Raw genomic sequence first — 72089 nt, forward strand, 5'->3', positions numbered from 1 at the left:
GCTTCCAACATGCGTGGCACATGGCTAACTTGTTGACCAAGTTTCTAACCTAAAAGTCAACTATAGACTCCTATAAAGTCAAAGCAGCGTCTATGAAGCTTCTCTAGAAGATATTACACAATTAACCTACTTTTACATACTTTTATCTATTCATATAGGTAATTATATGTATGTCCGTGACACAAGCTCTATCTAACGTTGCACCCTTTCTAATATCTTGATGGATGTACCCAAGTCAGATTTTTAGGCGCACTACTATCAGGAAGTGTTCTCTCTTGGTTTGCATCTTTAATGGAAAAAGATTAATTACTCTTTTACAATTTGAATTCATTTCTAGAAGTATTTACGGCCACATTCAGAAAAAGTGATTGACAACAAGTAGCAAAAACCAAGCTTCTATCCTTACAATAAGGATTATAATCAGCCACTACATATCCTGCCGAATTCCAAAATCTTGCTTGCAACGTGGGCTGGAACGACAAAGCACTTATCAACCAATTTTGATATGGATTGAAGAATAACGTCAAAGATTTGTTATTAACAATGCCAAAAGTAGAATCTTTGGAATAATTTATTACTCAAGCCTTTGCATGCGATAATCATTTATTTAAAATGCATCAAGAATAAAGATTTAATTGGAGAAGAATAAGTTAAGTAATGGCAGAAACTCCTAAGTTTTTTGAAACGTATTTATCAAAGCCAAAATGAATGCAAATTGATATGATACGTTTTAAACCTCTTACAAAGCAGGAAAAGACTTGACCTCATAAGGAGGGATTGTATTTATATTGTAGAAAAGCTAAGCACACTGCTCAATATTATCTAAAGAAGCAACACAATTATAAAATGAAGAGCACAATTACCAAAGAAGATAGTGTGTCAAAAAACGAGTTTCTCCAGCTACAATAGGAACCATGTGGTTGGAATCATGTACAACACCTAGTAAAGGTCCTATCCTCTCCTCAAATCCCTCGTCTTATTTTATAATAGAAGTATATTTAGGACCTAATAATCACAAAGTCTTTGCCTTGTTAGATTCAGGAGCCTCAGCATGTTTTATAGACGAAGGTTTTGCTAAAAATCAAAAAATATCTTTAGTGAAGAAAGTTAAATCCGTACATGTAGAAGTCATAGATGGTCGTTCGTTGTCTTCTAGAAATGTTACTTATGAAATTATTCCTTTAGATATAGCAATTAAAGATCATAACAACATAGTAGTATTTAATGTAATAAAATCTCCCTCTAATTCGATTATTTTAGGATTATCATGGCTAGAAAAATATAATCCTCAAATAGATTGGATTTCTCATAACCTTAACTTTCCTGATAGTATAATCTAAGATTGTATTAGCAAAATAGAAGTATATAAGTCCAGTACGTCCAAACCTTTATTAATAGGTGCAAAAGCTTTCATGCATGCTGCAAAAGAAGGATCATCTTTTGTTATATATACTACACCCATTTTTAATGGTGAAACAACATTGAGTAGTATTCCTAAGTAATATCAAAAATTCCAAGACGTTTTTGAAAAGAAAAATGTAATTATTCTTCCCAAGCATCGACCTTATGATTGTTCAATTGATCTACAAGAAAGAGCTCAACCACCTTTTGGACCAATCTATAGCTTATCGCAGAATGAGTTGGCTGTATTAAAGGAGTACATTGATGAGAATTTAGCAAAGAACTTCATACGCTATTCTAAATCTCCAATTGGGGCTCCTATCTTACTTGTGAAGAAGAAAGATGGATTTCTACAAATGTATGTGGATTATTGAGGACTCAATAAGATCACCATCAAAAATAGATATCTTTTGCCTTTGATTTTAAGACTTCTTGACCAACTCAATCAAACAAAGATCTATACCAAAATAGATCTACGAGGAGCATACAACTTAGTTCATATAAAAAAAAGAGATGAATGGAAGATTGATTTTCGAACTAGGTATGGACATTTTGAATATAATGTCATGCCTTCTGGACTCACGAATGCACCAGCTGCTTTTCAACACCTTATGAATGATGTTTTTTGTAAGTTTTTAGATGATTTTGTTATTTGCTATTTAGATGACATTCTAATCTACTCTAAGAACATAGAAGAACATGAGCTTCATGTTTGTTGCATCTTAGAGAAACTTAGAGATGCAAGATTATATGCCAAGTTGGAAAAGTGTGTATTCCACACTACTCAATTTGACTTCTTAGGATACATTATTTCCAACAAAGGCCTTATGATGGATCCCAGGAAGGTTCAAACTATCATAGATTGGAAGATTCCAAGAACAGTATGAGATGTTCAATGCTTTTTGGGCTTTGCTAATTATTATCGAATCTTCATCAAGAATTTTTCTCAAGTTGTAGCTCCACTTACACGTTTGACTTGTAAAGACAAATTTGAGTGGAATAAAGAAACAGAAGCATCATTTGATTCTTTAAAGAAAGAATTTATTTTTGTACCAATCTTATATTCCATTGACTTCTCAAAGATATTTTTCTTGAAAATAGATGCGTCAGATTTTGCTATCGGAGCCATGTTGTCACAAATGGGAATGGATGACAAACTCCATCCAATAGCTTTCCATTTGAAGAAATTTTCAATAGCCGAGATTAATTATGAGATCCATGACAAAGAGCTCCTTGCAATTGTGGATTCATTTCAAGAATGGCGTCATTATCTAGAAGGCACATCAAGTCCAGTTACTATGTATATAGACCATAAGAACCTTGAGTACTTCATGTCAGCACGTATCTTAAATTGTCGTCAAGCTCGTTGGAGCATGTCTTTATCTAGATTCAATTTCAAGATCACTTATTCACCCAAAAAATAATAAGATCTATCGGATGTTCTTTCTAGACATTTTTATCTTATACCAAAAGAAGGAGATGCATCTTTTGATCAACAAAGATCAATTCTCTTGAAGCTTGAGTATTTTCATCTTTGAGCTATAAAATGAACATTGATTCTTAATACAATATTTGTGATGCAAATTCAATCAAGCATATCCTCTGATCCTCTTGTTCGGGATATCAAAGATACTTCCTTTAAGTCCCATGATACTTCTAAGTTTGAATTCAAGAATAATCTATTATATTTTGAAGGATGCCTATATGTTCCAGAAGGTGAAGCCCGATTATGTGTTCTTCAAGCTCATCATGATTTTCCAACAATAAGACACTTTGGATGCAATAAAACTTTAGAACTAATATCCAGGAATTTTTGGTGGCTGCAAATGTGGAAGGCAGTCAAAGATTTTGTACAATCTTGTGATGTTTGCTCAAGATCAAAAACTCCTCGTCATCAAACTTATAGACCTTTTTAGTCGTTACTAGTTCTAGAACAATCATGGTCATCTGTTTCTATGGATTTTATCACGGATCTTTCAATCTCAAGTTCTTATGACTCTATATTCATGATAGTAGATTGTTTTACTAAAATGGTACATTTTGTATCATGTACAAAATCTATTATAGGTGAAGAAATAGCTAAGCTTTTCATTAACAATATCTATCGCTATCATGGATTATCAAAAGATATTATATCGGATAGGGGGACTCAATTTGTATCAAGATTTATGAGAACCCTATTCAAGTTTCTAAAAGTAGATATAAAGCTTTCTTTAGCTTTTCATCCTCAAATTGATGGATAAATAGAATGGAGAAATCAAATTTTGGAGCAGTATTTGAGATATACCATCAACTATCATCAAGATGATTGGACAACTCTTTTATTATTGGCAGAGTTTGCATATAATAATTCGACACATTCTTCTACTCAATAAATACTTTTCTTTACCAATTATGGTCATTATCCACATCTTGATACTTTTGACTTTTCAAAAGTTGATAATCCTATGGTAGAAGATTTAGCAAATCGCTTGACAGAGTTACATACAACAATGAAGATACAATTAAAGGAAGCTCAAGAACGATAAAAGACCAACGCAGATGCCTATTACAAGGAGCAACCATAATATAATATGGGCGACAAGGTATGGTTACTTTGTTGTAATATCAAGACTACTCGTCCTTATGATAAATTAGATTATCATAGGCTCGGACCTTTTCCTATTTGTGAACAAATCAATTTTATTGCCTATCGATTACATCTACTAGAGTCTATGTGTTAGGGACATAGTACTTAGAACCTTTTAGAGACAAGTTTCTAGAACCTTCTAGAAGTAAGTCTCTAGAACCTTCTAGAAGCTTTTTAGTTGATGGAAGTTGCTTAAGAAGCTTCTTAGTTGGTAGAAGTTGCTTGAAAAGCTTCCTAGTTGATGGAAGTTACTTGAGAAGCTTCCTAATTGGTGGAAGTTGCTTGAGAAACTTCTTAGTTGGTGGAAGTTGCTTGAGAAGCTTCTTAGTTGGTAGAAGTTGCTTGAGAAGCTTCTATCACAGACATAGAAATAGAGACTCGAGATCTAACAAGAAGTTCAAGAAGAACTGGCAAGAACTAGATTAATGAGATGAGAACAACACCAGAGAGGTGAGCTAGAGCTCCAAGAGATGTGTTGTCGAGACTGAAGAACTCTTCAACCTCGATTCCAATATATACTTATATTTAGGAAGATTCTCAAGCAACTTCTATCAACTAAGAATTTTCTAGAAGGTTCCAGAGAATTGCTTCTAGAAGGTTCTAGAAACTTATCTCTAGAAGGTTCTAAGGGCTATGTCCCTAATATCTTCTACCAACTAAGAAACTTCTAAAAGGTTCCAGAGACTTATTTCTAGAAGGTTCTAGAAACTTGTGTCTAGAAGGTTCTAATGACTATGTCCCTAACATCACCCCCTTCTTTAGCTTTGAGGTCTCTGAGAAGCAATGTTGTTGTTAATCAGTACCAACACAAGAAAATGAAGATCTGTCGCATAACGTCTGCTATGAACTCCAACTGTTGTTCATGAGGCAAGTGGTTCATTGGCCCTTGAAGCCAATGATAGTGGCCCACTCCTTCAACTTTTGACCAAGCATGAACTTCCGTGTCCTCATTGTGAAATTGTCCTGCAAATACGCCTTTTGGCTTACCATCGTAAGCAGGCTCGGATTCAAATACAATCACCAGTGATCGATTACTCGGTATCCTCCATCGTCGACAAAGTCTAGGCAGTTCTTCATCTCCGAGTTGCCTTCGTGAGCTAGACAATTGAAATAATCTGATTGGCATAGTATCTATCTCTTGGCTATCCATATCAAAAGACCAAACTATGGCTACTCAAAAAATTCTACTTTATCTTGAAAAAAATAACTACATCAACTACGAATTTTGGTGGTGCTCTCTCCCTTTCTTATATTCTTGGGTGAGCAAGCTTCAGAAGGAAGCCATCGTCAAACCGGTTTAGGTTCATGAGGATGTTGTTGATGAAACTCCTGTACCTTTTGTGGCACATTGGCGAGATTTTCAGCTGGCTCCCATGTTCGCTCATTAATGTCGTAGCCGCACCAATGAACAAGATACTCCAACTTGCCCCACCTTCGTCGTGAATCCAGTATCTTTTCAACCTCGTATTCCTCATGGTTCTTGATCTCAATACTAGGTGGTGGACATTATACTCTTGCAAGAAAAGACGACTCTCGATAAGGCTCTAACAGAGAAACATGAAAGATTGGATGTACCTTCATAGAAGCCGATAGTTCCAGACGATACGCCATGGCATTGATTTGCTTCTGGATGATAAATAGTCCCAATCTTCGATAGTCCAACTTATCACATGGTCGCTTGGTCTTGATATTTTGTCAAAGAAGCCATGCTTTATCTCCAATTTTGAAAGTAAGTGCTTGATTCCGAAATCTATCTGCAGACGCCTTGTAGGATTCTTGAGCAGATTATAATTGAAGCTTCAACGTAGTTTGAAGCTCTGATAGTTGCTTCGCAAATCCTTCAGTTGCTGGATTGTTATTTGTTGACGGACTCAATAAATCAAACTTCGGATTATACCCATAGTTGGAAAAGATTGGTGTGTATTGAGTCGATGCATGGAGGGTGTTGTTATATGCAAACTCGACTAGCGACAGATATGTGGTCCAATCATCTTGCTGATAGTTGATGCTGCATCGTAAGTATTGTTCCAAGACTTAGTTCACCCGTTCCATTTGGCCGTCAGTTTGAGGATGAAAAGCCAAAGAAAGCTTGATATCCACCTTCAGTATCTCAAAAAGAGATCTCCAAAACTTTCATACGAACTGGGTTCTTCGATCTGATACGATATCATCTAGTAGTCCATTATATCGATACACATTATCGAGAAAGAGCCTTGCTGTGACTTCACTGGATGATGTCTTCTTGTAAGGAACAAAGTGTGCCATCTTTGTAAGCCGATCTACCATGACAAAGATGATGTCAAATGAGTTCGATGATGAAGTCCATGGAAACTGAAGACCATGGTCAACGTGGAATCGGCAATGGTTGTAGGAGTCCATAAGGGCAATGCCGAGGATTCTTAGAACTTGAACAGATGTCCTAGGAGAGGACAAAATCTTTCACACCCTTCCACATTTGGGACCACCAAAAATCTCGAGAAATAAGCTCCAAGGTCTTGTTGAATCCAAAATGTCCCGCAGCTGGAAAATCGTAGCGAGATTGAAGAACTCGGAGTCGTACTAGTCTTTTTGGAATATACAACCGCTCCTCAAAGTATAAAAGATCTCTCTCCACCTTGAATTTGTCGTCATTGGCACACTGCTTGATATCAATGGCTACTAAATCTTTAATGGTCGTGGCACGTACTTGATTCAAGAAGTGAGCATCAATTGGCACAATAGTAGCGCAAAGCTGAAATTGCTCTGGCTTCAACAACGTCGTATATTGTTGATTAAATGTAGCTTCTCCAGCCTTTGGTACAAGATATGATCTCCTCGATAAGGCATTAGATAGTCCTTGCTGCTTTCCAGGTCAATAAGTGATAACAAAATCGAATCTAGATAGTAACATACTCCACTAAGCTTGACGTCGATTTAGAACTCGAGCCGACATGAAATACTCCAAATTCTTGTGATCTATGTATACGGTCACTGGGTCTGTAGCTCTTTCAAGAAAGTGACGCCATTCTTGGAAAGAATCCATTATAGCAAGAAGTTCCTTATTATGGATCTCATAATTGATTTCAACAGCAGAGAACTTTCGAGAATAGAATGCAACTAGATGGAGCTTCTTGTCTTCTCCCATTTGTAAAAGTACAGCTCCCAAAGCAAAATCCGAAGCATCAGTTTCTAAATAAAAGGCCTTTGTAAAATCTGGATGTATCAAGATTGGAGCCGTAGTAAATGTGGTCTTCAAGTCTTGAAACGCCTTTTCCACTAGAGGTCCCCATTTCAGCTTATCCTTGCATGTCAACTGAGTGAGAGGAGCAGCAACTTAAGAGTAATTCTAGATGAAGATCCGATAGAAGTTGGCAAAGCCAAGAAAGCATTGTACGTCTCTCACCGTCTTCGGAACCTCCCAGAACATGATTGCTTCCACTTTCTTAGGATCCATCTTCAAGCCTTCTATAGTCGCAACGAACCCCAAAAACTCCATCTCTATTTGGTGAAATAAACACTTTTCCAACTTGGCATATAGTCCTCGCTCGTGTAGTTTCTCCAAGATCAAATGAACGTACTTTTCATGCTCTTCTTTATTTTTGGAGAATATCAAAATATCATCCAAATAGATGACAACAAAATCGTCAAGGTACTCTCAGAAAATGTCATTCATCATATCTTGAAAGACCGCTAGAGCATTGGTAAGACCAAAGGGCATGACATTATACTCAAAATGGCCATACCTTGTACGGAACGTTGTCTTCCACTCATATCCTTCCTTGATTCGTACAAGGTTGTAAGCTCTCCTTAGATCAATTTTTGTAAAGATCCTTGTACGTCCAAGTTATTCTAAGAGACCAGAAATCAAGGATAACGGGTAACGATTCTTCTTTGTTACCTTGTTGAGGCCTCGATAGTCTACGCACATCCGCAATGAGCCATCTTTCTTCTTCAAAAATAAGATGGGTGCTCCAGTTGACGATTTTGAATGACAGATGAAGTTCTTGGCTAGATTCTCATCGATGAACTTCCACAATTCTGCCAACTCCATCTATGATAGATTGTAGATTGGGCCAAAAGGCGGTTGTACTCCTTCCTATAAGTCTATGGCACAATCATATGGTCGGTGTTCCGGTAGCATGTCGGCATTTTTCTTTTAAAACACGTCTTTAAAATCCTTATATTGCTCCGGTATACTTGCTGTCGAGATCTTCTCTCCGGTAGTTGGAGCCGCATAAATGACAAATGGTGTGCCTTTCTTGGACGGTCTTATAAACGCTCTTGCTCCAATAAATAAGGATTTCTCTATTCCGGATTTTCTACTAGGCTTGCTCTTGGGTGGTTTTGTGGGAAAGGTCATCTTTCGTAACTTCCAATCTATGCATGGATTATACTTTTTTAACCAAGAAAGACCAGGAATAACAAAATTTGATGGAGTTCTAATAATATTGAAAATAATATGACTATTATAGCCCTTAAACGTCACTTCTATAGGTTCTGATTCATGGGTGACACTACCAGACAATAAAGGTCACCCATCTATGACCTCAACATGAACAGGTTTGGATTTTTCTATTAAAAGAATCTTATGATGCTTCATAAATTCTTCGTCTAAAAAATAAGCAGATGCTCCTGAATCTAATAATGCTAAGGTTCTCAATTTTTGAGGGCCAATAAGCAAAGGGATTGTAAAACAAAGGGCAAGTTGAGCAGAAAGAAAAGAACCTGGTTGTTGTTGTGATATTTCACTGTTCAGCCACACAGTTCCTATTGTGGCTGGGCATCCTCATTTTCCTGAATAAACGCACTCTGAGTCTTGACAATACGTCGATTTTGCTTTTTGGGATAGTTTCCAACTTTGTAGCCTTCTTCACCATAATACAAGCATAGACCTTCCTCCATACGCCGCTTTTTTTCTTCTAGAGTAAGAAATTTGATACGTACTGCATCAATTTGCATGTCTTCTACCTCTGAATATGAATTCACGCTACTTGCCGACATAGTTAGGGTGTGGCGAATCATATGTTGTCTTGAACGTTGATCTTGGTGGCGTTGGAATAGGCGGTTATCACACTTCACAACTTAGGTAATAGTTTCGTTGAGCGTTTGCGGATCAAGAAGAGTTAACAGCAAATCCTTCACATCGTCCCTTAAATCCCAATAGAATTGACTCATCAACGCTTCTTCGTCCCAATTGATGTCGCATGCTAATTGCTTGAAGTCCGATGCATAGACTGATGTAGAGCGCATCTCTTGTCGTAGTGACCAGATCTTTGTTGTAGCCATCGAACCTTGTCGTGTTCACCAAATGCTTCTGCAAACGCCTCCAAAAAGGTTTCAAAGTTGTTTAGTATGGACGATCGTTTCTCAAACAAAGGAGCAAACCATGATAGAGCTTGTCCTGTAAGTAAGGTTCCAACAAGCCCAACACGTGATTCCTCCATTGGATAGCGTTTGGGCTGTAAAACTGTTATCAACCTGATTTGGTTGATGAATCCTCAAAACTTGGAATGCGTACCATCGAACTTGTCCGGAAGGCTAAATCGAGGCTCCTTATGTTGTAGAACCAACAATGCTTGTCAAACCTAAGGCAAAGTTGCTTCTCCAAGTGTAGAAGTTTGAGGCTGGTGCAACCTAGATTGTGCCATCCCAAATGCTCCATCATTATGAAGCCTTGCCACGACTCCTTCAATCTCTGTAGTTCTTTGCGATAACCTAGCGAGGGCATTCATGATAGCATCTAACTTAGACTCCGAACTTACTGTCATACTAATGTCTTGGCCTTTGGCCATTCTAAGAGAAGGACAGAAATGACTTTACAAGAAGACAATATTGGTTTAGAAGAGGGTACTCTGCAACCTCTAAAATGCCTTAAGAGCTTCAAGAAAAGGAGTAATCCATTCTCTTCAAGAAGAATAAGACTCCAATATTGTAACAAAAGAAGTATCAGTTTAGAGGAGGGTAATCCGCAACCTCTAAAATGCTAGTACGCTTCCAAGTAGAGGAATAATCCACACTCTAACAAAGAAGAAACTAGCTATGATATCTGAGGTGAGTGAAGTCTCGACAAACTGTCACAGACACAGAAATACAGACTCGAGATCTAACAAGAAGTTCAAGAAGAACATGCAAGAACTACATTAATCAGATGAGAACAACACCAGAGAGGTGAGCTAGAGCTCGAAGAGATGTGTTGTCGAGTCTGAAGAACTCTTCAACCTCGATTCCAATATATACTTCTATTTAGGAAGCTTCTCAAGGAACTTCTACCAACTAGGAAGCTTCTAGAAGGTTCCAGAGACTTGCTTCTAGAAGGTTCTAGAAACTTATTTCTAGAAGGTTCTAAGGGCTATGTCCATAATATCTTCTACCAATTAAGAAGCTTCTAGAAGGTTCCAGATACTTGTTTCTAGAAGATTCCAGAGACTTGCTTCTAGAAGGACAAGGTTCTAAAAACTTGTCTCTAGAAGGTTCTAAGGACTATGTTCTTAACAGCTTCCTAATTGGTAGAAGTTGCTTGAGAAGCTTCCTAGTTGGTGGAAGTTACTTAAGAAGCTTCCTAAATAGGAGTATATATAAGAATCAAGGCTGAAGAGTTCTTCAGTCTCGACAACACATCTCTTCGAGCTCTAGCTCACCTCTCTGGTGTTGTTCTTGTATTCATCTGATTAATCTAGTTCTTGTCAGTTCTTCTTGAACTTCTTCTTAGATCTCGAGCCTATATTTCTGTGTCCATGATAGTTTGTCGAGATTGAACTCACCTCTAATATTAGAGGTAGTTTCTTCCTCGTTAGAGTGTAGATTAGCCCTTTGCTTGAAGGTGTACTAGCGTTTTAGAGATTGCGGATTATCCTCCTCTAAACTGATACTTCTTTTGTTACAATATTGGAGTCTTATTCTTCTTGAACAGAGTGGATTACCCCTTTTTGAAGCTCTTAAGGCATTTTAGAGGTTGCAGAGTACCCTCTTCTAAACCAATATTGTCTTCTTGTAAAGTCATTTCTGTCCTTCTCTTAGAATGGCCAAGGGCCAAGACATTAGTATGACAGTAAGTTCAGAGTCCAAGTTGGATGCTATCATGAATGCCCTCGCTACGTTATCGCAAAGAACTGCAGAGATTGAAGGAGTCGTAGCAAGGCTTCATAATGATAGAGCATCTGGAATGGCACAATCTAGGTTGCACCAGCCTCAAACTTCTACACTTGGAGAAACAACTTTGCCTCAGGTTTGACAAGTACTGCTAGTTCTACAACATAAGGAGCCCCGAGTTAGCCTTCCGGATAAGTTTGATGGTACGCTTTGTCATGTTGTAACACGAGTATATCGTGAAAGTATAAAGAAAGGGGACTTTTATTAATGTTCAGTTACCTAGAATATTGGGAGCAACGACCAATTCCAGTGCAAATACTAAGAAGCCAAGTTCAGTCACCCCATTACAGTCAATCGGGGCATACTGAAATGCTCCATTCGATTCCAATAACGGGAGTCAACAGAAAGGGAAAGGACCAATTCAATGACGGGTGAGCCTAGTTCGAAGAGCCAATTGGATCCAATTTCAAGACATCCAATCCAGGTCCTATTACGAGCCTCTTACCCAATGTGAGACCTGACTTGATCGGGCAACCCAATGTGGTCCAATTACGCAAACATCTAGGTCTTACTATGGGCCTCTTACCTAATATGAGACCAGAATTGGTCGGGCGACTCAATGTGGTTCCGATTATGGGGCTCTGATTCCGTTTCAGGTTGTTCTGTCCTTTATGCCATTCCGGGAATGTCCTTTCGGTAAAAGGATCTCTTAAAGGTAAAAATTGAAGAGAAAGCTCTGACGGCGGAGCCAATTCCGGATCCAAGACGGAAGATTGAAGAAATTCAGAGACTAGGGTTTGAAAGAGGGGAGAATTAGGGTTAAAGGAGAGGATAGGTTAAGAAATGAAAGGGAGAGAATAAGTTTTTTGAAGGGTCAGAGAGCTAGCTTCATGCTTCGAGCGGGGAAAAAAGACAGAGAATTGGGGTTTCTTTTCTTCATAGGATTTTGGAAAGACTGAGGCAATCGTTGCTGAAGTCAGTGTTGTAATGGTGAATCGAGATTTTTAATGAAGTGGGTGTGATTACTCTTGACTGTTTTGTGAAATCAAAGTTACGTCTGTGATTGAAGGATTAAAAGGGTGTCTATAGGATTGAGTATGCGGAGTGAATGAAAATTTTTGGATTAATCTAATAAGACAGTCAGTGGATACAAGGTGGTGAGTATAAAGCAGTATTGGAGATTAGCAGATTGGATTGTTCGGGGTTCTCTATAACATCTAGAGACCTACCGGCTGGGGCAAAAAAGATTTTGGCAAGCAGTCAAAAGACATCCGTATAGATTTACGGTATATTTTTGTAATTGTTTATATTCCAACAGTCAAAAATCGATAGACTGCTTGAATATTAGCAAATCTCCATACTACCTTCTACAGCCAGATGCCCGACGCGTTCTCAAGCAGGAAAGCATGTAATATGACATCGTTCCAAGTTTCGAGGATTCGTCAATCAAATCAGATTGATAATAGTTTTACAGCCCGAACGCTATCCAACGGAGGAGTCATGTGTTGGACTTGTTGGAACCTTACTTACAGGGTAAGCTCTATTATGGTTTGCTCCTTTGTTTGAAAAACAATCATCCATATTAAACAACTTTGAAACCTTTTTGGAGGCGTTTGCGAAAGTATTTGGTAAACACGACAAGGTTCGATGGGCTACAACAAAGATCTGGTCACTACAACAAGAGATGCGCTCTACATCAATCTATGCATCAGATTTCAAGCAATTAGCATGCGACATCAATTGGGACAAAGAAGCATTGATGAGACAATTCTATTGGGATTTAAGGGACGATGTGAAGGATTTACTACTAACTCTTCCTGATCCGCGAATGCTCAACGAAGCTATTAGCCAAGTTGTGAAGTGCGATAACCACCTATTGCAACGTCGCCAAGACCAATGTTCAAGACAACATATGGTTCGCCACGCCCCAACTGTATTGGCAAGTAGCGGGAATTCACATTCAGAGGTAGAAGACATGCAAATTGATGCAGTACATGTCAAATCTCTTATTCTAGAAGAAAAAAAGCGACGTATGGAAGAAGGTCTATGCTTATATTGGAGTGAAGAAGGCCACAAAGTTAGAACTATCCCAAGAAGCAAAATCGACGCATTGTCAGGACTAGGGGCGAGTTTGTTTAGGAAAACGAGGATGCCTAGCCACAATAGGAACCGTGCGGCTGGACAGTGAAATATCGCAACAACAACCAGGTTCCATTCTTTCCGCTCAACTTGTCCTTTGCTTTACAATCCCTTTATTTATTGGTCCTCAAAAACTGAGAACCTTAGCATTATTAGATTCAAGAGCATCTGCTTGATTCTTAGACGAAGAATTTGCGAAGCGTCATAAGATCCTTTTAGTAGAAAAATCCAAACTTATTCCCGTTGAGGTCATAGATGGGTGACTTTTATTGTCTGGTAGTATCACCTATGAATCAGAACCTATAGAAGTGACGTTTAAGGGCCATAGTAGCCATATTATTTTCAATATTATTAGAATTCCATCAAATCCTATTATTCTTGGTCTTTCTTGGTTGGAAAAGCATAACCCATCCATAGATTGGAGGTTGCGAAAGATGACCTTTTCCACAAAACCACCCAAGAGCAAGCCTAGCAGAAAATCCCGAATAGAGAAATCCTTATTCATTGGAGCAAGAGCGTTTGTAAGATCATCCAATGAAGGTACACTATTTGTCATTTATGCGGCTCCAACTATCGGAGAGAAGATCTCGACAGCAAGTATACTTGAGCAATATAAGGATTTTAAAGACATGTTTCAAAAGAAAAATGTCGACATTCTACTGGAACACCGACCATATGATTGTGCCATAGACTTGCAAGAAGGAGCACAACCGCCTTTTGGCCCAATCTACAATCTATTACAGACGGAGTTGGCGGAGTTGCGGAAGTACATCGATGAGAATCTAGCCAAGAACTTCATCCGTCATTCAAAATCATCACCTAGGGCACCCATCTTATTTGTGAAGAAGAAAGATGGCTCGTTGCGGATGTGCATGGACTATCGAGGCTTCAATAAGATAACAAAGAAGAATCGTTATCCGTTACCTTTGTTTTCTGGTCTCTTAGAATAACTTGGACGTGCAAGGATCTTTACAAAAATTGATCTAAGGGGAGCTTACAACCTTGTACGAATCAAGGAAGGAGATGAGTGGAAGATAGCATTTCGTACAAGGTATGGCCATTTTGAGTATAATGTCATGCCCTTTGGTCTTACCAATGCTCCAGCAGTCTTCCAACATATGATGAATGATATTTTTTGAGAGCACCTTCACGATTTTGTTGTCATCTACTTGGATGATATTTTGATATTCTCCAAAAATGAGGAAGAGCATGAAAAGTACGTTCGTTTGGTCTTGGAGAAACTAGGCAAGCGAGGATTATATGCCAAGTTAGAAAAGTGTTTATTTCACCAAATAGAGATGGAGTTTTTGGGGTTCATTGCGACTATAGAAGGCTTGAAGATTGACCCTAAGAAGATGGAAGCAATCGTGTCTTGGGAGATTCGAAAGACGGTTAGAGACGTACAATGCTTTCTTAGTTTTGCTAACTTCTATCAAATCTTCATCAAGAATTACTCTCAAGGTCCTACTCCTCTCACTTGATTGACATGCAAGGATAAGTTGGAATGGGGACTTCTAGCGGAGAAGGCGTTTCAAGACTTGAAGACGGCATTTATTACGGCTCCAATCTTGGTACATCCAGACTTTACAAAGGCCTTCTATTTAGAAACTGATGCTTCGGATTTTGCTTTGGGAGCTGTACTTTCAAAAATAGGAGAAGACAAGAAGCTCCATCTAGTTGCATTCTATTCTTGAAAGTTTTCTGCTGCTGAAATCAATTATGAGATCCACGATAAGGAACTTCTTGCTATAGTGGATTCTTTCCAAGAATGGCGTCACTTTCTTGAAGGAGCTGCACACCCAGTCACCGTATATAAGGATCACAAGAATTTGGAGTATTTCATGTCGGCTCGAGTTCTAAATCGACGTCAAGCTCGGTGAAGTATGTTGCTATCTAAATTCGATTTTGTTATCACTTATTGACCTGGAAAGCAGCAAGGACTATCCGATGCCTTATCGAGGAGATCGTATCTTGTACCAAAGGCTGGAGAAGCAGCATTTGATCAACAATGTAATACGTTGTTGAAGCCAGAGCAATTTTGGCTTTGCGCTACTATTGTGCCAATTGATGCTCACTTCTTGAATCAAGTACGTGCCACGACCATTAAAGATTTAGTAGCCATTGATATCAAGCAGTGTGCCAATGACGACAAATTCAAGGTGGAGGGAGATCTTTTATACTTTCAGGAGCGGTTGTATATTCCAAAAGGACTAGTACGACTTCAGGTTCTTCAATCTCGCCATGATTTTCTAGCTGCGAGATATTTTGGATTCAACAAGACCTTGGAGCTTATTTCTCGAGATTTCTGGTGGCCTCAAATGTGAAAGGATGTGAAAGATTTTATCCTCTCTTGCAATATTTGTTTAAGATCCAAGAATCCTTGACATCGCCCTTATGGACTTCTACAGCCATTGCTGATTCCATGTCGACCATGGTCTTCAGTTTCCATGGACTTCATCATGGACCTGCCATCATCAAATTCATTTGACATCATCATTGTTGTAGTAGATCGGCTTACAAAGATGGCACACTTTGTTCCTTACAAGAAGACATCGTCCAGTGAAGTCATAGCAAGGCTCTTTCTCGATAATGTGTATCGATATCATGGACTACTAGATGATATCGTATCAGATCGAAGAACCCAGTTCGTATGAAAGTTTTGGAGATCTCTTTTTGAGATACTGAAGGTGGATATCAAGCTTTCTTTGGCTTTTCATCCTCAAACTGACGGCCAAATGGAACGGGTGAACTAAGTCTTGGAACAATACTTACGATGCAGCATCAACTATCAGCAAGATGATTGGACCACATATCTGTCGCTAGTCGAGTTTGCATATAACAACACCCTCCATGCATCGACTCAATACACACCAATCTTTTCCAACTATGGGTATAATCCGAAGTTTGATTTATTGAGTCCGTCAACAAATAACAATCCAGCAACTGAAGGATTTGCGAAGCAACTATCAGAGCTTCAAACTACGTTGAAGCTTCAATTACAATCCGCTCAAGAATCCTACAAGGCCTCTGCAGATAGATTTCGGAATCAAGCACCTACTTTCAAAATTGGAGATAAAGCATGGCTTCTTTGACAGAATATCAAGACCAAGCGACCATGTGATAAGTTGGACTATCGAAGATTGGGACCATTTATCATCCAGAAGCAAATCAATCCAGTGGCATACCGTCTCGAATTACCGGCTTCTATGAAGGTACATCCAGTCTTTCATATTTCTTTGTTGGAGCCTTATCGAGAGTCATCTTTTTCTGAAAGAGTGCAATGTCCGCCACCTAGTATTAAAATCGAGAACCACGAGGAATACGAGGTTGAAAAGGTGTTGGATTCACGACGAAGGTGGGGCAAGTTGGAGTATCTTGTTCATTGGTGCGGCTACGACATTAATGAGCGAACGTGGGAACCAGCTAAAAATCTTGCCAATGCCCTACAAAAGGTACATGAGTTTCATCAACAACATCCTCATAAACCTAAGCCGGTTCGACGATAGCTTCTCTCTGAAGCTTGCTCACCCAAAAATATAAGAAAGGGAGAGAGCACCACCAAAATTCGTAGTTGATGTAGTTATTTTCTCCAAAATAAAATAGAATTTTTTGAGTAGCCATAGGTTGGTCTTCTGATATGGTGTCACGGACATACATATAATTACCTATATGAATAGATAAAAGTATGTAAAAGTAGATAAAAGTAGGTTAATTGTGTAATATCTTCTAGAGAAGCTTCTTAGAAGCTTCATAGACGCTGCTTTGACTTTATAGGAGTCTATAGTTGACTTTTAGGTTAGAAACTTGGTCAACAAGTTAGCCATGTGCCACACATGTTGGAAGCTTAAAGAACAAGCTAACTACGTGGTCCATCCATAGAAAACTTGCCTTGCAAGCAAAGGCATGTGGCCTAGAAAGTCAACATATATTGGAGGTCTTATAGAACATCGCCACGTGGCTTCTAGTTAGATAGTATATATAGAGGCAAGAGTGAAGCCCTCTTCACTCTTGTCAACTCCTTTCTTGCTTCTAGTCTAAGTTTCAAGGGTCTCTAGTTTTCTTGTATTTTGGCAATAGCCATTCCAGTTTCTTTCTTAATATACATATTTCTATTTTGTCCTATTTCTTTTTGAGAAAAGTCTCACTTACTCTTTAGCTTTCATCGAGTTCTTGTCCTTGACAGATTGACAAGAGTACACTTACAATATCAGAGCTTTGTCTTTTCTTGATTAAGAGTGGATTACCCCTTTTTCTTGATAAGACATAAGCGCATTAGAAGTTGCGGATTACCCTCTTTTAAACTGATATTGTTCTTAGTATTTTCTTTGTTATCAATTCCTCTCTTCTATTTGTTTTGAGCGTTATTAGACATCTTCTCTTTTCTAAGTGCTACTATGGCAGAGCTTGTTGAAATGAAGAGTGCAATGGCACAGATGCAAGAGCAATTGAGGGAGTTAATGCTTGCGATGCATCAACTCAATTTACCACCACAAGGAGCAACAAGAATGGTAGGAAGTGAAGATATAGAGATGATTGGGGCTGCTTCAACATCTACACCAAACCATGTCCCTTCTCCCAGAATGGAACACCCTTCGAGTGTTAGAGAACCGAGAGTTGCCTTGCCCGAGAAGTTTGATGGTACCAGATCCAAGTTTCGAGGATTCATCAATCAGGTCCAACTAGTAATTGAACTTCAACCCCAGAGCTATCCAACTCCAGGGTCACAAGTTAGATTCATTGGTACACTCCTTTCAGGTTCAGCATTGTCATGGTTTTCATCTTTTCTTGAACGACGAGATCCAATATTGGATAATCTGGAGGCTTTTTTGGCGGAGTTTCGATCCATGTTTGGAGAACATGATGCAATTCGTGTTGCAACCAACAAGATCCGTATTTTGCGACAAGGCAATCGATCAGTAACATTATATGCTTCGCAATTTCGACAACTTGCAACTGATATCAAGTGGGATGATGCCGCACTTGTGAGTCAATTTCTCTACGGATTACAATATGAGGTAAAGAAATTGATGCTTAATTTACCTGATCCTCAAACATTGAGTCAAGCAATTGACTTTGCTGTGAAGTGCGACAATCGACTTTTTGAATTTCGATCCGAGAGTCGTACAAGTGGGCCTCAACGTTACTACAATTCAATGGCAACACCGACGTCTCCTCAACACATACCTTCGGAAGTAGAGGATATGCAAATTGATGCGGTACGTTTCAAACCTCTTACTGAGCAAGAAAAGTCTCGTCGTCGACAAGGAGGATTGTGCTTATATTGTGGAGAACCTAAGCACACTGCTCAACATTGTCCAAAGAAGCGACGTAACTACAAAATGAGGAGTACGACTGTGAAAGAAGACAGTATGTCGGAAAACGAGTACGTCCAGCTACAATAGGGACCGTGCGGCTGGAATCTTGTACAACTTCTAATGAAGGTCCTATCCTCTCCTCAGAACCATCTCCTTGTTTTATAATAGATGTGCGTTTAGGACCTAATAATTACAAAGCCTCTGCCTTGATAGATTCAGGAGCCTCAGCTTGTTTTTTAGATGAAGAATTTGCTAGATGTCATAGAATATCATTAATACAAAAAACTAAACCTGTACACGTAGAAGTTATAGATGGTCGTCCGTTGTCTTCTGGAGATGTAACTCACGAAACACTTCCTGTAGATGTAGTAATAAATGGTCATAGTAGTTGCGTAATTTTTAATATAATTAGATCTCCCTCTAATCCAGTAATTTTAGGCTTATCATGGTTAGAAAAGTATAATCCTCGAATAGATTGGATTTCTCGTAAACTTGATTTTCCTCGGAGCATTAGTAACAGTTCTATTAATCAAGTAAAAAACCATGAGTCTAGTATAGAAAAACCCGCACTTATAGGTGCAAAAGCGTTTATACACGCAGCAAAAGAAGGATCAACTTTTGCTATTTATGCTGCACCTATTTCTGAAAGCGTAAAGACTTCAAGTGGCATTCCAAGTCAATATCAGGATTATCAAGACGTTTTTGAGAAAAAGAATGCAGATATTCTTCCTGAGCATCGCCCATACGATTGTTCAATCGATCTCAAGGAAGGAACTCAGCCACCATTTGGACCAATTTACAGTTTATCGCAAGATGAGTTGGCTGAACTCAAGACATATATTGACGAGAATTTAGCGAAGAATTTCATACGTCATTCAAAATCTCCAGCAGGAGCTCCAATTTTATTCGTAAAGAAAAAAGATGGATCTTTACGAATGTGTGTTGACTATCGAGGACTCAACAAGATCACAATCAAGAACAGGTATCCATTACCTTTGATATCAGGACTCCTTGACCAGTTAAATCAAGCTAAGATCTATACAAAAATAGATCTAAGAGGAGCATATAATCTAGTACGGATCAAAGAAGGAGATGAATGGAAGACTGCGTTTCGAACCAGGTACGGACACTTTGAATACAATGTCATGCCTTTTGGACTCACGAATGCACCAGCTGCTTTTCAACATCTCATGAATGATGTATTTCGTGAATTCTTAGACAATTTTGTCGTCTGCTATCTAGACGATATCCTGATCTATTCCAAGAACGTTGAAGAACATGAAATACATGTTCGTCAAGTATTACAAAAACTTAGAGATGCAGGATTGTACGCCAAGATGGAAAAGTGTGTATTTCACACTACTCAAGTTGACTTTTTAGGATACATCATTTCAAATGATGGTCTCATGATGGATTCTAAGAAAGTCCAAACAATCATGGATTGGAAGATTCCAAAGACTGTAAGAGATGTCCAATGTTTCTTGGGATTTGCCAATTACTATCGGATCTTCATCAAAGACTTCTCACGAGTTGCAGCTCCACTTACACGCTTGACTAGTAAAGATAAATTTCAATGGAATCAAGAAGCGGAAGCAGCATTTGAAGCCTTGAAGACATCGTTTGTCTCTGCACCAGTCTTATATCGTGTTGACTTTTCCAAGGTATTTTTTATGGAAACAGACGCATCGGATTTTGCCTTGGGTGCAGTTTTATCACAAATGGGAACAGATGACAAACTTCATCCGATAGCTTTTCATTCAAGAAAATTCTCAGCAGCCGAGATCAATTATGAGATCCACGATAAAGAACTTCTTGCGATCGTGGATTCCTTTCAAGAATGGCGTCATTATCTAGAAGGCGCTTCTAGTCCAGTCACTGTGTATACAGATCACAAGAACCTCGAGTATTTCATGTCAGCACGCGTGTTGAATCGTCGTCAAGCTCGTTGGAGTATGTCTTTGTCAAGATTCGACTTCATTATCACTTATCGGCCAGGAAAACAACAAGGTTTGTCCGATGCCCTGTCTAGACGTTCTTATTTTGCACCAAAAGAAGGAGATGCAGCTTTTGAGCAACAAAGAACGGTCCTCTTGAAACCGGAGCAATTTCATCTCCGAGCAGTGAAATCAACATTGACTGTTGATTCAACTTTTCTCAAGCAAATCCAGTCCAGTATGTCCTCAGACCCTCTTGTTCATGATATCGAGAATAATTCTTCCAAGTCTCATGATTCTTCTAAGTTCGAGTTCAAGAATAATCTATTATATTTTGAAGGACGCCTATATGTTCCAGAAGGAAAAGCACGTTTGCGTGTTCTTCAAGCACGTCATGACTTTCCAGCAGCAGGGCACTTTGGATATAATAAGACTCTGGAACTCATATCAAGAGATTTTTGGTGGCCACAAATGTGGAAGTCAGTCAAAGACTTTGTACAATCATGTGATATTTGTTCAAGATCAAAAATTCCTCGACATCGACCTTACGGACTTCTTCAGCCATTACCTATACCAGAACAACCATGGTCTTCTGTTTCTATGGATTTCATCACAGATCTTCCAAACTCAAGATCTTATGATTCTATATTTGTGATAGTAGATCGTTTCACCAAGATGGCACATTTTATGCCATGTACAAAATCTATCACAGGTGAAGAAACAGCTAAGCTTTTCATTGATAATATCTATCGCTATCATGGATTACCTAAAGATATCATATCGGATAGGGGAACTCAATTTGTGTCGAGATTCTGGAGGACTCTTTTCAAGATTTTAAAAGTGGACATAAAGCTATCTTCAGCTTTCCATCCTCAAACTGATGGACAAACAGAGCGCGTAAACCAAGTCTTGGAACAGTATTTAAGGTGTACCATCAACTACCAACAAGATGATTGGACAAACCTTCTGCCATTGGCAGAGTTTGCTTATAATAATACGGTACATTCCTCCACGCAACAAACACCTTTCTTTGCCAATTATGGCTATCATCCACGACTTGATACTTTTGATTTTTCAAAAGTTGATAATCCTGCAGCAGAAGATATGGCAAATCGGTTGTCAGAGTTACATGCAATAATGAAGGCGCAGTTGAAGAAAGCTCAAGAACGACAAAAGATAAATGCAGATGTATATCGTAAAGAGCAACCACAACTCAACGTGGGTGATAAGGTATGGCTACTTCGTCGCAATATCAAGACCACTCGACCTTGTGACAAATTGGACTATCGTAGGCTTGGCCCCTTTTCTGTTTCTGAACAGATCAACCCAGTTGCATATCGGTTACATCTACCGGAGTCAATGAAGATCCATCCTGTATTCCACGTGTCTCTTCTTGAACCATATAAGACAGTGGATATACAAGGAAGAAGACAAATGCCACCGCCTCCTATAGAAGTAGATAATAATGAAGAATTTGAGGTGGAAGAGATATTAGACTCAAGGCGGTGCCGAAATAAGCTAGAATATCTTGTTCATTGGCGCGGATATGATATTAGTGAGCGCACATGGGAGCCATCCAGGAATCTAGCAAATGCATCAGCTAAAGTCAAAGTTTTTCATCAACGACATCCATCAAAACCAAGATGAAAACCTCTCTTATAAAAGAGACAAGATTGAGGCAAGATAACATTCAAATTCCTATCCTTGTTTGTAACTTCTTTGCATTTGTGACGCTAATTAGATGGAGAGCCAACAACCAGCGGATTCAACTCAAGAACCTTCGTTTGTTGACTTACCGGATGAGACATTACGATTGTCACAACCTTCAAGACGACGCAACCGAGATGAAGATCCTCAAGAACGACATGTTCTTCCTCGAATAGATGGTGAGATACAACGCGTTTGGTATCACGACCTTGGAAGAGATTCTCGATGTTTGGTGATATTATTGGAGATAGAAACGACTCCTGATGGTGTTTCAAATGTATTATTTGAAGGAAGTTATGAAGGCCTCAACAGTGATCAAATAACAGGGTGGTCTTCTCGCCCTGGAATGGGACACTATCGATGGCTAAGAGGACCCATCAACTATCTTCGAAGAGAACAAAGATCAGAGTATGTAGCAAATACAATTCGCCGCATATTAGATTTTCTCAATATATAATCACCGCTCCTCGTGGAACTCGTCCCTAGAAGGGGGGGTAATGTCACGGACATACATATAATTACCTATATGAATAGATAAAAGTATGTAAAAGTAGATAAAAGTAGGTTAATTGTGTAATATCTTCTAGAGAAGCTTCTTAGAAGCTTCATAGACGCTGCTTTGACTTTATAGGAGTCTATAGTTGACTTTTAGGTTAGAAACTTGGTCAACAAGTTAGCCATGTGCCACACATGTTGGAAGCTTAAAGAACAAGCTAACTACGTGGTCCATCCATAGAAAACTTGCCTTGCAAGCAAAGGCATGTGGCCTAGAAAGTCAACATATATTGGAGGTCTTATAGAACATCGCCACGTGGCTTCTAGTTAGATAGTATATATAGAGGCAAGAGTGAAGCCCTCTTCACTCTTGTCAACTCCTTTCTTGCTTCTAGTCTAAGTTTCAAGGGTCTCTAGTTTTCTTGTATTTTGGCAATAGCCATTCCAGTTTCTTTCTTAATATACATATTTCTATTTTGTCCTATTTCTTTTTGAGAAAAGTCTCACTTACTCTTTAGCTTTCATCGAGTTCTTGTCCTTGACATATGGATAGCCAAGAGATAGATACTATGCCAATCAGATTATCTCAACCAACTAGCTCACGAAGGTGACCCCAAGATGAAGAACTGCCTACACCACGACGACGACGGAGGATACCGAGTAACCGATCATTGGTGATTGTATTTGAGTTCGAGCCTGCTTACGATGGTCAGCCAAAAGGCATGTTTGTAGGACAATTTCACAATGAAGACACGAAAGTTCATGCTTGGTCAGAAGTCAAAGGCGTGGACCACTACCGTTGACTTCAAGGATTGATGAACTACTTGCCTCGTGAACAACAGTTGGAATTCATAGCAGACGTTATGCGACAGATCTTCATTGGTACTGATTAACAACAATATTGCTTCTCAGAGACCTCGAAGCTAAAAGAGGGGGTGATGTTAGGGACATAGTACTTAGAACCTTCTAGAGACAAGTTTTTAGAACCTTCTAGAAGTAAGTCTTTGGAACCTTCTAGAAGCTTCCTAGTTGATGGAAGTTGCTTGAAAAACTTCCTAATTGGTGGAAGTTGCTTGAAAAACTTCCTAATTGGTGGAAGTTGCTTGAAAAGCTTCCTAGTTGATGGAAGTTACTTGAGAAGCTTCTTAATTAGTAGAAGTTGCTTGAGAAGCTTTCTAGTTGGTGGAAGTTGCTTGAGAAGCTTCCTAGTTGGTAGAAGTTGCTTGAGAAGCTTCCTAGTTGGTAGAAGTTGCTTAAGAAGCTTCCTAAATAGGAATATATATTAAAATCGAGGCTGAAGAGTTCTTCAGTCTCGACAACACATCTCTTGGAGCTCTAGCTCACCTCTCTAGTGTTGTTCTTGTATTCATCTGATTAATCTAGTTCTTGTTAGTTCTTCTTGAACTTCTTGTTAGATCTCGAGCCTATATTTCTATGTCCGTGACACTATGAAGATCCACCCTGTATTTCACATGTCTCTTTTGGAGCCGTATAAGATAGTGAATATCTTGGGAAGAAGACAAATGCCACCTCCTCCTATAGAAGTGGATAATAACCAAGAGTTTGAGGTGGAAGAAGTCTTAGGCTCAAGGTGGCATCAAAATAGGTTGGAATATCTTGTTCATTGGCATAGATATGATATTAGTGAACGCACATGGGAGCCATCAAAGAATCTTGCAAATGCAGAAAAGAAAGTTGAAGTCTTTCATCAACGACATCCAACAAAACCAAGATGAAGAATAGCAAACCTTGATATAAAAGAAACAAGATCAAAGGAAAATAACATTCTACTTTCTATCTTTCATTGTAGATTTTCTATATTTGTGATGAGATGGAGCACCAACAACCAGCAGATTCAACTCAAGAGCTTTTATTTGTGGACTTATAAGACGAGACATTGCGATTGTGACAACCTTCAAGACGACAGAATCGAGATGAAGATCCTCAAGAATGATATGTCCTTCTTTGAATAGATGGCAAGATACAACGTGTTTGGTATCACGACCTTGGAAGAAAATCCCGATGTTTAGTGATTTTATTAGAGGTAGAAACTACTTGTGACGTTGTTCTAAATATTTTATTTGAAGGAAGTTATGAAGGCCTTAACAATGACCAAATAATAGGGTGGTTTTTTCGCTCTGGTATGGAACACTATAGATGGTTGAGAGGACCTATCAACCATCTTCGAAGAGAGTAAAGATCGAAATATGTAGCAAATATAATTCACCACATCTTGGACTTCCTCAACATATAAAGACCGCTCCTCGTGGAACTCATTTCTAGAAGGGGAGATAATATCATAGACATATATATTTACCTCAATAGTTACTTATATGATTAAGTAGAAGTAGGTGAAATAGAATAATTTTACAAAGTCTTTTAGAGAAGCTTCTTAAAAGCTCTATAGATGCAGTTTTGACTTTAGATGTATTCGTAGGTTAGAAACTTGGCCAAAAAGCTAACCATGTATTGGCACCTTGTGGAACATGTTACCTCCGTATAGTAGCTTGTGGAATAAGCCAACTACGTAGTGCATACATAAATAACTTATCTTGCAAGATAAGACATGTGGCTAGCAAAGTCAACACATGTTGGAAGTCCTATAGGACATCGCTACGTGGCTCTTAGTTAGATAGTATATATGGAAGCAAGAATGAAGCCTTCTTCACTCTTGTCAAAGTCTTTCTAATCTTAGTCTTGTTTCAAGACTTTCTAGTCTTCTTGTTTTTTTGGCAATAGCCATTCTAATTAATATTATAACACCTTTTGAGTGACTTTTTAGTTCTCTTCAGTGACAAAAGAGTGTATTGAAGATTCCCTTTCTTCGAGATTCATGTCCTTGACAGGCGTTCATTTATAATCTGTTTGGAGGAATTTGATTTTAGCATAGTCTTTTAAAGTGCCACAATTCTCTCTCTTCTCCTCCACAATTTAGTTATGCCTCTTGGAAGTTAAAATATAAATCAAATCTAACTATAATATGGATGTTTGATTCCTTGTTTTAATTTAAAATTATTTTGTAACAAGTCTCTTAATGTGACTCTATGATTGTGACATTACATGTTGTCTCTTCAACTCATCTATTTAAATTATTGAAATGGCCTATCTTACTTTTACATTATTTATCATTCCAATTCTATAGACTATGAGTTGATTATTGATAATATCTACTTAACTAGGATTCAACTCAATTCATAAGAATATTTGTTTAATTTTTTAAATATAGACATTTAAAGAAACTTAAGAATATTTGAGATCTCTTATAATTAGTTTAATCTTTCTAATTCTAAAATATAATATTTTTAATATAAAAAAATTTAAAAATTAACTTACTCATTTTATTTAGCTTAATAATTAATAAAATTATAAAATTATAAAATGATTCTAATCAATTGTATTTGCATGTCACTTTTTAGTGTGTAATTACTAATTGTATAAATTATGATATTTTGGTAGGTCAATAAGTACTTTATTTTTTATTTAATTTAGATAACTAGATTAAAGAAGCATTAATTAGATAAGAATAATTTTCTAGTAATAGTAAAAATTAATTAATTTTAATAATATTTATAATTAAAAATATAATCTTATTGATATAGACTATTTTTAATTATAGTATATTTTTATTAATTTTACTATTTATTATATAATATTATTAGATAAAAAATTTACATCTATGTTTAACATTGTAGAACTAAAAGCTGTAACATTCTTGGACTTACTTGCAAGGTATTCTAAAGATTTGCCTTATCCATAGAATACTTGATTGAAGTTCTTACATAAGTATTAGAAGATTATAATTGTATTAGGAATTTTGGTTGTAATGATAGACTTATTATTGTCTATCTTTGCTCAACCAATTTAATGGCATACTTTTATTTGTCTATATTATAATTTTTTACTTTCAATTATAAAGATTTGAAAGAATATAAAGACAAATCAATCCATATTTATTTAAAAGATAACCACAAAATGTTTTAACAACTTTACTTACTCAATTTATTTTAAAAAAAATTAGTAATCAAACTTGATATTAAGAATTATTGGCCATTGACTTATTTGAGCTCTCAAATAATAAATAAACTTGTATTATAGTTATGCCTTATGAAAAGGATGTATAAATCAATTAAGTAAAGAAATAAATGTATGTAGATTTTTGCTTAGTTAATTGTAAGACCAAGTTCAATTAGTATTCAATATCAATGCAAGAAAAATCATGATATATGGAAGATTTTTATAAAATATGTAGTACTTTAGATATAATTTTTAATTAACATAAATTGCTTCTATTTGTAGATGAGCAAATGAAGACAACATTTTTTGAAGTTGATTATGATAGCAAGGATTAAGTTTTAGAAGGTAATAGATCAAGTCTTGATTGACTTGTTTGCCAAATACCATATTGATAATATTTTTAATTTCAAAAGAAATCTGTAAAAATATATATTACATTTATAAAAAATATTTGAGTGATTACAATAATAAAATTGTGCTTACATTATGCCAAGTATAAATCTTTTTATGACTGGCTACTATACTTGTGGCATATAATTTTTTGGGAGGGCTTGGCATGCAACAAGTGAAGATAGGTGCATTATAGAAGATCTCAACACCAATTTATATTTTTTTGGATCTTTTGGAGATATACATACTAAAGCACTAATAGATCTTTATACTACCTTCAAATTTTGTTTTTAAGAAAAAATTATTTTAAAAGTAAATTATTCAAATTATCAAGCATGGTCTATATATATATATATATATATATATATATATATGGATTTTTTTAAAGAACCCACTACAATTGGCACTAAATATTTCTAAAAATTTTAATAAATTACCAATTTAGCAAGTAGGCATCATTGACTTCTTATATCTCTTATTAATTATTATATGAATAGAAGACAATTTTATCCAATTCAATGCATGAGAAATTAGCTCTAGTAGTCAATTTGAATAATTCTAATATATTTTTGTATTATAATACAACTATTAGATGATTTAGAAGAACTTAACTATTAACATAGTAGAAAAATACTTTTAAAAACATATGTTAAAATTAAGAAGGTAGTAGAAATTTTATTCTATAATATCATTTTCATTATAAAGACTTCTATTTACTTTTTATGAACATAAACAAAGAAAAATAAGGTAAATTAGAAAATCAACACTACAAGAACTTTTAGATAAAAATAAAAGATAATTTGCAGTCAAAATAACCTCAAAAATCCTTAGATTGATACATAGAGAGGATAAAAATTATATTTTATTCATTATTAGTGTAATATAAAAACTTAATTTTAATAAATAAATAATAATAATTGGATAATGAACTATGGTGCATGTATTATTTTTTTTAATTAGAAATTTAGTTTGAATACATGAAATTGGTACTTATACACCATGAAAGACTTTCTAGAGAATTGTGTGTGTCTGATACCATACTTCATACATTTCTCTTACAATATTAAATCCTGGTGGCAGAGAATTTGTCTTTTGATTAATATTTCTAGTTATTTTGCTTTACTTTAGCAGTTAACTATAGCTTTTTTCTCCACACCTTGTGCAGCTCAGTCTGTGAAGTGATGGATGGCTGTGTACTCTACATCATAGGACACAGCACATGCATTTTTGTAGGGATGGGTGAATGAATAGAGTGTGAGTGGATACATGGATGAATTAATAGAGTGACGGTGGATGGATGGATGCATGAAGAGTGGGGAGAGGGTGAGTGACCAAATTGTGGAGTTAGCCTCCTTGGTGCTGATGGAGGCTTTTAGCAATGAAGGCTCAGTCAGGGAAGGAGAGAGAGGTCACCTCTGGTCCAGAAAGGAGGAGAGGGATCGATCCTCTGCAGTTACTACCACAGCAGCCAGGTCTTGTGAACCCCAGAACCTGGACAATTAACACTCACCCACATGTGCATCTCTTGTGACCATCTTGCTCACAAGATAAACCCTGCCTTCCCAAATATCAAAGACAAGAAACAAAAAAGAAAAAGAAAAACACAAAATATGCTACTCTTTTCATGAAGATCACTTCAATCTATAGAAAGAGAGAATTAGGAATAAATCAAAGTGAGGAGTTTTGGTAAGTAAACTGATTGAGTGTAGCTGTCAGGAGCCATGTCCTCCTGGCTAACAGGTTAGCTGGCAGGCAGCCAGGCAGGGGATGATTCAGTGAAGGGGCAACCACAGAATGCAGCTGGGTTCATGTTTAGTCCCATCACACGGATGAAGTGATGGATACTCATGTGCCAACAAAAATTAGCAATCTTCAAAACATAAGCATAGGCAGCAGCAGCAGAATCAGTAGCAGTGTCATCAGCATCAGCAGCTGATCTTCAAAGGACAAAACCTCCTCCTGTGGATTACCTGATTTCAAAGGGGATCAAAGTCACCAAAGACTGCGCCCTTCCCTTCCCTCTCCATCATCCGAATCTATGTCACAGAGATTGTAGTTAGTGCCTCTCATGTTTGACTGTCCAAGAGCTGTTCGTGGAGGCCTGCCTCTGTGACACATGGGGCCATCTCCATCCACATCAGTACAGAATCCCTTCACAGCAATAGCCCATCGAAACCACACAATTCCTAGTCATACTGTGGAGATGATCACACATAAATATATCTAAAATCAAATCACCAAACAAAGGAAAATGAAAAACAAAAAAAATCCAAGTAAAAACCAGCTTGTGCATGTTTGTAAATCCCAGGTTTGAGTACTAAGTTCAAAATATTGTTTTATGCTCTAATTTTGAGAAAACCAACTGTGAACTGTTGCTGAAATGAATTTATATTTCTATATATATATATATATACACATGGGTGTGTGTGTGTGGGTGTGTGCATTCAGAAAAAAATCAAAAGACAAAATTAGCAAAAAAAAAACAACAGAGCAAGTTGGGAGTTGCACCCAAGTGGGGCCATTGGTCTTGTCCTATGTGTTCTCTTTTTTTGTGAAGAAGACCTGTGACCCTGCAAAGTTTCATGATGGCGTCCTTCAACAATATGTCCAACAGCCAGCTGCAGATCTCTCTTTCAACTTTCTGTGTCAAAAATGTCTGATTCTCCCCATTTGCTGGCTGTTTTTTTCAGGCAGAGACAACTAGTGATGCCCTAATTGGTCTTATCCCTCTCTGTTTGTGTATTGTTTTGGCTGCTTAAATCACACCATCCATCAAACTAAGCTATTTTCTGTGCATGCTACAAAGTGTGGATTCTTGCAAAGAGTAAGTTTATTATTGTCTTTTAAGATCCTTCTTTTTGTTCTTGTTGTTAATGTTGCATTGGTGGTCTCAGTGTACAACTAGTGATGCTACAAAGGTTATTTTTCCCTGTACTGTACTGTTATGGTTCAAGAGAATACTGACGTCTCAGCTGTGGTAGCCAGCGCAGATTCTTTGCAACAACATCACCTAAAATGACAGAAATATGCTTTAGCCAATTGAGTGCAGCATCGCAGGCCTTAGCTCCAGATTTCCAGTGGTGGTACAGTGACTTTGGTCCCAAATTATTGGACCTGGCAGGCTTGACCTAATTTATGAGCCGACATTTGATTGGGTAGGACTACGTTCACAGGCACAGCAGGTAAGCTGTAAGAGTACTCCATGGAGAAATGGCACCTAAAGGATCCTTGCACAGACACGGTAAAGCCAGGGAACTTAAATTTCCATTTTGAAGTCCTGCACTGGCTACTCACGGATTTAACGAGCTGGGTTTCTGCTGTTTAGACACCTCTGTGGATTGTTAGGTAACAAGGAAAAGGGGCTTTGAAAAAAGGACCATTCGCTGTGATGCCAAGGATGCCATGAGTAATGCACAATGAGCAGGCTCAGCTTGAAACTAAGCTACTGTTCGAGCTTCACATCATAGCTTACAATTTTCAGAAGAAAAATCACCCAAGTTCTTAATAACTCCTGCACGAACTCTTCCACCCACACTCCAAGCAGGACATATGCGCGTTGCAAATCCCAAGTCAGTACTTGCGAGCTCCCTTCTGCATCACTTCTTTCGTTGTTATATGTTTCAAGAGGAGTTTGAGCCAGAATGAATGCCATTGCTTGGTGTGACCCAAGAGAGATCACAAGATCAGCAGCCTCCCGGGGTAATGACATGAGTAATGGAGTAAAACTGCCAATCAAGATATAAGACTTGTAAATGGTGAATAAGAAGTCACAGCAAGAGTATGGCAGTCGGTAAATAAGAAGCCATCCCCCTGTAAATAAATCTGACCGTCGCTATCGCCCTGTTGATTGCAATGCTAATATGAGGATATTCGAGATTGATTTTCCAGAGATGTCCTCAGCTCCTTATCAAATACAAGACGGTGGCCACGGTGACGACGAATTCGTCACACAAGAGGATTTACAGCTCACCAGGGGAGTTGGGACGCGGCTTCATCGTGGCTAGTCTTCAGAACCCAAGCACCGGAAGGGGTGAGAATGAAGCCTGCCTGCCAACTAGTCCCACGATGCAGCTGGCTCACGCTCATCACAATAAAAATTTACATGGACGAGGTTCACCTGTCAGAAGTCTCCATACTCATGTTCATCAAAGAGCTCGACGCTTTGTGTAACCTTTTCTCCGCACTCATGCTACCGCTGCAACAATTCACTACATGCAGTACGGCGTTGTTCCCAAGGGGGTCATAAATATTGCCTCCTCCTCTGCAGATTTCATCTTCTTGGAGTCCTTCCAGCTCGTAATGTTTTTCATCTTACAGCCTTCGTTTTGGCTTTTCTACAGATTTACAGGGTTTATCGTTTTTAGTGACGTTGTAACAATATAAGAAAGATTCAGGGAGTAGTCATTGAACTGTTCCATGGTCACTCTGGCCGAACCGCCCGGCTCATCGTTCAGGCAGCGTGTTCCACCTCTGTAGGTCCTGTGACAATAGTTCCGGTGTTTGGGACGGTTTTGGAACTTTTGCATGCTAACTTGAATCTGGATTTTGGAGGCTGTAATTGATAGCTTTTTCTGAGTTTTCATCTTGAAAGAAGATTGGCTTGCTTCGAGAGTGAAAGCTTGCGAACTAGAGGTGTTTGATAATTCGCTTGAAGCTTCACATTGTCATCTCCAAGGTGCAGTGTGGACAGTGTCCGGCCTCTGTGACTCTCTTTATATATAGTCTTCAGAACCTTCGCGAGGAGCGTGTTGGTAGAACAAGCTGCCACACACTCCAAGCAGAGCTTTCAAGAAGATTGACAATGGGGATTCTGGAGTTGAAAACTGTAGCGCAAGCAATGCTTGCTGCATTGTGTTTAGCTATGGTTGGCGTAACCTACGGTGCTACATTCACTGAGCAGTTTAGCACTTTCTCCTCGGACGGATATCACGTGCAAGTTTCTCCTGATGGTAATGAGGCCAAGATTGTGCTGGACCAGTACGCTGGTAAGTACTCAATTCGTTTCACTCATATCGTGTTTCAAGCTCCACAATCCATTCTCTGACGATGCGTACATTTCAAACAAGCTTGTGAATGTCGTCATGCTGTGAACCTCGTCAGAAAGCTAGTTTTCTTGGTTGCACAACCAGGGCCATGGGTAATAAGATACGTGATTTGGTTGTGCCTCACACGGACTAAAAGTGTGGTGCCTTGGTCAGCTTCTGGATTTGGATCTAAACAGCAGTTTCTTTTTGGAAATATCACCATGAAGATCAAGCTTGTGCCGGGTGATTCAGCCGGAACCGTAACTGCGTACTATGTAAGTCTCCTCGTGTGATTTTCTCGACTAAGTACCATCATTTTGGAGGCCTTGAGTCTTATGGTGGAGATCTCTGTAACCATCTCCTACAGTAACAGTTAATTCCGTTACATCATCTGGCGAATGAGATATCATTTCTAGCTGATTTCCTGGTAACGTGCCTGAGACAACCGCACACAATGCTGTCGGTCTCTATATTCCTTGACGTATGCTCAGTGCCAAATTGCTAATAAGTTTGGTATTCGGGTGTGCAGTTGTCGTCTGACCAGCCCGCACACGATGAGCTCGACTTTGAGTTTCTAGGCAACACATCAGGAGACCCTTACATTCTGCAAACCAATGTCTTCGCAAATGGTATTGGTGGCAGGGAGCAACGGATCAACTTATGGTTTGACCCGACTACGGAGTATCACACTTATGGTGTTTTGTGGAACCAGAAACAGATCATGTACGTGGGTTACCATCCTCCATATTGATTCAAGTTTCGGACCGCAATTGTTTACAGTTTCTTTTCACTGGAATTGCATTGGAAATGTAAATTGTGTAGCTGACATAACATATGACCTATTCCTCTATGTAGCACTGCACTATTTCAATCTGCAGGTCATGTTGGAATATATTTGCAAGGTTGTGTTGCATTTGCCCAATGCATATTGAAAAGCTAAAATTCTTGCCCTTCCTTGACGCAGCTTCACCGTGGATAATAAGCCAATTCGTTTATACAAGAACAGCAGAGATTTGGGCATTGCATATCCCAACAGTAAGCCCATGGGTTTATACGCCAGCCTCTGGAACGGTGACAGTTGGGCAACACAAGGAGGTCTAGTCAAAACTAATTGGACTCACGCACCATTTATTGTTTCGTTTAAAGATTTCAGTTCGTTGGATGGTTGCGTGGTTACTGACAACAACATCAGTCCCTGCACTGCAACCACTACGCACTGGTGGGAGGCTTCCGCTTTCCAAACCATTGACCGACACCAGGCGGAGCAAATCCTGTGGGTGAAGGAGAATTACGAGGTCTATGACTACTGCAAAGACACCAAGCGATACCCAACTGAGCCGAGTGAATGTGCTCGTAACGTACCTCAGTTATAGTTTACTGGTGAATTGATATACACTATTCTGTTACCTCCACGAAAGTTTTGGCGTTAATCTCTTTTACCACGTAGTGTGCTGCCCAGATTTTTTGTGGCAACCTCTATCAAGAAATTCCTGCATCCTCTATCAAGAAAATTCTAGCTTATACGAAGATGACTAAATTGTACGATGGCAATTTCCAAGGGTTATAGGTAATGAAATAAGGATATTGGATTTTGAAATTCTAAGCCGGCTTATTTTATTAAATATATCTTGAAATGGGAGTCTCCAATGCTCCGTGTACAAAAGTGTGGCAAATTCGTAGACTGGTCAGATTGTGGAGACCTTGGCAATCCATCAATAAAATCTGTTGTGATGACATTTCATCTAGAATTGTTATTCTATCTCATGTACTGTATATCCACCCGTAACTTGAAGAGAAATTCGTGAAATGATTGTTTGCCGTGAGCACTATAATTTTAATTGACATGAACTGCATTGCAATTCAATCAATGAATGGAGCTGACACGTTCTGCTCACACAGCAATTTATTATTTGTAATACTAGGATTATTAGTATAAATATTATTTAAACTCGGGCTAAATCTAGTTGGCACACAACGCGTGTATTTATTTGACATTCCTAGTAATCTGCAATTTGATCACCTGTTCTATTTGATAAACTCCATACCTGTCAGATTCAGTTTTTGCTCACTATCTCTCATACAATGAATATGAATTTTTCATGAGTGCATGTACACTTCAGATGTCCATTTGTGCGTTGACAATAGGAAGTTTTATCTAAAGATGGAGAATGGTGGATAACCAACGATTCGGAACTAGCGTAGTCTACAATGATATATTCGTTGAAATAAGTCAGCGTCTTATTTAGACTTGCAGATTACTAAAGAGAGCAGTTTACTGGACTCAGAGAGATTCTGCATGCACGTACATTCATCTGCATTTCTATTACACTATAAAAGTCGCCAACCCAACCATTTATTTTCTAAAAATATTTAGATTGAGGTAGAGGACAGAGATATATCTCAATTTTTTCGTGACTAAATTGGAGAAAAAACATGCACAAAGAATAAACTTTACTGAAATAGACTTTGTGACACTAATTTTCAAAAAATGACTGGCGGCTTCATGATAATGCACGCCAGCTGTACCACCAAAAATCCTAGTAAGAGGCGTTCTTCACTTAGTGCTGATGATTCCTTCGCATATTTTCTGTAGATCACTCAGACAAGAGACGAAAACCAACTACTGATATTTATGCACACTCCGCATGCCCTAACAGATTAGTCCCAGATCGCTGTTCCTTTGTCTATGAGCTCTATTACCTGGCCCATATCCGGGATGCATACGCCAATTACAGTCACGCCTGCTTACAGATTTTCCACATTTCGGCAGAAGGGAATTGTAAGAGCTGGAAGATGGAAAGCACAACCTCCAGAAAAATCATCAGTCAATAAAATGAATTTATAATGGGTTTCGGGCACATTCGGCTGGCGCAACAGGAAAACGCTTCTTGTCTGCGCAGTAGTCATAAAGAAGGTAGTTCTTCCTCACCCATGCGAGCTCATCGACTTGATGAGCCCCCAGAGTTTGGTACTCTGATTGCATCCACCAACTGTTTGACTGCGCAATGCAACTGGCAGTGTTACCGTTTTCCACTCGGCAAGCATCGACACCAAATGACTCGTAAGTAGCAACGAAAGGACTGTATGTCCAGTTGAGCTTCGTCCACCCGTCATTTGTGGCCCAGTTTTCTCCGTTCCAAATAGTGCTGTAGATCCCCACGGCCTTTGAGTCGGGATATGGAACACCAATGTCCTTATTATTCTTGTAAACACGGATAGGCGTGTTGTCCACATAAAATCTGCCGAAGGAAGAGAAAGGTTAGCAACAGCAACCTTGCTACCCAACAGCCCCAATCATGTCCACATCCTAGGCACTGCATAATGTGACATCATCAAAATGTCTAAATTTAAGATACAAAGGAGAGAAACGAGGACATGGTGAGAGCGCACATGATCTGTTGTTTATTCCACAAAACGGAGTAGGAATGGAACTCTGCCGTTGGGTCAAACCAAAGGTATATTCGCTGCTCACGCTTTCCTTCGCCATTCGCATAGACATTGGTTTGCAGGATGTAGGGCTGCCCCGACACATTTCCAAGGAACTCAAAGTCCATCTCGTCATGTAATCCTGGTGTCTGTGACGACATCTACAATCACAGAAGGTATTTGTAAACTGAAAGTTGCAGAATATTGCTCTCTAGAAGTGCGGTGTGATCTACCCGCAGCATGCTACTGCAAATCAGAACAGACAATTGAACAGCAACAATTCTTCTGTGCACGTAACTTCATCTCTGAAATAGAACACTAATAGTCAAGTCAGTGGTATCGGGGTTACATAATACGCTGTCACAGTGCCAGCAGAGTTTCCGGGAACCAGCTTCATGCTCATCCCAATTTTGCCAAACAGGTACTGGTACTTCGATCCAAATCCAGAAGCTACACAAGCATCGACGTTTTACTCAGGAAAGAAGACAAGTTTTAAATCAAAAAGAAGTCAACTTAAGGTGATGCAGAGTTCTGGTGAATATCGTTCACAACGTTCATTGGGAGTTCTCACTGACTATCATGTGTTTCCAGCCACAATGACACTTGATGTCAATGCTCTGCTCATGGGAAATACTTGCTATGTGACATTTTTGACCAGGTGCCTAAGTACAACCTAATACAAATGGACATTTAAATGACTCAGCGGGTATTCGTTGCGGAGTACCTGAATATTCATCAAGCACTAGCTGCACTTGTTGACCACTGTTGAGCAAACGAAAATGTTGAGCATCTGATCGACTTTCATAATTTTCAAGAAAATGAACGGGCCCAGTCAGAGACCCAGTGCCTTGGCTAAGCACTGGCATCACGTTTAGAGCAGTGAATACCGACCACGCTGCAAAGAAAAATGTAATCCATCTTGCGGAAGTCCTAATCTTGTCATCAGTTACCGCCATGGCTTGAATACCTTGAATCATTGCCAAACACTATTGGTTTCTCAACATGTAATGTACCGAGTGCTGGAATTCGACCTATCAAGCTCTTCAAAGGCTGGAGAGAGTCACATTTGCCCGTTCGAAGGTGACAGCATCAGTGACCTTGTGTAAATGACTGAACAAATAACGATGTGCTTCCAGACCACTGTTGGCCGATTGACCGAAATCTTGTACAAGGAGTAAATTGTCCTGCACTTCAAAAGCTGCGGCCGAGACTTGGTCAGATATATGGCTTGCAAGATGTGGTTTAGAAGCAAAGCGACATACCCACCGACTTGTCTCTTTCATGAGTTCTCAGTGATTTTGATGTCACTGTGCGTAAGAATTGAAATAACTTCCTGAGACCCTTCGTAGCGTTTAGCTCTACTTCATCTTGAAGCACTAACGGAAGCATTCAACTCAAAGCAAGGCTACAACAACTTGATGGCATTCAATGCTACAAGGAATTGAAAGAGGATAGAAACAAGAACGAGTTCAAAAACAATGTGGTGATGTAGAGAAGATAAAGTTAGTTCAAGACTCAACCCTAAGTGATGTATGTCGATCGGATGCTATCAACAACTGATGTATCTCAATTTTTGTTTCGCAGCGTGTCAATGCAGCTCAATGTGACACAACAGTAATTCGGTCAAGACCAAAATCTCTACACATCTGGAAGGCAACACAAGCTGGAAAACGATGCATGCTGATGAGAGTCGGCTTCACAGAGACCAGGATGACCTCCACGTTTGTGGCAAGAATGAGAAGAACGGATATGCTCCAAAATATATATACACTTCTCCGTGCAATGCATGGTGGTAAGTCGAAATGAGTGCCATTAGCAGTGAGCTCGATCGATTTACCAGGTTAAGTGTCCAGCAGCTCAAGAACCTCATGAACTACCCATAAACCGTGAAAAAGCAACAACCGAATCTGTAACCCCAGTAAAGGGATGAACAACGTACTTCATCTCTCTCCTCCAGTCCTGTGATTGATCACACAAAGATGACACACACAACGCAAAGATGATGCCTGCAGAGGACAGCTTCAACCCCTGAGTGCAGCGTAGCCTGCTGAGTTCTCATCAGTGTGCAATGTGCATGAGGAGTGGAGACCTATTAATGAGTAGGGATATCGGGAAGATTCAAGTAAAAGCGCATGACTTAGGCAGTAACTTCCCACGTGTGGGTAAAAGGGCGAGACAGATTAGCAGGAGCCAGCTGGGGCCCTGCTAACATCGTACTGAGTCCAGATCTCCTCCTCCTCGTTTGTACCACCACCTTTCCTTTCCTGCATCCTTCCTTCCAGGCTATGGCGCCTTCTAATCTGTAGACTTACTCACTCACTCACTCTCTCTGAACCAGCATTAACTTAGTTCATGGACAGGAAGGAGGAAGCAGGAAAGGAGACAGCTGCTTAACACCCATACAACAAGTCCTTTTTCTCCCATCACAGTTGTAACTTTGAGAGAATTAACGCTGTATTTGAACTCACAAAAATCACCAACTTAGGGTTGGACATGAGAATTCCCTCTGTGACATTTGGATCTGGATTACACAAAACCTCTTTCCTTCATGTTACATATAGTCAGTGTCTCATTCATGGGTTCAGAGCAAGTCAGCTCCAGTGCATTGTAGGTTATAAGAAGGAAAATATATTTTGGAAGGACAAACTTGCAGGTGGATTCTCCAACATCTGACTGAGAGCCACCATGTGTTGCTGTATCCCTGAGAAAACTACATGGCTATGATGTAACACCTCTGATCCTATCCTTCAGTGCATACAGACATTTTGAATCTGCACACTCATATTGGGTACCACTGCAATTTGCACAGTTTCCAAATCACAAGTACCTACAGGACTTTGAGCATTTTGAATCCAAGCACATATCCTGCACAATCTTCCCTCTTTCTTTTATGGATTTATATTTTTCAACTTTGTGTACTGGGTGGCATTTTCTTTTCCTTTTTCTTTCTTTTCTTTTTCAAATTTCTAAGCCCATTTTTAAAATCCAAGTACTCATGATTTTATCTTTTCTTCTCTTGTGGTTAAAAGAATAATTAATATTTCTTAAAAGCTGGATTTCAGTAATTACAGGAGAAATCAATGGATACATTTCAAACATGTCTTTCAAGTTATAAATTTGTTTGTCTGTAAAATAAATAAAAAAATGTTTTCATGGCATTATGACATGTTGCATCAACTCCTTTTAGTATTTTTTTAGTTTATTTCATTGAATCCATTATTAAATAATTTTAATTCAATTAATTTAAAACATTGTATAAAAATATGTTATTTTAACTAGTGGAATACAAATAAATGCCACTTCTAAAATGATTAAGCTATATATATATATATATATATATATATATATGTTTATAATATATGTTTATAATATATATTTTTTGATAATCTATATATTATTCAATATCTTATATTTTATATTTAGTGGTGTTTGTTAGTGTGCATTCATCAAAACGACAGTATTATTGTTCATGCATTCATTCTTCATAAAACTAATCAAATTTTCATCTTGTTTACAAGAAGTGGTTTAAATTAGAATACAAGGTTGTTATATGGAAAGACTCTCTCTATAGTTTGACATTATAAAGATTCAAAGTATTGCATGACTTCTTTTTTTGCTTGAAAGAACAATAAGGTAAGCTAAGTGACATTAAAAAATCAATCAAGCCATTAAATATATATATATATATATATATATATATATCATAACATAAGATACATTTATTTTTTATGATAATAAAATTCTTATTATTATTATTATTATTATGGTATTAATAAAAACATGTTTGCAAGATTTTTAGTTATGTTTTTTACACTGTAATTTATTATTACTTATAAATTACTATACATCAATGATATACTTCAGCAAAAGTTTTTCAAAGCAAAGGAAAGAAATTTAATGCTAATGTACCTACATGTGTGTATATATATATATATATATATATATATATATAAAATTGTACTTTAGATTAAATTTAATATGTGAACTATGGTAAATATTTTTTACAAAAAATATTTGTGTTAGTAATTACAATTTTTTTAATAATAACAAACCATGTGTTGCTTTTAACTTTTTTGTTCTTTTCATTTTGGATAAATCTCATTAAATTCTTATATTCAAATCTGCAATATTTGAAACACCAAATCTTTTAAATACATATTGTGTAATCTTAGAAAGTGCACACTTGCACAAAAAAACATCCCCCTCTCTTTTTTTAAAATTATCAAATCATAATTTTTTTGTTGAATAAATAAGCTATTTTATAATGCAAAAAAAAAAAATAATAATACTTTCTATTTATTTTAATGAGCTATTGTAAACAATGATTTCAAACTGGTTGTTTGTTTGTTTGTTTGTTTTTTTTTTTTTTTACTTCATTTCTACCATTAGATTGGATTGTTCTTTTCTGAAAAATAAATTTGCTAATACTATTGTTTGAATTTTCTTTAAAAAATATTTATAAAATATATGGTTTAACAAAATTTTAAAATATATTTTATAATTTTAATAATTTAATAATTTTATTTTTTAAAAAATAAGATTATTTGTTTACTGGTAAAAAAATATACGAAAGTGAGCTATAAAGTAATTAATATGGTAAAAATAATAATTAAAAAAAATTAAAAATACGTATTCAAGTTCATAGTATTTAAAAAAAAAATATGTATTTTTCCAACAAAAATCACTTAAATATAACTTATAAACTTCAATAAAAATTTATATTGTAATATATTAATGATACCTTGCATAAGTTGCCATAGTATGCTATATTTGAAATATCAACAATAATCATGTTGCAACAAAAGAATTGACAAAATCAAATTAATTAAGAATAAAAATATGTTTATAAAGATTTACTAAAAAAATAATAGATATACTATAGTAATCATATATTTAATTAATAAAAAATATATTAATTTTTTTTACTTTAAGAGTTAAAGATTATTTCATTTAGTATTTTATTATACTTTTATTTGATAATAAATAATTACTCTATTGTATTTTGATGTTTAAGTTCATAAACTATAAATAAAATCAATTTCATATAGTAGTGCATTTTTTAAGAGAATGCTAAAGCAACACTTCCATCTTATTAACCTAACACCCTCTTGTGTTCTCATGATTAATTTGGTCTATTTCCCATCGTTTTTCCCAACCTTTGTCTCTCATCTTGATCTCTCTTTCTTCCATTTCTCCTCCCTTGTTTCTAGTACCCATCCCTCGTCCTCCGTCCTAATTCTTCCATGCCCATTTTTAGTCCTTGTCTCATGTCCCTAGCACTTGTCCATTGTTCCCCCTCCTTTGTCTCTAGTCATTGTGCCTGTCCTTTGTTCCTTTCCTAAATATTATGAATGGTAGCATTTACCTTGAATAGGATTTTTTTTTTATTATTTTTTTTTATAAATTTTTTTTGTGAAAAAAGTATTCTTGATGTTGTATTATAATATATTTAATTGAAATATAAAATATTTTTTATTTAAATATTAAACTCGAATTTAATAATAATAATAATAATAATAATATGTATAGTTGTATATATCACACATTAATCATGTCTTTTTAATAAAAGTATAAAAGAATTATTTTTAAAAAATTTAAGTGTTCTATATTATTTTTTAAAAAATTGGAATTTATTTGTATTTACAAAATAAGAATCTAATATTTGAGCATGAGGATAAAATCCTCTCAATGGTAAAGATCTACCATGAGATTTATATATATCAATATAAAAAAAATCAAATTAAATCATAAACAAAATAATCCAGCTAAGTGTAAAAAATATTTTATAATTCAAGTAAAAAAAAAAATCTTATCATCATGAATCTTTTATGACACTTTATTTACTTTTTTTTAAAGCAAATAACAAGGATTTAAAATTTTAATAAATAACTATATATTCATTTATAAAATAAAAAATTTCAACCTATTTTAAAAAACATAAATGACAACCATAAATTAAACTATATATATATATATATATATATATATATATACCAAAAAATGGAATTACTATTCCAATCATCCTTGGCGTCCATAAATTGTTTTTGTAGAACACCTCACCGACAACAACATTGTTAAAGACTTTTGCTACATTGTAATCCAACCAGAGTTTAGAAATAAATGCAACAATTACTTAGACTGAGTAAGACCATGAAAACATCACATAGCATGATTTTTTTTTATAAACGCTTTGGTTTCATTCTTTTGTTCAAAACCAATCATCATAGCTTTTATGTAAGAAGACTCAAAAACCAAGGAAAAACTGTCCATGCATCAACAAATTGTTTGGCACATGGCAATGATGCAAGAAGGTGTATTAGAAACGTTTTAAAAACACCCTGGAAAACATAGATAGACTTATAAATTTCTATTTTTACAAATACACACAACCATTTGAAGGGCATGACGACAACAAAGCTGGAGCACACATTTAACAACAAATTTCAAACTTGAATACGTTCTGAAAGTTTAGAATATTACATTTCAACATTAAAACAGACTTGTGCAGACTAGCAAGAGCTTGAAAAAGAAGGAAATATCACATGAGTTGGCAGGAAAGGAAGGAGAAGGATGAAGAAATCCAATGAAGCAACTTTGAGTATTAGCAAGAACATGACAAAGAAAAGAAACGAGAAGCGCGGTGGAGCGCAAAGACAGCAAATGCCTCCACTCGAATGAGGGTCCCAGCTCCACAAATTGTACAGCGCACCCTATCATCCAAGCAACGGATTTCAGGGACTCAGTTGCAAGGCCACGCTGCACTTGGGTGTTGAAACACCTCGGAGACTAGAGCATGAGAGCCCCTTTGATCAGCGATCTCTCTGCCAACAGCGAGTTGGGGCATTACATGCAAGCGCCACCCTCCCAGTTGCAATGGATTAAAACTACGTCCCATATCATCGTGCATGACAGCACCTTGTTTATAATTCTAAAAATTGGTATCCGATCCAATTCGACTACCTCCAGCTGTGCCCATCATGTCCACTGCCTAATGTTAATATGTTTCCCACCCCAGTGAACGACTTCAAAGCACGACCCATGTTTAAGATCCCGAGGGTAGCGAGTAACATCTCTAAGGCTTTGACCCTCGGCATCATCGTCATTCCAGTGCACCTAAGACTACTTAGTCTAGCCCGGGCCTGCCAAAAAGGAGCACAAACAGAAGTACAGCAGAGAAGATGGTTGTATGGATTCGCATACTACCACCAGTGCCCGGCTCGTTCTCGACCTTGCAAACGCAGAAATATACCAGCCGGAAGAATTGTTCCCAACTCACAATGCTGGCAGCACCAAAACAGGAATGGAGCCACGAGCTGGCGCAGTATGAACGTAAATTCAAGGATAAGCAACCTTGCCACAACTCAAGAAGCCATGGTGCACTTTCAGGGCCCCGAAGAGGAGTATGCGCCCTCACTTTGTGTGTTAAAGAATGTAGCCAAATCTGTGAGCGCGAGCCGGGAGAAAGAGAAGTACCTGAGATGCGATTACGGCTCAAAATCTTGCAATCTAGAGCAGGTTTTTGGGCATAACAAGCAGGCTAGTATGGCAGGGCGGCACGGAGGTTGAGTGCGATTCTGAGGCAGATCATGTGGGCCAAACCTACAATAATCTACGAGTAAAATTCCCCCAGCAAGTACTCCAGTAAGAGAGTATGGACGCATGCCTTAACCAAGGCAGAGGCATAACTGAACAAACCCATGCAAGTTTGTGAGTCAAGGTACATTTTAGCACTCTGGCTTGTAAACAGCATAGCGAGCTGAACGTATGTGCGCAGCTCAGAATGGGGAAAGAGGCTTAACTTCAAAAATAAATTCACATTGCTACAGTACAACGCAAATGCGAATTTTTCTCTACTAGCCGAAGTCGCAAAACCAGCTTGATCATTTCTCAAACAAAAATAAAATGGCGAATCTACAATTCAAAGGTAGCAACTGAACTGCCTCAAAAGAATCGACCGAAAAAAAAGAATAGCCAAGTATAAAATACGTGACAGGACCCATGCATGACACTTCGTTGACATTAACGCATTAAAGAAACGATCCACTAACCAGATTTGGTATTGAAGTTGGTGCAGGTATAACTACCTGAGCCGTATATAACACCCCAATACGCCAGAACTTAAATACCCCAGAAACATCCACAGAAACAACACAGACAATTTCATACAATCCAGTTAAAAACCTCGTCTACCATCCTCTTAGACTTAAAATCACAAGGCATACTCCACTCCATGTGTTGCACAACCTCCATCCCGGTATACCGGGAGGACAGCCAACTCTCGCAACCGCTGTCAGTGCTAAATAAAGCCCACATTGATCTTTCCCATGGCTCTCATCACTAGTCAAAGTCCATATTACGACCAGAACATTCACAGTCACACATTAGACGAAGATTCTCTCCATAACATATAGCCAAGAACAACGACTACAAACCACCACGACCCACATCAACCTGCACTGTTGTCATCTCCATGCCATGGAATGTCATGCCGCACTTCATTTCTCATGCGCACTTCTCCATGTACATCACTTTTCCTTGCAATCCAATTATCAGTCCTTGCTTCTGAAGGTTCACGGAGCGGACTACTATCCCTCCGTCTACACAGCTTCTTCTCGTGCCAACTTCACACGATTGAACCTGTTTTCCCTTCTTTCCTAAGATTAATGCCTCCACTACCACGGCTATCAAAGAATGTCCCCACTATCCCCCACTATTCCCCTCCTACCCAGTTTACACGTCCACTCTACAACACATTGTACGCGCATTCCGGAGGCGCACTCGGGTACCGCTTCCTGTCGTCGCAGTAGTTGTACTTCACCTGATTCTGCCTCACCGCCCTCATCTGCCTCACTCGCCCAGTCGGCAGTCGCTGAGCGTTCGGCCCAGGAGCCGCCCACATAGTGTTCTGGCATTTCCTGATTCCATCACTGTCGTATGATTCCACCACGCACCCGTTCAGCCTGAATTTCTGGTACGTCGCCACAAACGGCGCCGCAATCCAGTCCAGCTTCACGCGCCCTCCCTGCGTGGCCCAGCTGCTGCCGTCCCAGATGCTCAGGAACAGTCCCATGGCCTGGTGGTTCGGGTACTTGAACCTGGGCACAATGCCCTCCAGGTTCCTGAACATCCGAACTGGCGTGTTGTCCACGTAGAACACGATCAGGTCCTTGTTCCACTGGAAGTTGTAGTAATGGAAAGCCGCGCTCGGGTCGAACCCCAGGTAGATTTGCTGCTCGCGCCCGCCCACGCCGTCCACGAACACGTTGGTGTGCAGCAGGAAAGGCTCCCCGGTTTGGTTCCCCAAGAACTCGAAGTCCAACTCGCAGTGATGAGGTCCTGGAGATGTCATCTGCACAACAACCTCACCGATCAGAAAACCGTGCAGCCGTGCCACGTCCGCCACTCACCCTCACGTGCACACACCATATCGAAGCTCCTCCCAATCGTCAGCACCTCTCTCCACACTCCATCGAAGCCCGTCTGGCGCGCATTGTCAGGAGCTAGCATCCTCGCACCCGACCCACTCATTTCACACGTCCCCACACATCAAGCAACCATCGCGACAGCAGACGAATCTGCGTCCATGAGAGAACTCGGCATGCTGGTACTTACATACAATGTCGTCACCGTCCCCGCAGAGTTGCCCGCCGGCAACTGTATCCACGCCCCGAACCCGCCGTACAGCCAACTCCTCTTGGATCCCATTCCGGCAGCTGTTCACGCATGTCCACCATGATCAGTATACGTAGCACCAGAGGCAACGTCAACACATGTGTGCGACTGACACACTACGCACCCGTGACCCATATTCAGTCTACAGCATACACATACACATACATGCACATATTCGGAGTGCTGAGTAAGCTGTAAACATCATATGGGTTGAACACGCACCAACGAGTTACTCTACAAGCCCATCCTGGAGGGAAGCATGCAACTCACCAGAATACTTGTCAAGCACCAGCTCTACTCCCCTTCCGTCTTTGGAGAACTTCAGGTTGTTTGGCGTCCACTTATTGAACTGGCCTTCGAGCGCCCTGACTGATGTAGCCTGTGCGTGAGAAGTAATGAATAGCGAGCTCAAGCACAGCGCCAGCACAAGGATAGACAGGCATTGTGAGTATGAGCTTCTGGACCATTCCATTGCTGATGAATTATACGGCAGCTGCGATGCACTTATTCTTGTCTGTTGATTATCACTCAATGCGTACTCACCAGTCTGAACTCGCAATGCACCTAGTCTCAGCTTCTGTGAATCACAAATTTTTGGCTACTACAGAGTTTCACCACCGGCAAACTATATGGAACCTTTCCCAGCCAACCCTGAACAACCAATACCTCTGCGGCAGAACTGATTAGTTCCGGAAACGTTTTGCAACTTGAGCTGGTCCGCACACCTACCGGCAACGGGCCGCTAATGTCTAATGTCTAGACAGATCTGAAAATCCCAACTGCATGAGCAGTGTTAACTGCTTTGCCATGGAATCGGCAGAACGGTGGCCGGTATTTATACACGCTGGGAGCGCGTGAGCGTAGGCTGGCACATCAGCAGCGACAGCGAGAACGACGGGAGCGACGCGGCGGCACTCTGCATCGTTGCTCGAACAACGAGCGTTCGCTGGTGGTTGGTAATGCAACTGTACCGCACTCTGCGGGGGTAGGTAGATTGTGTCCCTCAAGCCAATTCTTCCCTCTGTTCTCTCCCACCACACCACATCACTGTACTCACTATAAAATCGTCGCCTACCGAGTGTTGTTTCTATCATGAACCAATCGGGATCCAGCGTGAAGAAAGAAATGTGAATCGGGAATTTCGTGGACAGAATCGCGGTTCTCCAGCCAGTTACTATCACCAGGCAAGAGCGGTGGAAACTGATGAGGCTCGGCCTGGATGGACTCTCACAGCTCCTTACTTGGCGAAAGCTGTAGAATATGCCAAAGGCATTGCGCTCATTATTTAATGATAGCAAGCCTCGAAATCGACGCGACCGAGGAGTCCGAGGATAAAGCTGAAGGTGGGCAGTTTCTTGGGGAGTTAGAGGGAAGGGTCCCATACAAGCCAACTCTGGAGAAGAGGTCCAAGTGCTGGCTCAGCAAGGTCCAGTGGTCCAGTCAACACACTTCGTCCTGAAAGTGCTAAATGAAGGCCAATAATCGGACTCTGGCTGTGTAATCCGACCGGGTGAACACATATTTTGATTCCATTTTTATATTTGTAGTTTAGTCCGTAAACAAACTTATCTCAAAAGTACATGTATATTAGTTGTTTGGTGTAATAGACAGTTTGTGTTTTTTTTTTACTGTTGACTAAAGTAGGTGTCGTACTTTCTTTGAGTGCAAATCACAAGGTATTAATTTTAAGGTAGACTACGATTAAGATTAAGTGTTTGACAATTCTAATATCTAGCTGAAAATGGCAGTGTCAATATCAAATCTGAACTTCTTTTGTATTCTTAAATTTTCAGTGTTTAAAATATTCTTTTTCATAAAAAAATATAAAAATGTATTATTTACTGATACAATATAAGTGTTTGTATTAGTATTTAGAAAATACAAACATAATCATAATGAAACATTTGAGACATTGTTGCATATTGATATGCTATCAAGTACATGAATTTCAAAAAATTAAAAAATCAACAAATTTTTTTGTCACTCAAAAAGACTAGAAAATCACTCAAAGATGGTATATTAAACTAGAATGACTATTGCCAAAGACAAGAAGATTAGAAAGTCTTGAAATAATACTAAAAACTAGAAAGATATTGACAAGTCTGAAGAAGGCTTCATTCTTGCTTCCATATATACTATTTAACTAAGAGCTACGTGGTGACATTTTATAGGACCTCTAACACGTGTCTTAAATTATGAAAGAAGTTTCTTATATAGATGCTAAATTGTTTGCTTTTACTACGAGCTACCTACTTGTGCAACACATGGCTAACTTGTTAGTCAAGTTTCTAACCTATCAATCAACTTTAAATATGTATAAAGTCAAATATACATCTATAGAGCTTCTAAAAAGATTTTCTATAAAATAATATCAAATCTACCTCGATTTATCTTTTACCTGGAACTTTTTATTTAGATAAATATATATGTCGATGATATTATCCACCCTTCTAGAAAAAAGTTCCAGAAAGAGCGATCTTTATATATTGAAGAAGTCTAAGATCCGGTGAATTGTATTTATGACATATTCTAATCTTTGTTACTTTTGAAAGTAATTGATAGGTTCTCTTAGCTATAAGTAATATTTTATTCTAAGGCAAAAAAAAACCATCCTATTATTTGGTTATTGTTGATGCCTTTGTAACTTCCTTCAAATAAAATATTTGTAAGATCATCAAAAATCATTTCTATCTCGAATAAAACTACCAAATATTGAAAATTTCTTTTAAGGTCATGATATCAAATGCATTATAACTTGTCATCTATTTTAGGAAGAATTTGTTGTTCTTGAATGTCTTCATCTTAATTACGTCATCTTGAAGGCTATGACAATTGCAATATCTTATTTAATAAGTCAATAAACAATAGATCTTGAGTTGAATCTGTTAATTTTTGGTTTTCCATTTCTTTAGCTCCATACATAAATTATAAAAAAAATAGAACATAAAATATAATCTTTTTTAAATTATATTTTTTTATAGAAAAGATTTATTATTCTTCATCTTTCTTTTGATGGATGTCATTAATAAAAATATCAATATTTTTTAATATACATACAAGATTTTTAACTTACTTTTATATGCATTCATTAATATCATATTTGTACCAATAAACAAGATATTTCAGTCTATTTCAAAGCCTTCTTGAGTCTAAGACTTCTTCTACTTTAAAACTTGATTATTATCCACTTCTATGAAAAGAAGTGGCATTTATCTTCTTTGCAAGATATTCACTATCTTATATACGTCAAGAAGAGATAAGTAGAATATGAGATGGATCTTTATAGATTTCAATAGATGTAATCAATAAGCAACTAGATTGATTTTTTCACAAATAAAAAATGGTCTAAGCTTATGATAATCCAACTTATTATAGGGATGGCTAGTTTCGATATTGCAATGAAGTAATCATACCTTATTGCCAACGTAGAATTGAGGTTGCTTCTTGTAATAAATATTAGCACTAGCCTTTTGTCATTCTTAAGTTTCTTTGAGTTATACCTTTATTATTGTATATAATTTAGATAAATGATTTTTTAAATCTTTTGTTACAAGATTAGTAACTTTTGAGAAGCCAAAAACATTAAATCATAGATGTCAACCATAATTAATAAAGAAAGATGTTTGTTACATAGAAGAATGTATTATAAACATATTTATTTAATCTAATAGTTACTTAGATAATATAAATAGATAAAAATAGGTAAAAATAATTTAATTTGATTATATCTTTTAGAAAAGTTTTCTAGAAGCTTTATAGATGTATTTTTGTCTTTGTACTTATCTATAGGTGATTGATAGGTTAGATATTTAATCAACAATTAGTTATATGTTGCATGTGTTGATAGCTTGTGCTATAAGCTAACAATATGGTATATATATATAGGAAATTTGCCTTCCAAGTTAAGACACCTGTCTTACAAATTGGACATGTATTGAAGGTCTTATAGAATATTGCTATATAGCTTCTAATTAGATAGTATATATAGAAGTAAGAGTGAAGCCTTCATCACTCTGGTCAATATTTTTTTAGTCCTTAGTATTTTTTCAAGACTTTTTAATCTTCTTTTCTTTGGCAATAGTCATTTTAATTTCAATATTATATTAATTTTGAGTGAATATCTATTGAATTACACAAGAGTACATTGAATTTTTGATTCTTTGAGGTTCATGCCTTTGAAAAAATGTATTATATTTTTATAAACAAACTTTGCCAATGAAAAAAGAGTTGTTCAATCATCTTGTTGGTAATTGATTGTACATCTCAAATACTACTCTAAAACTTAATTTACTTGCTACACTTGTCCATTGATTTGAGCTTGAAAAGTCAAAGATAAATTTATATCCAACTTTAGAATCTTGAAAAGAATTGTCCAAAATCTTAATATAAATTGAGTCCTCCTATTCCATATAATATCCTTGGATAATCTATAGTAGCAAAAAATATTGTCAAAGAAAAGCTTAATTATTTCTTCATGTAAGATAGATTTTGTAAATATTATAAAATGTGTCATCTTAATAAAATGATCTACTATCACAAATATATAATCATAAGAATCTGAAATTAAAATATTTGTAATAAAATCTAAAGAAACAAATCAAAATGGTTGTTTTGGAATAGATAATGGCTAAAAAAGTCCATATGGTTAAAGATGAAGAGTTTTTGATCTTATACAAATGTCACATGATTGCACAAAGTCTTTAACTACTTTTTATATTTGAAGTTATCAAAAACCTCTAACTATTAGTTCCAAAGTCTTATTATATTCAAAACGTCCAACTATTAAAAAGTCATATCAAGCTTGAAGAATATATTATTGTGCTTCACCATCTAGAATATATATTTATCTATCAAAATAGAGTAGATTATTTTTGAATTAAAACCTAAAAGTATCATAAAATTTAGAAGAACTATTCTTAATATCACAAACAAGAGGATCAGAGGACAAGCTCAATAGAATTTGCTTATATTATAAATACTTTTGTGCTTGAGGTCCCCATTGCAATTTATCTTTGGATGTCAACTAAGTGACAAGAGCAACAATTTGGAAATAATTATTCATAAATATCTAATAGAAATTAACGAATCTAATGAAATATTGTACATCTCCTATTGTCTTTGAAGTTGCCTATTCTATTACAGCTTGAATTTTCTTTGGGTCCATCAAGAAGCCTTTACTAGATATAATATATCCAAAAATTCTACTTTTGTTTGATGGAATATATATTTTTTTAATTTGGCATATAATCTTGCATCTTGTAACTTTTATAAGACTAACTACATATATTTTTTATATTCTTTACAAATCTTAGATTAAATTAAGATATCATTAAAATAAAAGACAATAAACTTATCTAGAGATTTTTAAAAAATATCATTTATCAAATACTAGAATATAGCTGGAATATTTGTCAATCCAAAAGACATGACATTATATTCAAAATATCCATATCTTATTCAAAATATTGTCTTTTATTCATCTCTTTTTTAATCTGCACCAAATTATACTCTCCATGGAGATCTATTTTGGTGTAGATCTTAACTTCAACAAGTTGCTTCAAAAGCAGTGATATCAATAGTAATAGGTATTAATTCTTCATTGTTATTTTGTTGGAGCTACAATAATTAACATATATTTGTAAAGATCTATCTTTTTTCTTCACAAAAAATATTAATACATAAAAATAGAGATTTGGAATATCAAATAAAGTTTTTTGCAAGATTTTTGTCAATATAATCTTTCAATGTCAAAAGATTATTTTGTGATAGGTTGTAGATTGGGCCAAATGGTAGTTAAGCCTCTTCTTAAAGATCAATGGCACAATCATATAATCAATGCTCTAGATATATATGAGTATTTTTCTTTTTGAAGATATCTTAAATTTCTTATAGTTTTCTAAAATAGCTACTAGTAAGCTTGCTTCTTCATGAGCTAGAGTTGTATAAATAACAAATGGCATTTCTTTCATATCTATCTTCATAAAATTTCTTGCTCATAAAAATAAAAACTTTATTTTTGATAATTTTTTAATAGGTTTTTTTTTAAGGAATTCTATAAGAAATTCAATCTTACAATACTTCCAATTTACACATGGATAATATCTTTCTAACCACAAAAGTCCTAAAATGATAGAATTAAACAAGATTCTAATAATATTGAATATAATTTTTTTACTATGACCCTCAAATAATATTTTTAGCAATATAGTTTTATAAGTAACATTGTCTGAAGATAAAATTTGACCATCTATTATTTCTATATGTATAGGTTTTAACTTTTGTATTAGAGGAATTTTATGAAGTTTGAAAAAGTCCTCATCTAAAAAATAAGAAAATACTCTTGAATCTAATAAGGCATATATTTGAAATTCTTTTGGATTAAGAAATAAAGATATAATAAAACAACAAGTAAGTTAGGCAGAGAAAGAGAGATCTAGATAAATTTGAGGTATTAAAATGTCCAATCATACAACTTCTATTGTTGCTAGGCCTCTTTGATTTTTTGAATGATTGCACTTCTAGTCTTAGTTGTATATTATTATTTTAGATAATTTCCATATTTGTAACCTTCTTCACTATAATATAAGCATAAGCTTTATTAAAATTGACGTACTTTTTTCTTTATTATAAGAGGTTTGAAGCATATTACATCAATTTATATATCTTCAATTCCAAAGTGTGAAAGTAATGTATTTGTTGAAGCAACAAAGTATAAATTTTTAATGTATTTTTTTATTGAAGATATCAAGCATTCATCTTGAGAATGTTGAAATAATTTATTATCACATTTCAGAAGTTAGTTGATAGCTTTATTAAGTATTTGAAGATCAAGTAATGACAGAAATAGATCTTTTATATCATCCCTTAGTTTCCAATAGATTTGGTTCATAAAAACTTGTTCATTTCAATTGATGTCACAAGTCAATTGCCTAAAATAAAATGCAAAAACTAATATAGAGCATAATCCTTGACATAATGAGTGAATCTTAGTGGTTGCCTATTAAGCCTTCTCATGTTTTTTTAATGCCTCCACAAATACTTCTAAACAAACTTTAAATTTATTTAAGATTGCAGATCTCTTCTCAAATAAAAGAGCAAACCAAATTAAGACTTTGCTTATAAGCAAGGTTCTAACTAAACCAATATGTAATATTTTTGTTGGATAGCATTCAAATTGTAAAAAAATTATTAATCAAATTTGGTTAATTAATCTTCAAAACTTCAAGCATATGCCATGAATTTTTTTTTAAGAGACTAATCCAAGGCTCTTTATATTTATAAATAAGTAAATTTTCCTATTGAGGTATAGGTGCCATTGCTTCCTTGGATGTAGAAGCTTGATAAAGTGGTTGCATTCTAAACTAATCTACTCTAGGTTTTGCATCACAATAAAATTTCATAAAAAATTCTTTAATTTTAATAGTTTTACAAGCTAAATTATTTAGTATGTTAATAATAACGTCTAACTTAGACTCAAGAGAGTCAACCATGCTAATATCTTCACCTTCAACTATTTAAAAAAAAAAAAAAAAAAAAAAAAAAAATCTAAATAATACTAGTTTAGAAGAGGGTACTTTACAATCTCTAAAGCACTTAGATACCTTCAAGAAGAAGAATAATCTACTTTCTATCAAGAAGGATCAAGCTCTAGTATTGATAAGATAATAATTTTGACAAACTATTATAGATATACTATAGAAGAGACCAAAAAAAAGTTGAATGGAAGAATTTCAATAAGAAAATTAATAAAAAAATTGATTTAATCATATAAATAGAAGTTTAATATTAAAAGAAGTGAGTTAGAGCTCTAAAAAATATCTTGTTGAGATTAAAGATCTCCTCAGTCTTGACTCTAATACAAACTAAGTATTAAAAAGCTTCTTAAATAACTTCTTTAATCCTCCTAGAAATTTTTAGAACTTACTAAAATATTCAAAAAAAACTTCTTAGAATCTTCTAGAAATCTCTTAAAAATATTTTGGATTATTTTAGCATTTAATAGAATATTTTAATAATATTCTTGAATTTTTTATTAAATATTTGTCATACAAACAACCATCTATGATTTCTACATGCATGAGTTTATTTTTCTTAATTATAAAAAATACTTATTTTTAAACAAAGGTTTTGTTTATAAAACAAACTAAGGCCCCTAAATCTAACAAAGCAAAGACTTTGTGATTTTTTGGCCCTGAATAAATTTCTTTTAGAAAATAAGATGAGGATCTGAGAAGAGATTAAAACCTTTATTAGGTATTATGTAAGATTTTAGCCACATAGTGCATATTTTAACTAAAATAACTTATTTTCTAGCATATTGTGTTTTTCAAACTCAGAAATTATTGCTAAGACTTGACTTGTACATTTTCAAATAAACCTTTATTTTTAGCTTCTTTTTAAAAAATAATTTTTATATACAATGGCTTAAGTAGTAAATTACTTTAATAAGATTGTCTTCAGTATTATATAACAAACATACATATTTACTCCAATAATTACCTAAATTATTAGCTAGAAATAGGTAAAAGTAGATTAATTTCATAATATCTTCTAGAGAAGCTTTTTAAAAGCTTCATAGATATAGCTTTGACTTTACACGTGTTTGTAATTGATTGATAGATTTGAAACTTAATCAATAAGTTTGCCACATGTCATATATTTTGATAGCTTATGGAACAAGTTAATTATATGGTGCACATATAGAAAACTTATCTTGTAAGTTAAGACATGTATCTTATAAAGTCAATATGTGTTGGACGCTCTTATAGAACAATGTCATATAACTTTTAATTAGATAGTATATATAAAATCAATAATAAAACCTTTTTCATTCTTATTAATATTTTTTTCGTCCTCAATCTTATTTCAAGATTTTCCACTTTTCTTGATTCTAGTAATAGCCATTTTAGTTTAATAAATTATCATCTTTGAATGACCTTTTAATCTTTTTAAGTGACACAAGAGTGTATTGAGTTTTTTTTTTTTAAGATTTATATCTTTAACAGTTTGATAAGAATGCTAATTCACTATTTTTATTTTATTTTAAAAGTAAGTAGATTATTCTACTTCTATTATTATATTCTTAAAGATTGTAGACTATTGACCTTTAAACTAACTTATAATTTTCTAATATTGATTTTTTTTTCTTTAAAGAGAGTGGATTATCCATCTTTATAGAAATTTTTATTTGATATTAGAGATTGTGGATTAATCTCTATTATCTTAATTTTTAAATTTTTTTTGAATTATCTATAGAAGAAAAAATTATGGATGCTACTCTTAGTAAAAGTGAAAATAGATTTGTAGCTATAGCAGATCTTCACAAGCTTATCAATACTCTTAAAGTAGAAATCTCACATATTTTTAATATGAATCATAGAAGTATTATTTCCATGTCTATGGAAGAAGTCAACAATGAATTTTAAAATCTACACCAAAAAATTGTATAATTAAGAGAGGCAAGTAGATTAAATTGACAATTAAATCTTAAGAGTCTTATCACCACAAGTATAAGGAAAGCAAGGATAAGTACACCGAAGAAGTTTGATACAATAAGAACAAAATTTTAATGATTTTTACAATAAATAAAGTCTTATCTAAAGTTGCATCTTACCATTTTCATGGATTTACTCAAGTTGGATTCATAGGAATACTTTTCTCTAGGAGTGTTTTTTTTAGTTTACACTTTTCATGGAAAAAGATTTGTGACTATTCTATGATTTGAATTCATTCTTGAAAGTGTTTATACTTGCATTTGGAAAAAGCAATTGTAAAAAGATATCAAAGACTAAACTTGTATTTCTACAACAAGTATCTCATTTAGCCATGACATATGCTACTGAATTCTAAAATCTTGGTTGTAATATGGATTGAAATGACAAAGCTCTTACTAATAAATTTTGATATAGATTGAAAGATAATATCAAATATTTAATATTAATAATACTAAGAATAGATTCATTCAAGTAATTTATTACTTAAGCCATTAATGCAATAATCAATTCTTCGAAAGATGATAAGAACAAAGATTTGATTGAAAAGGTACAAGTCAAGCCATGGCAACACTTTCTAAGTTTTTAGAAGCTTATTTGTCCAAACCAAAGCCTATGAAAATTGACATAATACATTTTAAACCTCTTTTTGATGAAGAAAAAAATTATTATTATTAAAGAAATTTGTACTTAAATTTTAGAGAATCCAATTATGAATTAAAATAAATCCTCTCCTAGTTGGAAGTCTATTTGAATTTATAATGATTTTAATTATCTAAATTATTAAATAAGTTCTTATCACTATTTGATTAAGTATCCAAAAATTCTAATAAAAATCTCAATTGTGATCAATATAAATTCTTCTAACAAATAATCTATTCAAATTTATTAATTTTATTAAACTTATAATTTAATTGATTAAGTCTTTTCATATTTTGTTTTAACTTCTCAATTTTCTACTAATTAAATTCACCTTCAACTACTTCTAGACATTACAAAGTAATATAATGCAATCATGTAACTTAATAAAATACACATTTAGAATATAATTTTTTATATCATTTAATTTTAGTCTATGTAATTTTTATTTATTTTATTTTATTTTAATTTTTAATTTTTATTCTTTTCTAAATATTAATTATTATCCAAAAATTCATCCAAAAGAAATTCCATCTATGAATAAGTTTTTATCCACAAATAAGTTTTCATCCATGAATAAAAATTCATCCAATTTCGATCAACTTCCATCTATTATTTATGATCTATTTCAAATCTTAATTTATCTAATTTAAATCTAATTCAATCTAATTAATCTTAATTTCATCTACTTGATTTGAATCATATACATAGTTTATTCAATAAAGCTTCAACAATATATCTTTGATGGAATTTCTTAATTCACAATATTGTACATGATTTCCAAATCAATGATGTGTAAAAAAGTGGATTAATATTGATCTTGTATTATTCCTCTTTACGATTGTCTCTCTCTTTTTTTTTTGCAAATTCCAACTCAATGAGCTTTGTCTCTAGGTATCTTATACAATTGCAATGATTGATATATCATTTATTATATGAATCTTCTTAGATTTCTCAAGGTTGAAGATGACTAATAGAACCTTGACGGTTTGAATATCTCAATTTTATCTCTCTTACTTCTAATTATTATTTTTATCAATGAATTTTTCTTTGATCATAAGATTAGTGATAAAAAACATACTAAAGTTCTATGGAAATATGAGCATTTTATAATTTTTAATCATTCCTAATTTTCATGCTATTGCTTAATTGAGCCTCATATATATCTTTGCTGATGTCAAGATTATTCATACAAGGGAGCAATTAAATTTGTAAGTTGGAAGTTGCTGCTTCTAGGTAGGATTCATTGCTCTTTTATTCTATATTGTGTATTGAACCACTATGTTAATTGATTCCACCATATATATGACGTCGTCGTACTATAAAAGCTTATAGTATGTAAAAATTAGTTAAAATATATTATATATTAATAAATCCAGATGTATATTAGAATGGTTAATAGATTAATTTAAAGAGAGTAAATTTAAGAAACTTTATATTGAGTTTTAACTTTTTTGATTATAGCATTTAAAAAATTATAGGACCTAAATGTTTAATATGAAGCTTTGAGAGCCTATAGAAAAAAAATCTAAACTAATAGGAGGCTTATTGGGAGGAATAAAAGCAAGGCATGGTTGGATGAAGGCAAGGAATGGAGATCTTCATTCCTATTGGTCAAAGGCCATGGCCAATGGACTTCAAGGAGGCTGCCCAAGGCCCTATTAGGAATTAGGATTTCTTTTTTGAAGTCATTTGAGCTTTGGAGTCTAAAGTCATTAAGTTCAGATTTTTGAATATGGATTGGGTGAAAATTTTGTGTGATTTGGAATTTTTATGAAAGAGTTATTAGTGCTCAAAATTCAGGTGTTAATTTTACACCTACTGTCACGCTTTGGAGTATAACATACATTTACAGAAAGCAACAAAGGATCGGCAACTAGGGTTAGAGAGAACACTTTCTTAACTATAATTTTTATATATTGTTTGATGAATTTGGAGTTTTAATGAAGAAGTTATAGAGAGTTAAAATTAGCACATCCAAATCAAAGCTAGTAAGTAAGTGATTTTGTTCATAGAAATGGTTGGAGCCATATCTTGAGTTTCTGGATGAATTTTTAGATGAAACCTTTTGAAGAAGGTAGATTATTGTGTAGATTATTTTATTAAGAAGCTATACATACAAATTTTGTGGCATTTGAGTACTTAGTTTGTGAGATATGAAGAAAATTGCATGAGAATGTATAAAAACTAGGATTTGAAGCTGCTGTTAGGATTTTGGTGATATCTTAAGATCCGCAATGAATTTGTGGTTGAAATTTGTTGTGGTAGTTGTTACAAGTACATCAGTATTTCATATAAAATTTGAGTGTGTTTTAACAGTCCAATTGGAAGGTATGAGTTTTTGAAGTTTGGAAATAATATCCCACAAGGATATACAAGGATTTAGAATTTTTTTTTTATCATATTTTGGACGTTTTGGGAACTTAAGACTTATATATTTCATGTAATTTCTCCTAAAAGTATTATATATATATATAAAAACTTGGTCTTTCTTGTTTCAAGAATCGATTGAGTAATTAGTGGCAACCAGGAGCCCAATGCTTTTTTGAGGCAAATTCTCTCTAGCTTGACAAAGTGTCGAATTTATTGCAATAAGATCAAGCAGCTACTTTTAATTGTTATATTATTGTCGTATGGCATGATTTTTTATCTCAAAATACATTGAATACCTAATTAGAGAGATTTTAGCTTTAACTCAATGGCCAACATCCAATAAATGATTTATTCTTATTATAAAAGAAAAATAACTATAGGAATATAGAGAGATATTCTAATAATAAAAACCTTTTATATTTAAGAAGGTTTCTATACAAGGATCTCTAAAGCACCTAAAAATGTCGTAATATTCTTTTTTATACCAAATCATAATTAATTATTTTTTAATAAGTTAGATTTTCTATAAGCTCAAAGAAAATCTATAATCTTCTTTAAAAAAATCTACCTTTATATCATAATTTTTCCATAGCTCCATATATCCATTTTTAACATATATAGAAAGTCTTGGCTTCCAAAAACCCCTTTATTTTATATAAAATACTCAAATTATAGCAAAATCCTTTCAAAATATTTTTCTTCTTAATTTGTAAGAGCTTTCTTCCAACAGCCATTGTTCTCCATATTAACTTTGAACCTTTTGCTTCTTGCATGAAAAATATAGGCATTTAAATCAAATTTCCAATCACATAATTTGATCTTCAAAAGCCTTTTATATACATACAAAATTGACTCCTTAACTTTGAGCACCTATATATTCTTTATAAAAACTCCAATTCATACAAAATTTTTACCAAAATCATATTCATAATCCTAATCATGACAATCTTAATCTTTGATATTTGAATGGCCTTGAGAGAATAATCCTAATCTCTAATAAGGCCTCTAGTAGGCTCCTTGAAGTCCATTAGGCATGACTTTTGGCCAATAAGAATAGAGATTTTGATCATCTATCTCCATTAATTCATATGATTTTAATCATCCATCTCCATTCAATCATATGCTTCTTTATCTTTTTTTTATACAAAAATCTTTCTCTAATTCTTTTTTTAATAAGTTTTATATAATATGTGCTTTAAATATCAAATCAAAAAAATAAAATAAGATTTCATGAGTCACTAATATCTAATAATGGTGGCTCTAAATATATAAAAAATATTATCAATATAAGATCAACCACACTAATAGCCCTTTCAAACTAACTTCTTCAAAGTAGTAATCTAAACACATTTTGTAACCAATTAAAATCTAATAAAATGGCTTTCACTACATTATAGAGTAAATTATATATTAATTATATATGTACATTATTTTTACATGGTAGCCAAATCACAATATGATATCAAATTGAAGGATAAAAATAAAATTAGATTATTACATTCTTCACCTATAAATCAAAATAAATAAATAAAAATTAAAAAAATAAAGAAGCATGTCATCATAGTCTTAATTGCTACAATATCAACAATAATAACAATGATTCCAATATAGTGCTTCCAATGCCAATGTTGTCTTTGCAAAATTTGCAAATAAAAACCACTATATGGAGATGTCAATCCAGCTGCAACATAAAATGGAAGAAGAATATATAAACAACTGTACTTCTATCAATGATGATTTCCTAATCAACCACAAGTAAAATAATTAAAAACAAAAGAAAAGAAGCATTGAATGATTTTTTATATATCATGCAAGAATGCTTCACTCCAATCACAATTGCAATACAATCAAGACCACCGCCGCACATACATATATCAAAGAACTCCACATACCAAAACACTACACCTCAACCAACAAAAAAAAAAACAAAGTTGTAATATTGTAGCTAAAAGAACCAAGGCTGCACTCTCTCAACTACTCTTTTTGCATACTACTTGATAAATTTTAAATTGAAATGAAGGAGATATAAGAAATTGAAGTCAGTGCTTACAATCTAAAGGTAGTAAGTGATCCAATTTACTTATGGTTGTATTTTGAACTATATTTTGAGCAGTTTGATAAGATTTTGGCTCAAATTTTCTAAAAATATATATTATTATAAAATTAAACTTTATAAATAAATTTTGTAGCATTTAAATTTTGAGTTTTTGAGATATGAAAAAAATAGTACTTAGGTGCTTGTAAATTAGGATTTAAAGAACCTGCTAGGATTTATAAGATACTAAACAATTGATAGTAGATTTATAAAATAAATTTTTAATAAATCTTAAAGATAAAATCTATATTTTTTAGAAATTAAAAAAAAAAGAATAATGAATCAATAGATATAAATTTTTAAAATTTGAGGAAAAAAAATCTTTTGTAGAAAAAAAAATGTATTGAAAAGGGTTTTACTATAATTTGGATATTTTATACAAAATAAAGGAGTTTTTGGAAGCTAAAATTTTATATATATGTAAAAGATGGAGATATGAAGTTATGATAAAATTATTTTACCAAAGATTTTTCTAAGCAAGTAAATATCCATAAGACTAATACATCCAAATTATTATTGGTAGGTGTGAGAACTTTTATGCATGTTGCAAAAGAAGGATCAACTTTTGTTATATACACCACACCTATTGTTATTGGAAAAAAGATTAAGTTATATTCTAAGCCAATATCAAGATTAACAAGATGTTATTAAAAAAAGAATGCAAATGAATTTCTAAAGTATAGTTCCTATGATTGTTCTAATAATCTTCAAGAAGAAGCTCAACTACAATTTGGACCAATCTATAGCCTATGACAGAACAAATTGGTTGCACTTAAAGAATATATTAACAAGAACTTAGCTAAGAACTTCATATACCATTTTAAATCTCCAACAAAGGCTCTTATCTTATTTATGAAGAAAAGAGACAAATCTTTGCAAATATGTATGAACTATCAAAGACTCAAGAAGTTTACCATCAAGAATATGTATCTTTTATTTTTAATTTGAAGACTTTTTAATCAACTGAATCAAGCAAAGATCTATACAAAAATAAATCTATAAAGAACATATAAATTAATATGTATTAAAAAAAAAGATGAATAAAAAATTACTTTTTGAATTAAATATAGGCATTTTAAATATAATGTCATACTTTTTGAACTTATGAACATACCAATAGCTTTTTAATATCTTATAAATGATATTATTTTTTAAAAAAATATCTATTATTTAGATGATATTTTGATCTATTTTAGAAATAAAAAAATATATAAATTTTATATTTTTCTTTTGTTATAAAAACTCAGAGATGTAAGATTATATAGCAAGATAAAAAAGTATATATTCTACACTATTTAAATTGACTTTTTAATATACATTATTTCTAATAAAGACCTTATAATAGATCACAATAAAATTCAAACTATTATAGATTAGAAGATTACAAAAATAAATAAAGATGTGTAATATTTTTGAAATTTGCCAATTATTATCAAATCTTCATTAAAAACTTCTTTCAAATTATTGCTCTTTTTATACATCTAACCTATAATAACAAACTTAAGTAGAGCAAAGAAGTTGAAGCATCTTTTGAAGTCTTAAAGATAATATTTATTTTTATATCAACCTTATATTGTATTAAATTTTTTAAAATATTCTTCATAAAAACATATACATTAGATTTTGCTATAGATGCAGTTTTGTCATAAATGGAAGTAGATAACAAGCTCCACCTTGTAACTTTCTATTATATGAAATTTTTCAACAACCAAGATTAACTAAGAAATCCACAACAAAGAGCTTCTTGCAATTATGGAATCATTTCAAAAGTGATGTAATTATCTAGAATGCACTTTTAATCCAATCACTATATATATGAAATATAAGAACCTTAAATATTTCATGTCGATATGTGTTTTGAATTGTTACCAAGTCTATTCGAATATGTCTTTATCAAAATTTGATTTTAAGATTATATATTGATTCAAATAACAATAAGATTTGTCAGACACTTTTTTTAAGACATTCTTATCTTATATCAAAAGAAAAAGATGGATCTTTTGATTAATAAAGAATGATTCTTTTGAAGCCAAAATATTTTAATCTTCAAGCAATGAAATCAACATTAACTATTGATTCAACATTTTTCAAGCAACTGCAAACAAGTATGACTTTTAATCTTCTTATTTATAATATTAAGAATAATTCTTCTAAGTCTTATAATACTTCTAAATTTGAATTTAAAAATAATCTATTCTATTTGAAAAATGATTATATATTCTAAATGACAAAGCATAATTACTTATTTTTTAAGCTCATCATGACTTTTCAATAATTAGACATTTTACATATAACAAGATTTTAGAGCTAATATCTAAAGATTTTTTATAGCTTGAAATATAAAAAGTAATTAAAGACTTTGTACAATCATGTTACATTTATTCAATATCAAAAACTCTTCATCATTAAGCTTATCGACTTCTTCATCCATTACCTATTTTGGAACAATCATGGTCTTTTATTTCTATGGATTTTATCATGGATCTTTTAGTCTCAAGTTTGTATGATTTTATATTTATAATAATGGATTATTTTACCAGGATGGTACATTTTGTACTATATAAAAAATCTATCATAGGTGAAGAAATAAATAAACTTTTTCTTGACAACATCTATCACTATTATAGATTGCCTAAAGATATTATATCAGATAAGAAGACTTAATTTTTATCAAGATTTTAGAAGATTATTTTCAAGATTTTAAGTTTGACCTTTCATCTTTAAAATAATGGACAAAAAAAGTATATAAACTAAATTTTAAAGCTATATTTAAGGTATAACATCAATTATCAATAAGATGATTGAACAACTATTTTGCCATTGGCAAAATTTGCTTATAATAATATAGAATATTTGGCTATATAACAAACATATTTCTTTATTAATTATGATTATCATCTATGACTTGATACTTTTAACTTTTCAATAGTTGATAATTCTAAAATAAAATATTTGATAAATTATTTATTTGAATTATATATAATAATGAAGGTACAATTAAAAGAAGCTAAAAAACAACAAAAGACCAATATAGATGCTCATGACAAGAAACAACTTCAATTTTACATTGGCAACAAGGTATGATTACTTTATTACAATATCAAGATTAATTGCTCTTGTGATAAGTTGGATTACTATAGGCTTTGACCATTATTTATTTTTGAACAAGTCAATCATGTCACTTATCAATTATATCTACTAAAATCTATATAGATTCATATTGTATTCTACATAACTTTTCTTGAGCCATATAACTTAGTAAATATCTTAACTAGAAAATAAATATCATCTCATCTTATAGAAGTGAATAATAATCAAGAATTTGAGATATAAGAAGTTTTAGATTTAAGGTGGTGCCAAAATAGGTTAAAATATCTTGTTCATTGGCACAAATATGATATTAGTGAATGCACATGGAAGCTAATAAAGAATCTTGCAAATACAACAAAGAAAGTTGAGGTTTTTTATTGATAACATCCATCAAAACCAAGATGAAGAATAGCAAATCTTTGCTATAAAAGAAATAAGATTTAGAGAAGATAGCATTGTATCTTATATCATTGTTTGTAGTTTTTTTATATTTGTGGCATTAAAGATAGAAAGAACCAATAATAAATAGATTCAATTGAAGAATTATTATTTACTCACTTATTAGACGAGATATTGCGATTGTGACAACTTTCAAGACAACATAATGAAGATGAAGATTCTCATGAATAATATATTCTTTTTCAAATAGATGGTAAGATATAATACATTTGATATCATGACCTTAGCATAAATTCTTGATATTTGGTAATTTTATTAGAAGTAAAAATGATTCTTGATAATGTTTCAAATATTTTATTTGAAAGGAGTTATGAAGGCCTCAACAATGATCAAATAACAAGATGGTCATCTTACCTTGGTATAGGATAGTATCAATGGCTAACAGGACCTTTCAACCATCTTCAAAGAGAACAAAGATTAGAGTATGTAACAAATATAATTTGTCACATCTTAGAATTTTTCAACATATGATGACTAATAATCATGAAATTCATTCTTAAAAAGAAGAAATAATATCAAGGATATAGATATTTACTTCAATAATTTCTTATAAGATTAAATAGAAATAAATAAAAATATATTAATTTCATAATATCTTTTAAATATAGCTTTGAGTTTATACATATTTATACTTGATTGATAGGTTAAAAACTTGATCAACAACTTAGCCATGTATCACATATATTAGTAACTTGTGGAATAAGCTAATTATAAAGTACACATATAAAAAACTTGCCTTGCAAGTTAAGATATGTATTTTGAAAAGTCAATATGTGTTCAAGGTCATATAGAACATTGTCATGTACCTCCTAATTAGATAGTATATATAGAGGCAAGAGTGAAGCCTTCTTCACTCTTATCAATGCCTTTCTAGCTTTTAGTCTTGTTTCAAGACTATCTAGTCTTTTTATCTATGGCAATAGCTATTATAGTTTAATATATTATCAACATTGAATAACTTTCTAATCTTTTCAAGTGACATAAGAATAAATTGAATTATCTTGCTTTAAGATTTATATCCTTGATACATTATCAACAATAAATCTTTGATATTGTCATTGAATTCATATCAAAATTGATTGATAAATACTTTATGATTCCAATTTATGTTGCAAGTAAGATTTTGGAATTCTATAATATATATGATGATTGAATGTGTTCCTTATTGTAAAGATAAGAGTTTAGTCTCTACCCTTTTTTGATCATTTTTTCTAAATATGGCCATAAATACTTTTAAGACTGAATTTAGATCATAAAATAATTATGAATTTTATTCCATAAAAGGTACAAATCAAGAGACAGTGCTCTTAGATAGAAATGCATCTATATATCAAACTTCAGTAAATTTGTCAAAGTATTGAAAATGATACAAATTTAGAAAGAACTTTTCTTTCTATAGAAATCCTCAAAACTTAGAACTTATTCCATCAAAATTTTTCAACGCACTTATCCTTGACTCTTTTATACTTATACAAAAAAAGCTTCCTTCTTTCAATTGCATAGCTTTTACGTATAGAATTTAAACCTTATTGTTGCCTTCTTCCATAAATGTAGAAATAGTATCTCTATGGTTTATGTTTGAAATATACAAGATTTTAACCCTAAAAATGTTGAAAAATTCATAAATATTTATAATAATTGCAAATCTATTCTCAATTTTGTTGTGAGTAATATCCATAATATTTTCTTGTATTAACAAATCATATAAATTTACAAATCAAATTAAAGGAGGATAATCTGTAATCTTTTTAATACCAAATAAAAATTTCTATATAAAGGGATAATTCACTCTCTTTAAGAAAAAAAATCAATGTTTAAAAAACTAAATATTAATTTAAAGGTAAATAGTCGACAACCTTTAAAATACAATAATAAAAGTGAGATAGTTCAATTACTTCTAATACAAAATAAGAACAATAAATTAGCACTCTTAACAAACTATCAAGGACATGAATTTCAAAGAACTAAAAGTTCAATAAATTATTGTGTCATTCAAAAAGTTTAGAAAATCATTCAAAGATGATATAATATTATACTAAAATGTCTATTGCCAAAGACAAAAAAAACTTAAAAGTCTTGAAATAATACTAAGGACTAAAAAGGTGTTGACAAGAATAAAAAAGGCTTCACTCTTGCTTCTATATATACTATCTAAGTAGAAGCTACTTTGCAACAATTTATAGGATTTCCGACATATGTTCAATTTGTAAGTCATGTGTTTTAACTTGCAAGGCAAGTTTCTTATATATATACCATATCATTAGCTTGTACTATAAGCTATCCGCACATGTGACATATGGCTAATTTTTTGGCTAAGAATATTGTAGCATAATGTAAAGATTAGTTTAAGATGCTTTATTTAAGATGAAATAGCTATTTGTTAAATAAAAATATAAAATATTTATATACTAAATACAAAAATCTTAAATCATAGTATGATTCTTTATTATAAGCCAATTATTTTTTTACAATTAAAATTTTCTAAATAATTGAAATATTATCATTATAACAAAATATGCATTGTTGCATTTTAATTTTAAATTTCAATGGATATATTAGTAACTACTACAAATACTATATATTTAATCTTTTATGTATTTTTATTTTTTATTTTTGAAATAATTTAAAAAATTACTTTTTATTATTTTGATTTAATAATTTAAAAATATTTCTAATTTTTATATAATATTATAAAGAGATGATATTATTTATTTAGACTTAATTGCTTGTCTTATTCTTAGTACCTAAAATATTATTAAAATAAATTACAAATCTATAATACTTTGATTCAATTATAAATCTAATATATGTGATATCTAAATAATTATGTTGTAATACTTAATATCTAATATTATATATATATATATATAAGTCATTATTTCTTATAAAAAATTGCTAAAGTATGTTTTAGTGAATAATTATATTTAAATATAACTATTTATGTGCTTTTCTATTATTATTTAATATATAGATGACTTATAAGCTTAATCCTTTATTTAACTATTATTGTGTATTTTTTTATGTTTATCAAAAATAGCTATATTCATACTAAAACCTTATCAAAGTCATGATTAAAAATCTCAACATAAATTGTATATGTTTAGACTAGAAAAAAAAATAAAGAAGTTGGTATTTTTAATTTTAAAATAATCCATGTTGTTACTATCCAATAGAAACTAAAATAATATTTATGAATCATTTTTTTCATAAAATATATTTTTTTCATTAAGATGTTTATTAAACTTATAATAACTCTTTGACTAATCTATCTTATAAGTATACTCAATTCTAATGGAATTGATTTACTACATAATTTTGTATTATTTTCAACATGTGTCTGATGCATTTAAATTTATCAACATCTTCTAATCCAACATTAAGTGGGCATTGCCAATCTAATCCTACTCTTCTTCTATGTGTTATTTTGTTGTGCTCCAATATCTATTTTCTCTTGTATTATATACTTATAATGCCAGTTTATTTTTTTGTTATATTCATTTTACTACTATTATTTTTTGAGATTAATAGAGATTTTTAGAGATTTTTTTTATTCTTATGAAACATTGTTCTCTTGAAGCTCTCTTTGTATCAGAAAACCAACATAGCTTTGTAAAAAGCCCTAGAAAAGTTGCTCGCTAGTAGAGTGATTGGTTGGATGCGGATGTACCCCGAAAGCTTCCACCATCTCTTGTTCTTCATAAACAGTTACAATTGCCCTGCTGTCTCCAAATGAATCAGCTTCCTGTATGAAATCCTTTCTGTCACTCTGTATGAGTAGGTAGACATATAGAAACCCTGATGAAACCCTAACTACACTGCCAGTCAGCAGCCTCAAAAAGAAACTGAAGTCTCACCTGAAAGCAACTCTTCTACGATCTAGCCACTACCTACGCCTAAATAGGTTCCTGCACGCTCACAGTCACACTCTCCCCTGCGGCTCCGCAACATCCATGTCAATCACAACAGTATCTCACAACTCAAGTGCAACCGCAAAAATCGGAGATCGAGATACATTTAAAACATCCAAGATCGAGATCAAGATTCAAGATAAACATTCAAGGAATACATTTTAAAAAAGTAGCCAGTTTGCTTTGTTTTGCTGTCGCCACGTTGTGGTTTAAAACAGTATTCCGAAATCCCAATGCATCCATATGTAACTAACGCTCAGTACCATCAAAATTCAGTCTCCAGTTCGATTTGGTTTCCTATGAACGATTGTTGACGTCTGCAATATCTGTTTTAACCGAAGTTCAGGCAACCATTCCATTCAATTACAGCTGAGAGTAGATACCGCTGGAGCATTGAAACCAAGATTCGACCGAACTGGCAAGATTGGTTCCGAAACAGATTCGAGCATCTTGATCAATAGAGTTACTAGATTGATTGTTTCTGGTCCCAGTTTCAGTTTATTATAGGCTCCGTTCACGTTCCCGGAACAACTCCAATGACGGTGTCTTGTGATGTTGGTGGAAGTGATCGACAACGCGTGGATCGCAGAAGCACACAGGGTAGTATCCCATGACTTCACCACCGTCGGATTCCAGAATTGCACTCAGCTTCCTGGGACATCTTCAGGAAGCCTGTGAATGATGCATGTCCAACTACCCACCAAAAGCTCAACAAACCTTTCAACCAGCTGCGGTGGCGCTGCAACGTCCGGTCACAAGGCTTCCCCGGAGCAAGTGTCATCACCCTGTTTCCCTGCTATTCAACGGTGTTCGAAATAACTATCGTGAAACGGGACAGATAACAAAACTCTCTCCCTGCTGCACGCACTTGCTGGAGAGGTGTGAAGTTAGGTGGCAGAGCAGAAGCAGTTCCGCGCTGGATCCATATTCATCCAGAAAAAAGGTGGTTACTTTTGGCATATACGTGTGGTGTTCGAAGCCTCGCTTGGTTCTTCATCACGACATATCAGTTGCGACGCAGCTTGAATCATTGCGTGTTGCGACATGAGATCGAACACGCAGACGCTAGTGTCCATCCTTTAGGACGAGGAATACCAAGCGTTGCTGGGAAAATTCAGTGCTGGACACCTGGGTCCCAAGTGGCGAGGTTGCTGAGTGCATTACCAGCTGAAACCAGCTCACCAAGTTCCGACCAGCTTTCAAGGAACACGGTAATGGGTAGGTTCGTAGCTGCGCAAACTACACCATTCGTGATGCAGGAGCTCATCCAGCTCCGCAATTGCGTTCACAGGGATGTTCATGGTGTGGCTCAAGGCCAGGCCAATAGGATTCCCTAAATCATTTTACTTTTTCGACAAAATAAAATATAGACCATTCAAGCATTCAATGCACTCTATATGGCAGCCAAGCCAACGGTTGTTGGCATTACTGCAAGCGTGCAAGTGTGCATGATTCCTTTGCAGATCAACGTGTGACAAGTAGAGGGGACATTTCATAAAATTACTGGGGTAAGAATCGGAACATGTTTCATTTCATGAATTTATTTAATTTATATTTCCAAGGCTAATTAACGTGTGAACGGAAAGTTTGAAGACTGTTTTGTCAAAACTCACGGCATGGATAGCACGATGATGGAACTCATGGACAAAAGCAGTATATCACGGAATCTTGCCAGTCCCTCCCAGAAAAGCATCTCAAAAATTGAACCTGTGTCTCAAGTCCAGTAGTCAAGGTATTTATAGATATCTCCGTCAGAAGGAAACCCCATAACATTCCAGCCCCTTTCCCCGAAGCCGCAGAGGGCTGATCGTGACTCGTTGCCTGAAAGCTGAGCACGTCGTAGGCAAAGAGAGAAACAGCCAACGCAGCCTGGAGCCTGGTTATCGACGGCTAGGGTTGACATTTCCTAAGATTACAACTCATTCCATTAAACATTTCAATACAGAGGTGAAGCATCCAGCTAGCCGGTTCCATGTCAGCTGTGCACGACACCGTGACTTCCGTTTGAAGTTAAAATTATCAAGTAGACGCTGGTCGAAGGTGCACAGCTGGAGTCCGATCATCAACCTTAATTTGGCGCTTTCTGGAGGCAGTGTGGTCACTGGGCTGCATCATTGGATCCTGCTGAGTTGGACCTTGGGTCTCCTTCGTAAGGAGTTGGCAGGTTTGCGACCCTTAGCTCCAAGTCCTCAACAGGCTGCTTACCTCCAGCAGAATACGCGGAATCCAAGGCAGCGTCCATTTCGAGACTGGCGATGATTAAATGATGAACGAAATCTAGCTAGAATGTTCTACAGCTTTCGTTTCGTGTAGGGTTGGAAATATCCATCCAGGCTGAGCCTCGTTAATTTCCTCTGCAATTGCCCGGTTACGCAAACTGGCGAAATCACCGCCATGTCTTCCCCGAAAACTTCCACGTCCTTCCTGTGATTTGCCCTGAGTTCCGGGAAGTTCATGATCGCAGTGCCAACCGGTAGACGGTGATTTCACCGAAAGCCCTGTGATGTGATGGGAGGAGAAAGTAGGAAGAATTTCCTCGACAAATACCAACAACATAATCCTGCAAATTACGGTTTTACGACATCGGCACCGCACGCTCTTTTTGAGATCGACGACAAATGGTGCTGCCGCGTCGTCTGCCACCTTAACACTGTCGCTGCTGATGCGCCAGCCTACACTCACGCGCTCCCAGCTTGTATATATACCGGCCACCATTCTGCGGATTCCAAGGTAATGCAGTGCACACTGCTCATGCAGCTGCGACTTCGAGACACAACTAGACTCCACGAGGGACTTCAACAGACAACGTCAACATTATCCAGGAATTAGCCTCAGTCCGTCGCCAGTGGGTGTGTAGACCAACACAAGTTGCCAAACGTTTTTGAAGCCCATCAGTGCCGTCGGTGCATTGTTGGTGGTCCGAAGTCAGCCATGACAAGTTAGGTGCAGTCCGTTGGGAGTAGGATCTAGCAGAGACTAGAAAATTGCGATTCACGGGAGCTGAGACTAGGTGCATTGCGAATTGAGACTGAGTGAACTGATCAATTGGTGACAACTACGGCATGAGCGATAATAGACAGACAAAAAGTATTGCGACGCAGCCATCGCCCATGCAATCAGCAATGGAATGGTCCAGAAGCTCATACTCACAATGCCTGTCTATCCTTGTGCTGGCGCTGTGCTTGAGCTCGCTATTCATTACTTCTCACGCACAGGCTACATCAGTCAGGGCGCTCGAAGGCCAGTTCAATAAGTGGACGCCAAACAACCTGAAGTTCTCCAAAGACGGAAGGGGAGTAGAGCTGGTGCTTGACAAGTATTCTGGTGAGTTGCATGCTTCCCTCCAGGATGGGCTTGTAGAGTAACTCGTTGGTGCGTGTTCAACCCATATGATGTTTACAGCTTACTCAGCACTCCGAATATGTGCATGTATGTGTATGTGTATGCTGTAGACTGAATATGGGTCACGGATGCGTAGTGTGTCAGTCGCACACATGTGTTGACGTTGCCTCTGGTGCTACGTATACTGATCATGGTGGACATGCGTGAACAGCTGCCGGAATGGGATCCAAGAGGAGTTGGCTGTACGGCGGGTTCGGGGCGTGGATACAGTTGCCGGCGGGCAACTCTGCGGGGACGGTGACGACATTGTATGTAAGTACCAGCATGCCGAGTTCTCTCATGGACGCAGATTCGTCTGCTGTCGCGATGGTTGCTTGATGTGTGGGGACGTGTGAAATGAGTGGGTCGGGTGCGAGGATGCTAGCTCCTGACAATGCGCGCCAGACGGGCTTCGATGGAGTGTGGAGAGAGGTGCTGACGATTGGGAGGAGCTTCGATATGGTGTGTGCACGTGAGGGTGAGTGGCGGACGTGGCACGGCTGCACGGTTTTCTGATCGGTGAGGTTGTTGTGCAGATGACATCTCCAGGACCTCATCACTGCGAGTTGGACTTCGAGTTCTTGGGGAACCAAACCGGGGAGCCTTTCCTGCTGCACACCAACGTGTTCGTGGACGGCGTGGGCGGGCGCGAGCAGCAAATCTACCTGGGGTTCGACCCGAGCGCGGCTTTCCATTACTACAACTTCCAGTGGAACAAGGACCTGATCGTGTTCTACGTGGACAACACGCCAGTTCGGATGTTCAGGAACCTGGAGGGCATTGTGCCCGGGTTCAAGTACCCGAACCACCAGGCCATGGGACTGTTCCTGAGCATCTGGGACGGCAGCAGCTGGGCCACGCAGGGAGGGCGCGTGAAGCTGGACTGGATTGCGGCGCCGTTTGTGGCGACGTACCAGAAATTCAGGCTGAACGGGTGCGTGGTGGAATCATACGACAGTGATGGAATCAGGAAATGCCAGAACACTATGTGGGCGGCTCCTGGGCCGAACGCTCAGCGACTGCCGACTGGGCGAGTGAGGCAGATGAGGGCGGTGAGGCAGAATCAGGTGAAGTACAACTACTGCGACGACAGGAAGCGGTACCTGAGTGCGCCTCCGGAATGCGCGTACAATGTGTTGTAGAGTGGACGTGTAAACTGGGTAGGAGGGGAATAGTGGGGGATAGTGGGGACATTCTTTGATAGCCGTGGTAGTGGAGGCATTAATCTTAGGAAAGAAGGGAAAACAGGTTCAATCGTGTGAAGTTGGCACGAGAAGAAGCTGTGTAGACGGAGGGATAGTAGTCCGCTCCGTGAACCTTCAGAAGCAAGGACTGATAATTGGATTGCAAGGAAAAGTGATGTACATGGAGAAGTGCGCATGAGAAATGAAGTGCGGCATGACATTCCATGGCATGGAGATGACAACAGTGCAGGTTGA

General features: G+C 35.3%; 4 protein-coding genes across 5 annotated transcripts in view; 2 read left to right on the forward strand and 2 right to left on the reverse strand.

The window, feature by feature from the left end:
* Nucleotides 1–31510: 31510 nt before the first annotated feature.
* Nucleotides 31511–33864, forward strand: LOC112283833 (xyloglucan endotransglucosylase/hydrolase protein 9). The gene is made up of 4 exons (XM_024523061.3): nt 31511–32077; nt 32291–32391; nt 32646–32839; nt 33081–33864. Exons 1-4 carry the CDS (start codon nt 31894–31896, stop codon nt 33487–33489), a joined length of 888 nt encoding a protein of 295 aa, XP_024378829.1. The 5' UTR covers nt 31511–31893; the 3' UTR covers nt 33490–33864.
* Nucleotides 33865–34550: 686 nt separating this feature from the next.
* Nucleotides 34551–37617, reverse strand: LOC112283832 (putative xyloglucan endotransglucosylase/hydrolase protein 5). 2 transcript variants are annotated; one of them, XM_024523060.3, is made up of 5 exons: nt 37482–37617; nt 36267–36740; nt 35892–35992; nt 35507–35703; nt 34551–35355 (listed from the first exon to the last, which is right to left on the reverse strand). In XM_024523060.3, exons 2-5 carry the CDS (start codon nt 36517–36519, stop codon nt 34956–34958), a joined length of 951 nt encoding a protein of 316 aa, XP_024378828.1. In that variant the 5' UTR covers nt 36520–36740; nt 37482–37617; the 3' UTR covers nt 34551–34955. The 2 variants fall into 2 exon arrangements, with proteins under 2 accessions (XP_024378828.1, XP_024378827.1); XM_024523059.3 differs by having other exon boundaries at nt 37063–37604.
* Nucleotides 37618–44013: 6396 nt separating this feature from the next.
* Nucleotides 44014–46010, reverse strand: LOC112283207 (xyloglucan endotransglucosylase protein 7). The gene is made up of 3 exons (XM_024521643.3): nt 45485–46010; nt 45155–45255; nt 44014–44891 (listed from the first exon to the last, which is right to left on the reverse strand). Exons 1-3 carry the CDS (start codon nt 45684–45686, stop codon nt 44286–44288), a joined length of 909 nt encoding a protein of 302 aa, XP_024377411.1. The 5' UTR covers nt 45687–46010; the 3' UTR covers nt 44014–44285.
* Nucleotides 46011–69642: 23632 nt separating this feature from the next.
* LOC149989098 (xyloglucan endotransglucosylase protein 7-like) overlaps nt 69643–72089 on the forward strand; it is a 2600-nt gene continuing 153 nt past the window's right edge. The window contains exons 1-3 of the mRNA XM_090250885.1: nt 69643–70593; nt 70823–70923; nt 71187–72089. The exon at nt 71187–72089 is cut by the window's right edge and continues 153 nt beyond it. Of these exons, the coding sequence (XP_090107011.1) occupies nt 70332–70593; nt 70823–70923; nt 71187–71792 (969 nt within the window). The 5' untranslated portion in view covers nt 69643–70331 and the 3' untranslated portion in view covers nt 71793–72089. The remainder of the gene's footprint in view (nt 70594–70822; nt 70924–71186) is intronic.

This window comes from Physcomitrium patens, chromosome 6, assembly GCF_059467195.1.
Source record: "Physcomitrium patens ecotype Gransden chromosome 6, ASM5946719v1, whole genome shotgun sequence".
Classification (NCBI taxonomy): Eukaryota; Viridiplantae; Streptophyta; class Bryopsida; order Funariales; family Funariaceae; genus Physcomitrium; species Physcomitrium patens.

Bases quoted from the DNA above. Each gene is read 5' to 3' on its own strand.
- LOC112283833 (XM_024523061.3), top strand. From the start codon at position 31,894: ATGGGGATTCTGGAGTTGAAAACTGTAGCGCAAGCAATGCTTGCTGCA. The intron at 32,392-32,645 runs GTAAGTCTCCTC...TCGGGTGTGCAG, and splicing joins GAACCGTAACTGCGTACTAT to TTGTCGTCTGACCAGCCCGC. The intron at 32,840-33,080 runs GTACGTGGGTTA...TCCTTGACGCAG, and splicing joins TGGAACCAGAAACAGATCAT to CTTCACCGTGGATAATAAGC.
- LOC112283832 (XM_024523060.3), bottom strand. From the start codon at position 36,519: ATGATTCAAGGTATTCAAGCCATGGCGGTAACTGATGACAAGATTAGG. The intron at 35,993-36,266 runs GTACTCCGCAAC...ATGCTTGTGTAG, and splicing joins AGTGCTTGATGAATATTCAG to CTTCTGGATTTGGATCGAAG. The intron at 35,356-35,506 runs GTGCGCTCTCAC...TTCCTTCGGCAG, and splicing joins TGGAATAAACAACAGATCAT to ATTTTATGTGGACAACACGC.
- LOC112283207 (XM_024521643.3), bottom strand. From the start codon at position 45,686: ATGGAATGGTCCAGAAGCTCATACTCACAATGCCTGTCTATCCTTGTG. The intron at 45,256-45,484 runs GTGAGTTGCATG...ATGCGTGAACAG, and splicing joins GGTGCTTGACAAGTATTCTG to CTGCCGGAATGGGATCCAAG. The intron at 44,892-45,154 runs GTAAGTACCAGC...GTTGTTGTGCAG, and splicing joins GGACGGTGACGACATTGTAT to ATGACATCTCCAGGACCTCA.